A 72,089-nucleotide genomic window follows, 5' to 3' on the forward strand; every position below is an offset into this window, starting at 1 on the left:
GTTGATAAGAAGTCAAAAGTAGAGAGGGACAGAAACTATATTGATTGTGATGGTGCTGGTGCTGGCTGTGTGTGCAGTTAGGGGAGATTACTCTGATAAGACATTGGCAGATCCTTGAGTGGATTCAGAGAACAAGACGGGTACATTTAAGAAGAGGAAACAAGTGCAACGCCCCAAGAAAGGCACGCACTTGCTGTACTCTGTTAAACACTAAGGAGGCTGGTGAGCGGAGGCAGAGACAGCTGAGTGAAGAGGTAGGAGATGCATTGAGAAGGAAGTTGAGTGTTAAATTTTGTAAGACTGAATTTTGTATTGAGTGAAGTGGGGAGCCATTGGAGATCTTAGAGCAGAGAAATAACAAGGTCTGACTTTTGTCTTAAACGGATTGCTTTAACTGCTGAGTGGAAAATAAACTAGAACAGAGCAAATATGGAATCCAGAAGACCAGATAGAAGACTATTACAATAACTCATAGAAGACGGTGTTTTGGACCACAGTGGGAGTAACTGAAATGTGGAGAACTGGTCAGATTTAGAATATATTTTGAAGATAGAATCCACAGCTTCTACCAAAGAATTAAACGTGGGCAGTGAAAGAAAGAGATGAATCAAGAATGACTCTACAGTTTCCTGTTTGAGCTATTGCAAGACCAGCAGAGCTCGAGAAGAATAAGAGCTTGGTTTTGAACATGTTGGGTTTAACTCATCTAGGTAGATCTGGAAAGCAGGCAGTGGAAGAAAGCTCAAAATCCAGGTCTGGACTGGAGGTGGAGATGTGGAGTCATTAGGAGATAGATGGTAGAAGAGGGACAGTCACCAAGGACTCAGTGTAGACAGAGGAGAAGTCTGAGGTTGGGTCCTGGAGCACATTCATACTCAGAGATCAGGGAAATGAGAATAAACCCCAAGTGGAGGGGCTTGTCCTCACTCATAAGGGATTGGAGTAAGGGTTCCACCCAGGTAAACTTAGTGGGATTCTGTGGGTCTTCTTTCCTTACCGATTTTTCTTTTCAAGATTTATTTGAGAGAGAGAGGGAGAGAGCAGGAGCACACACATGCAGGGGGAAGAGACAGAAGGAGAGGGAGAGAATCTCAATCAGATTCCCCACTGAGCATGGAGCCTGACGTGGGGCTCGACTCCATAACCCTGAGCTCATGACCTGAGCCAAGATTCATACGCTTAACCACTTAGCCAACTAGACACACACCCAGTTTGTTTTTCATTCTTTTTTTAAAATATTTTATTCATTTATTTATTTGACACAGAGAGAAAAGAGAGAGAGAGATCACAAGTAGGCAGAGAGGCAGGCAGAGGAAGAGGGAGAAGCAGGTTTCCTGCTGAGCAGAGAGCCTGATGCGAGAGCCCGAGACCCTGAGACCATTATCTGAGCTGAAGCCACCCAGGTGCCCTCAATTTACTTTTCTCAGAGAAGTCATCAGAATGGTCGGTCATCAGCTGTATCTGATGGAAGGTGTTCAATTCTCACTCTGAACAAAATGGCTGTACATTAGAATCACTGGGAGAATTTTAAAAGCACACTTATATCCAGACCCCAATTGGATATTAATCTAATTGGTTCTACACCAATTAGATCAGGTCATTTGGAGGTGGGCACTCCTGTGTTTTAAAGTCTTCCAGGTGATTCAAAAGTGTGGCCAGTGCTGAGAAGCCCTGGCTTAAGGTTGGAGGAAAGAAGATGTGAAATAGTCAAAATATTTCACGAGAAGAATGGAGATTCTGTCGGTCAGAGAAACATACTTGGATTTGTGGCTGAGAATTTAATGTAAAAGGGGCGCCTGGTAGGCTCAGTGGGTTAAGCCGCTGCCTTCGGCTCAGGTCATGATCTCAGGGTCCTGGGATCCAGTCCCACATTGGGCTCTCTGCTCAGCAGGGCGCCTGCTTCCCTTCCACTTTCTGTGATCTCTTCCCTTCCTCTCTCCTACTGTGATCTCTCTCTGTCAAATAAATAAATAAAATCTTAAAAAAAAAAAAAGAATTTAATGTGAAAGCTTCCAGCATTGTTGCTTTTCTCACCAACCACCTTCAGCTGCCAGGGGCAGACATAGGGTGGACAGAAGGTTGGGTTTTTACCAGGGTGGGGTTTTATCAGGTATGTATGATGTATGATAGAGGTGAGAGTATGGGACAGCGATTATAGTTATGGGAGTGGACTCTGTGCCAGCTGCGGAGGCCTGTGAGAATTTGGGGTAAGGATCAAAAACCACAGAAAATGAAATAGGGGGACGCCTGGATGGCTCAGTTGGTTAAGCAGCTGCCTTCGGCTCAGGCCATGATCCCAGCGTCCTGGGATCAAGTCCCACATCAGGCTCCTTGCTCGGCAGGGAGCCTGCTTCTCCCTCAGTCTCTGCCTGTCACTCTGTCTGCCTGTGCTCGCTCTTGCTCCCTCTCTCTCTCTGACAAATAAATAAAATCTTTAAAAAAAAAAGATTCTCTTCAAAAAAAGAAAATGAAATAGGTAAATGGATTCTTCTGAGTGACTTAGATAATACTTCTTGAAATAATTTAGTGCAGCCAGACCCCTGCAAAGCAGCACAAACAACTCTGATGAGTGATTCAATCTACCACTTCTTCCCAGGGCTTCAATCAATTGCTTTCAACAAGTGAACATTGAGATATTTAGAGCAAAGGAAAAAAAATAAATATTGGAAGTTCGCATTTTTTTTAAGATTTTATTTATTTATTTGACAGAGACACAATGAGATAGGGAATACAAGCAGTGGGAGAGGGAGAAGCAGGTTTTTCCTCTGAGAAGGGAGCCCGATGCGGGGCTGGATTCTCAGGCCCCTGGGATCATGACCTGAGCCAAAGAGCAGATGCTTAACAATTGAGCTACCCAGGCTCCCCTGGAAGTTAGCTTTTTACATTCTTGGAAAATGGGATTTTGTACATTTATGTCCTTTTTCTGTCCCCTTGTGGATATTTTCCCTCTTGAAACACACCCAACCCCTGCTCCACAGTTGTCCAGTAAAAGAAAGGGATCTGAGTGCCATCCCCAAAGTTCACTTGCGTTTAAAGGAGAAACAATCCTGGGAAGCTGTTTTACACAAAAGAGTAGATTGCTCAGTTGTAGAAACTCAGGTATTATAAGAAAACGGGAGAGATATTCATTACTAGAAGGGGGACTTGCTCAGCGTTTCTAAATTCACATTGGTAGATTGTTGAACTGTTGTAGGCTGAGTGTTAAAATCACATCTTTCCCTCCGTTTTCTTACAGAGACAATGATGGTTCTTCCAAGATTGTCTGTGAAAGGCTAGGCACCTGCAAAACCACACATTTGACCTGAGCCATCACCCAAGTAGAATGTAATCCGCTCTCAGATCATAGGAGAAAAAAGAGAGAGAGAGAATCTCAAGAAGAAACACTCACGTCAGGATTTTCATCAAATTTAGTGCACGTCTCACCATTTATCTTCATTTGCGGTAATTTTTAAAATAAACACTAATGTCGAATTGCCCTGCGTTACAACGAGCAACTCAATTATCAGAAAATCACGAGTCTCCAACGTTTGTTCTAATTACTAAAGCAGAAGAGTGGACAGAGTTTAGAAAAATTTCAACAAGGCTTAAACAAGAGAGATTTTCCACTTTTTTCTAATCAGGTCAACATAGATACCACTTTCCCTACAACCTTGTAGGCAGTTGGTATTTTTCAGAGATATCATTTGGTTCTTTATAGAAGGCTTAAAGTTGGAGGTCCATAAAAATGATAATCAACTTTTATGTGTGCCTTCTATAGGCCAGGAACTGTGCTAAATGAACAGTATCTAATTTAATCCTCCTAACAAGCCCTGTGAAGTCAATACTACTGACTATTCTCACTCCAAGGGGGGGCAAAGCAGATGCTTCGAGAGTTGAACTCAGTTTTCCAAGTTCATACAGCTCGTATATGATGGAATCAGGACTTGAGCTTAGTCTAATGCCAGGTTGGACCCTCAGTGGCAGCTACTGTAGTTTTTTTGACCTTCACCTGCTACCCTCCCCCACCCCCGCCCTCATCTCATTCCCATTTAGGGATAATCAGCCATACCTAAATGACAGTGGCCAGGCAGGAAGGGTGGCTACTGGGTTTAATTATTTATATCCAGGGGGAAGAGCCGCCTCGCCCCATACGTTCTGCTTCAGCTCTTGCCCTGCCAGGGGAGTAGCCATCCTTCAAACCATCAGTGTTAATTGCTGGTGAGGGATGAATTAGGCGGCAGGGGTCACACACAGTTTACTAGTCATGCATATTTCTTTCAGAATACCTAAGTACCATTCCCTTGGAGATGAGAAGAAATGATGGGAGGGATGTTAAAAGGGACTCCCAGAAATATTTCTGGACCAGTCATGATCACTAGCCCTTATGATACTCTTGGAGTCATTTTACTGGTTCTTGAAATGAGTGCACTTGCCCTAGGATGGCTTGGCCCCTCCCAGTAATCAGAAGTTCCCAGGATGGGTCAAAGATTACTTTATTTGCGATAATTCTGCAAGTTGAATGTATCTCTCAGCCATTTCCTGTGAATGCTATTATGGGGCAGGCACAGGGGGATGACTATGGGACAGAAACATATCAGGTGAGAGGGATCCTATGCTTTTGTATGAAGGAGAAGCCCATCCTCCTTGGTGATGGGAGTTTTCCTTCTGCTCTGACTCCTGCCCAGCCGGGATCAGTGGGGAGCCTCCTCCTTTGGGCGACAGGTCTCTTTCTTTCTAAATCTTCTTTTTTTGGGACAAAAAGCAAGACTACCCTTCTTTTCATCTTTCAGCTTTTTCATCCTGGCCAACGACACTCAAACACCCTCGCCCCCAATTTGGGCTGCTAGACTATGCCAAGAGGCCACATACTGGATATATTACCTCAGGCCCAGTGTTTGGACTTCACTGAACCTTAATTGTAACATCTGAGAAGGGTTGGGGAGGCGGATGTTGTGAGGATTCATTAAGACAATGTTATATTTTTATCACGGAGTCAAGAAAGATCTCTTGTTAGGAATGTGTTCAATCTTACCAGGATAGAGGGCAAAATAGCATTTTACATATATTTTTTTAATAAAGTATTTCTTTTTAAAAAATTATTTATTTGACAGAGAGACAGAGCAGGAATACAAGCAGGGGAGTGGGAGAGGGAGAAGAAGTCTTCCTGCTGAGCAGGGAGCCCAATGTGGGCCTCCATCCCAAGACGCTAAGATTATGATCTGAGTGGAAAAACGACGCTTTAAGGACTGAGCCACCCAGGTTCCCTGCAACACAGCATTTTTTTTAAAAGATTTTATTTATTAATTTGACCGACAGAGATCACAAGTAGGCAGAGAAGCAGGCAGAGAGAGAGGGAGAAGCAGGCTCCCCGCTGAGCAGAGAGCCCGATGAGGGGCTCCATCCCAGGACCCTGGGATCATGACCTGAGCTGAAGGCAGAGGCTTTAACCCACCGAGCCACCAGGCACCCCGGAAAACAGCCTTTTAAACAATATTTTTATTTTTATTTTATACATATATATGTAAACAGAGAATTGAATGTATACATATAAATATAACTTGTAAACACATTTGATATATATTTATGTTTATCCTAGGACGCAACACTGCCCTCCTGAGCAGCACAAGAGGGTGGGTTTTTACAAAGAATCACCAAACAGCTTGACCCAACTGAACGGCCTGCCTTGCGCTGCTGCTTAAGAGAAAGCCTTGAGTTGGGAAAGGTTTGACAAATACTGAGAAAAACCAGTCAATTAATATGTTAAAAACACTACCCAACCACAGTATGAACCATTTAGACATATGGCTTTAATTTTGACTTTAGTCTCCAAAGCCTAGAGGTCCCTGGGGAAAGGGGGCAGAGGGAGAGAAAGGACCAGCTTCTCTGTGGGCCAGGTTTCTGGGGTTGCTCCCAGCCCTGCCCCCAGAGGGAATGCCCCCACCCAGGGCTTTGCTCCCAGAAGGGCCCCTCCCCCAGAAAGCCCCTTCCCAAATGGCCCTGACCTTTGGCCACACCCTCAGAGGTCCCATTATCCACCCCCAACCCCCTCACACCCCCCTACCCTGCCAAGCACCGCCCTCAGAAGGGTTCTAAGGTGAAGTCAGTGTGCTTCTCTCTCAATGTCTAGGAATTACTCAGTTTTATTTTTGACTTTGTGTTTTTTGAGCGAAGTGGGTGGTGTAAGGACCTACTTTATATTTTTATATTTTAGCCAGAGGCTTCCATTGAGGTTACACAATAACCTTGTTGTTTAACCCTTAAGCTGTCCCTGCTCCCCTTCTCCCAGGGGACTTACTTAAAAACAAGTCCCGGAAATCAACCTCAGGTAACAAAGCCCAAATACAAGGGTGGGTCAGGCCAGGTAAGACATCTGATCAGTGGAGGGCTGCATACTGTCTCCCTAGCTACCAAGGAGTATGGGTCCCGCCCTTTGTGAGTCTATTGGGCGAAAATCCTAACCAAGGTGATAGGCTAGGTCAAATATCTACTAAAAGGTAAGTTGTAATTCAATTGGTCACCTAGCATCACTGTGCAGCTTTCTCTGTGTGTTACAATTTCATTGGCCACCTGTGCATGACCAGGCCCAACCACATGGCCTATGTCCTTAAAAGCTAGTCTGTAAAGGAGAGAGGGGTTGACTTCTCTGTAAGAAAAGCGGCCCTGGCTGGTCAGTTTGATTCTTGATGCTTGGTGCAAAATAAAGCTTTGTTTGACCTTCGCTTTGTATCAGTCTCACTCTTTTAATCATGGACCCATTATTGGGGCGTAACAGGTGGGATAGTGGAGCACGTACATAGTGGAGGGGACAGCCCACTGTGGGTATCCACCATTCCTTGCCTGTACTGCTCATTTGCATGTACTGCTCGCCCTGCCCGGTGAGCACAGCATGGAAATGGACTCCTCGTGAGTGGTGGTCAACGAGACTCGCTGACCACGTGATGTCTATGACCGAGTCAACCGGAGCTCACCTTCCCTACAGACCAGAGCTTGCTCTGAGCACCGGCAGGAGGCGGTGGCCTCTTGTGAGCAGCCCAGAACCCTGTCTTGTCCTTTCTCACTCATGTCACCTCCCTGTGTTAGCCAAGCCTTGGAAGTGGTGACTTAGGAGGAAAGGGAAAGAAAGGCAGCCCCTGGCTCCTGATCCTGTCAAGTTCCGTACTCATCAGGAAGCCGAGGGCAGCAGGGTTGGTGGAACAGGTGTGAGTCCCCAGGTGAGGTAAAGATGGCAGAGCTGGTCTTGTGCAGGATTTCTACGGTTCTGATAAGAAGAGGGCACGTGGGTGTGCCCCAGCTGTGGAATCCCTGCGTGAATTATTTAACACTGACATTGCACCCTGCGAAGATGAATGGCATAAATCATGCCCATAATCACATTATAAAATTTTTATTTGCTTGGAATGACATTAAATGCAAATAGAAAACAGCAGCCATGCCCCTTCAGAAGACAGATGATGGAGGAAATGAGCTTTCTATTTTAGTACCTTTAACAAACACTTCCTCCCTGTTTTTGCCCAAAGGGCCCTATATCTTCATTTTGCATGGGGCTTGTAAATTATGTAGCCAGCCCTGGGGACAGCTGTGCAGTGTCTCAATGACCCAGTGCAGGGACTGGCAGGAGCCTCCCTCCTTGATACAGTAGTATTACACAAGCCCCTGAAGCTGAAACAGAACTTCAGGATAAAGTCTGGGGGGGAGGTCCTCAAATTTCTGAGTCATGGGCTGTCGTAAACAAAATAACAGCCGGGTGGCTTAGGCAACATACAATTTATTTTCTCATGGTTCTGGGCGCTGGAAGTCCAAGATCAAGGTGGCAGTAGGGTTCGATTCTTCAAACGTCTCTCCTTGGCTTGCAGATAGCTGTGTTCTCCACTCTGTCTTCAAACGATTGTCCTTCAGTCTGTACTGTCTGTGTCCTAATCTCTTCTTCCTGTAAGCACACCAGTCCTGTTGGCTTGGTGCCCACCCCCAGTGAGCTCGTTTTCCCTTTATCACCTCTTTAAAAATCCTGTCTCTGAATATTGCCACATTCTGAGATGCTGGGTGTTAGGACGTCAACGTAGGAATCTGGGGGCATCCAACTAAGCCCATAACAATAGTCAAAACTGGATCCGAAACTGAAATTTAGACACATTTTAAAATGCTAAAAGTGGGGCGCCTGGGTGGCTCAGTGGGTTAAGCCGCTGCCTTCGGCTCAGGTCATGATCTCGGGGTCCCGGGATCGAGTCCCGCATCAGGCTCTCTGCTCAGCAGGGAGCCTGCTTCCCTCTCTCTCTCTCTCTGCCTGCCTCTCCATCTACTTGTGATTTCTCTCTGACAATAAATAAATAAAATCTTTAAAAGAAAATAAAAAAAAATAAAATGCTAAAAGTGTATATATATAATTTTTGTGGTAGGCCTGAGATGGTTGGTAGGCTGAGATGTATTTGTAACCTTTGAGGGAAACATCCTTTGGAATGATCAAAGAGAGCTTCTATGTAATTCCATACATCCACAAGTAAACCCCAGAGCTTTTTAATTTGGAATTTGGCTGTTTTGTGCTTGGTGGTAACCAAAACCAGCCTAGGGCTTTTCTTTTGTTTTGGCAGAAAAGTAGGAGGCCGAGGACTTGAGCATTTAGACATCTTGCTGCTCTTTGGTTTAATCATACTCTACTGAGTTGCCCGAAACTAATTAAGCTCTTGGCTCTGTAGAGGAGAGATGATGTTCATTACATGTCATTGGCCACAATGTTCCTTTTTTAAATTGTTGTTAACATTTGTGTTATTTTTCAGTATAAGAGACAAGCTTTATCTTAGTTTGGGCTGATGTAACAAGAGCACCATAAACTAGGTGCTTTAAAGACATACTTATTTCTCTCAATTCTGGAAGCTGGGAAGTCTACGATCAAAACCCTGGAAGATTCCGTGTCTGTTCAAGTGCCCACTTCCTGGGTCACAGATGACCATCTTCTCCCTATAACCTCCAAGGTGGAGGAGGCGAGGGATCTCTTTGGGGTCTCTCTTATGGAGACACTAATCTCGCCCATGAGGACTCCACCCTCATGACCTAAACATCTCCCAAGGACCCCATCTCCTAGTTATGTCCCTTTGGACATTGAGTTTTCAACTTATGAATCCTGGAGGGATACACTGTCTACAGTGAGCTTCGTCAAATATCTTTTATGTTCAAGGCACTGTTTTTTGGCAAAATTAATCATTTCCTACACATCCTTTGAAGCAAGAGTATTTCTGCACTTTGCCTTCCTTTAGAACCTTTCTCTAGAGAGGATCCTAAAAAGTTCAGAAAAGATGCAGAAGAAACCTGCTGGTTAGCTCGTTTTTCACAGTAGAGCAGAATTCATTTTGAAGTAGGTTAATCTTAGAAATCCAGGCAAAGACACTTCGCTTGAAAATCATCTCAAATGATCAGTTAGTTTTGTTAGTATGAGTAATAATAACTATAAGATCAATAGAACAACTTTTTGTTCTACTGTGGGCCTACTGTGTGCTGGGTACCTCGGAGCACCTGAGTCGAACCATCTCGTGATCTTTTCAACAGCCCACTGAGGGTCACACTGTCTTCTCCTCCACGTTATGGATGAGCCTTAAGTCGGGACCAGAAATGACACAACTTTCCCAAAGCCATATTGCTACTGAGGGGCCAGCTGGGATCTACGCCCACTCTGGTGCCAGAGCCTGTGATTGCAAACGTGGGCTGCACTAGCTGTTCAGAACAAAGGACTGTTCATGGAGGTGACACAGCTAACCCGTGAGACCCACCACCCTTTTCCCTAAGGTCATCCCGGTACAGCCTGCAGTGATGGCCCGAGTTAAGCATTTGAACTTGGTGCTGCAGAGGGCGTGTTTTAGGGACAAGATTGGTGTTAAGAGAGTCTAATGAAGCCCAGAGGGAATGGAAGGAAACAGGACTTGGGGAAATATCTGGGTCCCTGGAGCAGTGATCTCCTTTTATTACTGTGCACCTCTCTTTCACAAAAATAAATAAATACATAAATACATACATACATACATACAAAAAATATTTGCGGACATAGCACAAATTTAAGCAAATTTTTGATAAATTATAAACTCTACTACTCTACTAAATTATTATAAAAGGCATGCAAAAGCTAAGCAGTTAAATGGATGACATGAAATATGAATAAAACTTATAATATTTTCTTCCAGCCCCTTACTGGACTATTTGTCAAACTCCCTTTGGAGAAGACTTTTTAAAGATTTGTTTATTTATTTATTGAGAGAGAGAGAGACAACACGTGTGTGCACATGTGAGTAGGGGGGTGGGGCAAAGGGAAAAGGAGAGAAGCAGACTCCCCATTGAGCACAGAGTCCTCACTAAGGGCTCAATCCCATGACCCTGAGATCATGACTTGAGCCAAAATTTTGAGTCAGACATTTAATCAACTGAGACACCCAGGTGCCCTGGAGAAGACTTTTTAAGAAAGAGATAGGACACTGGATTTATAGCAATAATTCCTTGAATTAATCTTTAAAAGTGGGAAGATAGAAATGGTTTTTTAAATTTTTTTTAAAGATTTTTTTTATTTATTCATAAGAGATGGGAGGCAGAGGCAGAAGCAGGTTTCCCGCAGAGCAGGAAGTCCAGAGTGGGACTTGATCCCAGGACCTGGGATCAGGACCCTAGCTGGAGATAGACGCTGGAGATACTGATAAACCAAACTTTAGGGAAAAATACTGAACTTTACTGGGAAGATGAAGCAGAACAACAGCATATGGCAGCAACATGAGTTTTAGATAGTTGTTGGTCACCCAGAAGGCTTAAGGTGGAGAGAAAAACAAAAGGCTGTAGTGACCCAAAATTGTCCGAGTTGTGTAATTTGACCCAGAAACTTCCGGGTGACATAAAGATTTGTTTATTTATTACACGGACAGCGCCATGTGGGGACAGAGAGAGGGGGAATGAGAATTCCATACAAACGTGTGAGTGGCTCTTCTCCCATCTCCAGGGGGGAAGGAAGAGATTGGGTTTACTCCAGTAAGCATGGTGATGAGTTGGTGAGGTAGGTTGACTAGATGTCTGGACACCTGAAAAAGCCAGCTAAGGGGGCTTCCTGGCCATCTTGTCAGTGTCTTATTGAAAGCTTGTCATGTGCAAGACTTTCTTTTAACAGGTTGCCAGGTGAATTGATGTACAAATCAGACTACCGGCCGCCATGTGTCATTGCTCAGGTGGTCCATGACACAGTGCCCTGCAACTAAGGGGATGCACTTAGCATTACAGACATCGTTCTGTCTTTGTTATTTTGAAATTTAGAAAATATCTTATTAATTTGTTCACCCCAAAGAGGCAATTTATTGCTTACTATGACAGTCTTTTGGTAGAGGACACAAAACTGCTTTCTTTGTTATGAAAATCAATGTGTTACACCAATTTTCTGAAAGATAGAAATGAATTGCCTCCTTCCAGCTGGGTCAGGACATAAGTGTACCCTATGTATTGGTTTTTCAATAGATTCCATTTACAGATTGTACATGTCTCTCAATACAGAAGACATTTGCTCACATTTATGTGTAGAACATTCTCGAACCTGGTCCAGATTGCGGATGAAACCGTCACTCTGACTGGCAAGGCATAACGAAGAAGAGTTTTCCTGTAAACAATATGTGGTCATGGAAGGAATCAGCACTGCAATTCGTGGCTGATTCCAAAGGCTCTAAGAGGTGGTAGATGCACAGGCAAAGTGGTGACTTTTGCAGAGGAAGCAGGCTGGGGAGAGATAGCAAAACAGAAGTTTGAGAGGGCCCTAAAATCTCCTCCTGTGGGATTATTGGCCATTGAGCTTGAGAAAGGCTATGGTGAAAACTTGAAAGAGCATCAGATCAAACCCTTGGCCACTGGAGGTTGAAACTGACATGAGCAGCACTATCTCTATTCTTGACCCAAGGCCACAGGATGACAAGCTTTGCTTTTTCAATGTGGTCTCAAGTCTCTATACTGCCCTACAAAGAAAATAATACAAATAAATGCTGAGAGTGTAAAGTGTAAGCAGAGCTCCCCTTGGCCATTTCCTAAGTTTTGTCCACTCCGAAGTGAGTATCACTTTGGTGAGTGCATTGCAGGAAATGGCCTTAATGATCAATGGCAGACCTCCACTCCAGAGTGACATAAAAAGCAATCTGCACCTCCTTCCTGATTTGTCTGTAATGAAACTTGCTTTCCTCAGGTCCCAGCATTCGAGGCAGATAAATATGTTCCCTTTCGTTGGCTCTTACTCATACTTCAGCAAGATTTCCCATGTGCTTTCCTTGGCTGGCTGGGAAACTGGACCACAATTTATGGGATCTTAGGGGACAGGCGCGTAGAATTCCAGTGGGATCCCGGAACAGAACCTAATTGGAGATTAGAGACCATTGCGGTGCAAAGCTTTTCTTTGAGATCGAAAGAGGTGCATGTTATGCAAATATTAGCAAGTGTAAGTTCACACTGTCTATTGAAAATTTATAGACTCATTATGGTCAAGAAGGCTGGAAGATAAGTAGATTTTGGGAAAGATTCAGGTAAATTCAGGGAGGTGGCAAATTACCCCAGGGAAAGTAGAATGGCTAAAGAGTATGGCCCAAACTTTTTAAAAAAATTTTATTCACTTATTTGACACACAGAGAGCCAGAAAGCACAAGTGGGGGGAATGGCAGAGGGAGAAGGGGAAGCACGCTCCCCGCTGAGCAGGGAGGCAAATGTTTGGGACTCGATCCCAGGACCCTGGGATCATGACCTGAGCTGAAGGCAGACACTTAACCGACTGAGCCACCCAGGCACCCCCTGGCTCCAACTTCCAAAGATGGTGTATGAGATACCTTTGGTGGGAAGGAATGAAGATCAGCAACTGTCCTTGATTCTGCTTCTCAGAAAGGCATTGTGATGTGGTGCCCAGGACTTTGGAGACAGACTCATGCTTGGTGCCCTCCGGCTCTGCCACTAAAGCAACACCTTCCAGAGGGCAGCTGCAGGCACCGGGTGGCGTCACACAGGGTCAGACCCGGGAGGCACTCAGCCACGTACCCATTCCACCATCCTGCTGGGTTTGGAAGAGCGCTATCTAAGTCCATGCTGCCTAAGGACCATCCAGAGTGACATGTCCCATGGGGCATGCCGGCATTCCTTTACCCCTTCAGGTTATTGGCAGCAAGGCTGGAAATTTTTTTAATTGCCTGGGAAAATGATAGCAAACAGCTCCAAAAAGGAGTTTCAGAACGCAGACTTCATACTATGTTTTGAGTACATTTCATTCATTTGGCAGGTACTGACAGGGTGCTTAAGTGCCAGGTGCTGCTGCATTAGAAACGGACTTGAGAAGTTAACAGGAGGGGGCTCCAGCCCTCAACCAGCACAAAGTTGATCAATGGATGCATGTGACAGACAGAGCACTGTGACGGGGAGTACTAGGTGCTGTCATAAGAAGGGTATGCCTGGAGTTAAAGGAATACTCAGGGGGAGCCAGCACCAACACTCAGGGAGAGCTGTGGGAAATATGATGGATGCAGATGGCTCCAGGGGAAACCAGAGAACTGCTCAGATCCCTGCTTCTTAACAGCTCCAAGTGCCCGCCGCTTCAGAGTGGGGGCTGGGCGAGCAGGGAGCTGGGGTGGGCACAGCGATGCCTAAGTTCCGACCTCAAGCCCCTGCGCTATTTCACCTGTCCCTTTAGGAGTACAATGACATAGGATGTCACCAACGGAGGATCTACCCCTGCATCCTGGTACTGGGAAAGCACGCGAGGGCTGCGGAGCTTAAAGCAAGAGTTGGTAGTTCCAGTAGTGCGTGCAGGGTTTTAAAAAACTATATACCGGAAAATATCCGGTCTTATTTGCATGTGTTTGTATCATGCACAATTTTTAACTGCAATCCTCCTTTTACCTTCTTCCCTGTTGTTAAGACTCTCCTCTCCTCACCGCTGCCTTTGTCCCTATAATACCTGTTGACAGCCTGGTGCTCATCTATGAGCTCATTCGCCTCTATCCACGCACGCATGGGGCTCTGTCACTGTTTAACAAATATGGGCTCATTTTATCTACCTCTTGATCTAGTGCTTCCCAGTTAATAATCCCTCCTGCATAACGTCCTTCTGTTTTTATCTTCATTTTTATAAAGAATGGCTGCTCACCTTTTATCAGGTGCCTTTATTTTTTTATCAAATGCATTTATTGCTATGGTCTTAAGAGTTTTTTCACAGTTAATTTAGTGATGAGGTAAATCTTATTGATTTTCTGGTCTTGAGCTCCCTTTATTTTCCTGGAATGAATCCAAGTTGGTCTCAGGATATAGTCCTTTGATAGATGCCTGACTTCTGTTATTTGCTAACATTAGTTCAGTTTCTGTTAACTAATCTGTCCTAAGCCAGATTTGTTAATAGCTTCCCCATTCCTCCCTCTCAGGTTTGGGTATTAAAATTGTGCTCAGCTTCATCAAGTGAATTGACTTATTATTGTTTAATTGCCTGTTGCCATTTAACAGTAGAATGACAGTTATCCAGCTGCAAACCTGTCTGATCTTGGAACTCATCTTCTTAATTTTCCATTCTTGAATCATTTGGATGATTTTGTTTTCCTAGGAAATCATCGTTTCTTCTAGGTTATCAAATTGATTAGTATAAAGTGCCTTGCAGTTTAGTGATTCTTTTATATTATGCATTTGCTTTTATATCTCTGTTCCCAATCCTTATCTGTTTTGCAACTCTCTCCCTCTCTCTGTCCCCTCCTCCCTGAAAACCCCTTTCCCCATTCCTCTTCCCTCTCCCCACCTCTTCCCACACCCCATCTTCCCCCTCTCTTATCCTTAATAGGGCATGTGAAGTTTTTTTTATTATTATTATTTCATTAGTCTTTCATAGAAACAACTTTGAGTTTATTTGCCCCTGAAATTTTTTTTAGTTTAAAAATTTATCTTTATTATAACTACTTCCTTTCTTTGGATTGAGCTGCCCTTTTCTGATGGGTTTAAATGAGTACTTTCTTTTATTTAAAAAAATGTTTGAAATTGAAGACATTTGACACTAAAGTCTCCTTAGAGTATAACTTCTGGTGTCTTCTGTAAGTTTTGGTATGAAATTGTCTCCTTTCCATTGCTTTCAAGATTTTCTTCAGTCGTCTTATGATTTCTTCTTTGACTGAAGACTGTATTTCTTAACTTTTATGTAGTTTCAATTTTTTGTTACCAGGTTATCTAATTCTGATTCTACCGGATTGTGATCAAAGAACTGTTCTTTAAATCTTTAATTTGGAAGGCTTGTAAAGGTTTCCTTTGTTGCCTAGTATGCAATTAATCTTTACAAATATGGCTTTCCTTAGGTGTAAGAAAGAAATGTTTTCCGAGGGAAATAAGGATGTCTATTTTCTTTTTTTTTTTAAAGATTTTATTTATTTATTTGACAGACAGAGATCACAAGTAGGCAGAGAGGCAGGCAGAGAGTGAGAGAGAGGAGAAAGCAGGCTCCCCGCGGAGCAGAGAGACCGATGTGGGGCTCGATCCTAGGACCCTGGGATCATGACCTGAGCCGAAGGCAGAGGCTTTAACCCACTGAGCCACCCAGGCGCCCCAGGATGTCTATTTTCTGTGTGTCCTTGTTTTTCCCTCCTTCTAGTAGATACTCCCTTTTGAAAAGCTAAAATTTTACCTTGTTATTGCATTTTTAGAGTCTTCAGGTATTATGTTGTTAGATGTATACCTGCTTATACCTTTTACATCTTCTTTCCAAACACTGCCTTTAAAAATGTCCCTCTTCATCTTAGTACCTATAATTTTAGACCCAACTTGTCTGCGATAAATTTTGCCATTCCGGCTTTCTCTTTTGCATGGTATCTCCTCACCTGATACATTCTCAATCCCTTTTGCATTTTAAGTATGTTTCTTGAACAGCGTGGATCTGTAACCTCCTGATAGGCGCTTTAATAGAAAAAGTCAGTCTGTACACATTTAAATTAATGATAAACAGTTATAATTTTATTCCTCCCATCTTATTTTGTTTTTATTTTCCCCATTTTTGATGTTTTTAATCAAGTTCATTCTTTTTGTACTTGATAAATAGAGAAGTTCTTTGCATTTTTCGATGACAGCTTAATTGAGATATAATTCACAGGCCATACCACTCACCATCTAATGTGGACAATTTAATGGCTTTCACTATATTTAACTATACTATACTGAACTACCTACACATTTTCATCATCCTCAAAAGAAAACTTTAGCCATCACCACCAGTCTTAGGCAACCGCTCATCTACTTTCGGTCTCTGTAGATTTAGCTATTCTGGAAATTCCATATAAATCAAATTATGCAATACGTGGTCTTCTGTGACTGACTTCTCTCAATCAGCAGAATGTTTTCAAGGCTCCTCTGTGTCGTGGCACATATCAACATTCTATTCCTTTTCAAGGCTGAATAATATTCCACAGGCTGGATGGATCACATTTTATTTATCTCTTCATCAGTTGATGAACATCAGGGTTGTTCTCACCTTTTCGCTATTACGAATAAACCCTAAACCTTCATGCACAAGTTTTTGTGTGGGCATAGTTTTTTTCTTGGCTCTATACACAGGAGTGATATTGGTGTGTCATATGGCAACTCTGTGTTCTGCATTTTGAGGAGCTACTAAACCATTTCTAATGTGGCTGTGCCATTTTCCAAGCCCACCAGCAATTTACAGGTTCCAGCTCTTCACATCCTTCCAACACCTGCTTTTGGGGTTTTTGATAGTAGCCATCCACGTGGGTGGGAGGTGGTATCTCACCATGGTTTTGATTTGCATTTCCCGAATGATTAGTGATGTTGAGCTTATTTTCACGTGCTTATTGTCCCATATATTTTATATATACCTTATATGTATCTTTAAATATATATTATATATTTCATATTTTATTTATATTTAAATACATATTTAAGAATGTAAATATATTTACATAAATATGTTTATATAAATATATGATCATGTAAAATATATTTATATATACACTTACATATTAATGTATAAATTTGAATATTAGAGAAATGTATATTCAAGTTCTTTGCTCATTTTTTAAGAGATTTTATTTATTTATTTGAGAGAGATTTATTGAGAGAGATCACAAGCAGGCAGAGAGGCAGGCAGAGAGAGAGGAAGAAGCAGGCTCCCTGCTGAGCAGAAAGCACGGGGCTCGATCCCAGGACTCTGAGTTCAAGACCTGAGTGGAAGGCAGCAGCTTAACCCGCTGAGCCACCCAGGCGCCCCTCTTTGCTCATTTCTTAACTTGGTTGTCTTTTTATTTGAGTTGTAAGAATTCTTCACACAGTCTGAATGCATGTTCCTTATATATGACCTGCAAATATTTTCTCCCATTTAGTGGCTTGTCTTTTGACTTTGTCAATGGGGTCCTTGGAAGCACAAAACTGGGATATCTTGGTTGAGTCCCATTTATTTGTTTATTATTTTTTTTAAGTTGCTTGTACTTTGGTGTTTGGCTGAGGAGCCGTTGTTAGATTCAAGACCACTAACATTTACCTTTGTGTTTTCTTCTGAAAACTTTATCATTTTACTTTATTTTTATTTTTTAAAAGATTTTATTTATTTGAGAAAGAGACAATGAGAGAGAGCATGAGCGAGGAGAAGGTCAGAGGGAGAAGCAAGCTCTGTGGAGCTTGGAGCCTGATGCAGGACTCAATCCGGGAACTCTGGGATCATGACCTGAGCAGAAGGCAGCCGTCCAACCAACTGAGCTACCGAGGCATCCCGAACTTTATCATTTTAATGCTTACACTTATGTCTTTGATGCATTTGGGGTTATTTTCTCTGTATGGTGTGAGGCAGGACTCCTGTTTCATTATTTGCATGTGGCTGCTTGGGAGTAAAATACTGTTCTTACCCCCATTGAATTGTTTGGCAGTCTTGTCAAACATTAGTTGACTGTAATTTATTTTCCTTATTTTTTTTCCCCATTGAGGCATTTCACGTGCCATGTATATTATATTTCTAGGAAAAAGGAATCTCAGGATTTTCCCTCCTGCCTGGATTCTTCCTTCTTCATGGTGCATGATGCCAGAAGTATTTTTCCATGCAGTGAAACCAAACTGAGGGGATGGAAATCTTCTGCCACTTTTCTAGATCTTTCAGTTATACAAGTCTAGGGCTGGTCATGCCACACTTGTTTAACTTGCCCGTGAGGTTCACAGCAGTTTTCCCAGCTCTGTGGTCATCAATAATTTCAAATTTGCCAATGTACTCATGCTTCGTCATCACAGTGAGGAAACGGGACGATGACTTTGGTGCAGAGCCTCCTAAGAGCCTGGCCTTCGCCCCCCCTTTCAGCAGTGTTAATGTTCTTGAGGGCATCTGTGGGACATTTGTTCACACTGTTACTGCGGCACGGAAAGATGGCAGAAAAAGCTTTTTTCCCTTTTATTAATATTTGGTCTTGTTCTCCTTCCCTTTCTCATAACCAAATGCGTATTTCCCCTTCGTCATTTGAAAACTGCATACTGTTCTCCAGCTGTTTTCCCCAGACGAAACCTTGTGTATCAAGAATCCTTATTTCACGGTTATTATACACAATCTTAAAGATTTATGACTGTCCACTTATTTTACATATGCATACACACGAAGCACTAAATACGGACTTTATCTGAATGGCTAAATGTTGGCCAAGACAGAAGCCAGTTGTAGTGGGAACTGATAGGATAAAGATATAGTCTGAAGTTTTGTTCTTTAAAAAAAGCCTTCATGGGGCGCCTGGGTGGCTCAGTGGGTTAAGCCGCTACCTTCGGCTCAGGTCATGATCTCAGGGTCCTGGGATCAAGTCCCATGTCGGGCTCTCTGCTCAGCGGGGAGCCTGCTTCCTCCTCTCTCTCTCTCTCTGCCTGCCTCTCTGCCTACTTGTGATCTCTCTGTCAAATAAATAGGTAAAATCTTTAAAAAAAAAAAACAAAAAAAGCCTTCATGGGGCGCCTGGGTGGCTCAGTGGGCTAAAGCCTATTGCCTTCAGCCCAGGTCATGATCCCAGGGTCCTGGGATCAAGTCCTGCATCGGATTCTCTGTTCAGTGGGGAGCCTGCTTCCCCCTCTCTGCCTGCCTCTCTGCATACTTGTGATCTCTGTCTTTCAAATAAATAAAATCTTTAAAAAAAAAGGCCTTCATATTTTATTAAAAATTTTAGGTGTCCGAATTCAAAAGGTTAACAGTATAGTACAATAATAATAATAATAATAATAATATATCATCTAATAATAAAATAATAATAATTTCTCCTGCATAGTCACTGCTGAACACTAGTAAAATGAGATGTTTCTTTTCTTTTCTTTTTTAAAGATTTTATTTATTTTATTTATTTGACAGACAGAGATTACAAGTAGGCAGAGAGGCAGGCAGAGAGAGAAGGAGGGAAGTGGGCTCCCCGCTGAGCAAAGAGCCCGACGTGGGGCTCGATCCCAGCCAAAGGCAGAAGCTTAAACCACCCAGGCGCCCCGAGATGTTTATTTTCATTTGGGATTATGGAGGGGCAAGGTGTTTTTGGCTCTCCTGCTGAAGTAGGGACTCAGTCAGTATGGTCTCCACCTTTTTCCCTAATAGTAGCTCTGGAAGATGAAGACATCCCTCCATCTCCCAGACATGAGGGTTTGACCAGGACATGGGATGGTATAAGCTCATTGACATAGTCTCATGAACTAAGCCCTGGTTTATTGGTCACAGTCGTTCTCCAAGTATTTTCAGGAATAAACTTCAGGTGTTGCCCTTACTCTAATTTTTCTTTCTGAGATTTCTGACTGCAATCGCTACTTCCTGCAGTCACTCAAGGAGAAACGAGGCATGTGGCAGCGCAACAGTGTGTTTTTCTTTCAAGATGACAGAATCACTCTTGATTTCTGTACGCATCTTGGATTTTCATATATGAACATGGATTTTGGTGTCTACCCTGAGGAGATAATACATATGGTGTGAGCTACACATGTATTCTCATGACACGTCACCTGGGTTACCCAGAACTTTCTGGGCCCGGCAGAAAGGCAGAAACCCAGGTGAATTCCTCATTGTTCCAGCAGGCTGTCAGCCCTCAAAGGCCTTCTGGATGTGTTTGTGCATCACAGTGTCTGCTATGTAAGATACAGAAAGAGCACAGTAGTTCAGGGGGGAAATATTTAGGAACACATTTTCCAGGAGGAACCAGGATTCAGTTTGGGTGACTCTTGACCATTTTTCATCTTCTGACGACTGAAAGTGGTAGTTAATCTACAGTCATGGTTTTAACATGCATTTCGAATGTAATGTGAGTTTCTATCAACATAAAACTATAAGAACTGTCTTCCTAAAGGGCATTCATGTAAGGCCCGTTATTTTCCAGCTTGATTAATGAAAACAAAATTTTTCTGTAATGCTTTCTTCCTACTCTGTATTAGTTTTCAGGACTGGATTGAAAGTGATTTATTGTGGATAGGGTTATACCTGCTCGTGGAATTTTTTTCTGTTCCTGGGTTTTTAAAGGTGGCAGAGTTGACTTTCTGATTTTAATTCATCTTCACTAGATGAAGAATTCACAAATAGGACTTTTTCTTGAAATAACCATAGCCTGGGGGCGCTTGGGTGGCTCAGGCCATGATCTCAGGGTCCTGGGATTGAGTCCCACATCGGGCTCCCTGCTCAGTGGGGAGCCTGCTTCACTCTTTGCCTCCCCCTCTGCTTATGCTTTCTCTAATAAGTAAATAAATAAATAACCTAAAAAAAAAGAAGTTGTATTTGACTGGAGCTTCATGTGGAGTGACAGATCAACAGAAAGACAACAGAAAGACAAAGACAGGAAGCAATGAAGGAAAACACAGAGGCGCACAGTATAGACAGATGTTCCTCGGCTTATGACGGCCTCGGCTTCTAATAAACCCATTGTTCAGCTGGAAATCTCTTTAGTTGAAAATGCATGGAAAACACCTAAGCGACTGAACATCAGAGCTTAGCCCCGCCAAACTTAAATGTCTTGAGAACACTTACAGTATTTCACAGTTGGGCAAAATCCTCTAACACAAAGCCTATTTCACAATAAAGTGTCTGGTATCTCATGTAACTTACTGAACACTGCACTGAAAGCCAGAACAGGACGGTTCAAGTGTGTTGGTTGCTGACCCTCGTGATCATGTGGTTTGCCTGGGGGCTGTGCTCGCTGCCCCTGCCCAGCATTACAAAAGAGGACCCTACTGTAGATCGCCAGCCTGGGAAAAGATCCAAACTAAATGCATATCACTTCTGCACTATTATAAAAAGTCAAAAAACCATAAACTGAACCAAGGTGAAGTCAGGGATCTTCTGTACCAGGTTTGTTAGGGAAGGTCAAGTGCTCCTGTCTGGCCAGGAACCATAGTGGTATGGGGGAAAGTTCCACAGTAGAAAGTTCTACAGCGGAGAAACACTAGGACTCAAGCACCAACGGTCACAGGTTACACCATGAAGACTGGATGCTCTTCTGTGGGCGATGAGAAGCCACGAGCGACTCAGGAAGGCTGAAGAGCTCTGGGCAGGTGGGACAGCTGAGGGCTGCAATGAAGAGAAACAGGTGGAGCTGGGAGACCAGGTGGGGAGAGCCTGCTACCCTCGAACAAAAGGCAACAAAGGTCTGGACTGGGATGACGGAGATGGTGGAAGGTAATGGGATATTCATGAAACAGAACTGGAAAGCCATGGAAATGAAATAAGAGAGGGAGGGAAAACCGTTCATGACTTTAATTGCCATCAGTATAAAACATGTTGAATTAAAATGAATTGGTATTTCTAGACCGATGATGACATCACAATAATGGAAGGAAACCAATTTTGATTTTGAGCCTGGTTAAGGAGACAGTATAGACAAGAGAAAAGCAGAGGCTCTGGAGTCACACAAATGTCACCATTGAGATTCGTCCCCACTCTTCATTCCCTTCCCTGTAAACCCAGGCAAGTGACACCTGCCTCACAGCACTGGTAACAAATAGGGAAGAGCACACGTTCCCACGTTCCCGGGTCAGACAGGACAGCCAGGGATCAGCGGCACATGAGGAGGTGACAGGTGGTCACTAAACTGAGCTCAGGTGCATACACAGCATTTTACGTCACCTTGAGATGGCTCCTCTTGTGACCTCTCGAAGAAGGTGGCAGTGGTGAGGAACAAACTCCAGGAGCTTATTAGCATACATGATCTTCAGGCCGTCTGGATGAGACTCAACGATCTGCTCTACAATCACCTAGCAGAAGGAAGAGCGTTTTATTTTTATTTATTTATTTGTTTGTTTGTTTGTGTTTTTGTTTGTTTTTAAAGCACCTAAAAGAGAAGTATGAACTATACACTACAGAGAAAAGAATCGTGTAAACCTTAAAAATGCACTTCGTCCTTCCTCCTCCCCACTCAGTATGCTTTCTCAACAGGAGGTAAGTAACAATGGCATGAAAATCTAGGTCCCGGGATTTGGGAATACTGCTCCAACCCTGGGGGACACAGAGGCTGAGGGACAGAGACTGGCCTGAAGCTAAAACATCACACACACTCATCTGCTTCCCTTCTGAGTTTAAAAGCAAAATACTGTATCTGCAGACAACAGCTCTGTATCATCTTCACCCTGGCCTTATCCTCTACCGTCTCCAGAACAGGGAAAGGGCTGAGATGGAAAGTGATGGAAGAAAACACATCTTATTTTGCTTTAGTATTTAATTTTTTTTGGTGAGGCTGAGTTGCAGGAGGTGAATGACAAGCATACAAACTTAAAATACAAACGTGGCCACAGTTTATTTAATGACACGGAAACGTAAAGTACTTCCCTAATTTAGCATATTAGATTCAGTTCAATGAAAAGGGCATAAATTAAATAACTAAAATATTTTCATTTAGTGACAAAGAATAATGTGATCTTTTTCACCCCCACAGAGAGAGCTATGAACTATAATAGGATACATACAAAGAACTGACAGATCATTTACTTTTAGTAGTCTTAATGAAGCTGAGAAGATTACTGAAATTAATCCTTCAATTTCACTTCTATCACTGGGATACTGTCTCGTTTTAAAACTGGAAGCCTTTCATCCTGAAGTCATGGTGGGTAGCTTTATACTTACCAGACAGAAAGAACACTCGCACTGGCAGGTGACTGGAAGAAAGCCCTCAAACGCTGAGACTGGCTTCATGACTTCTGTCAGCTTGAACTAGATGAAACCGACGCTCTCTAAGTTGGAAGCTGCTGATTGCTGGCGGCCTCACATGGTGCAGCCCATACTCCGGCCGCTCAGAGGCAGGATACACTGACTCCCTGTATTTTACTGTATCCTTATAGGTCAAGAACACTGGGTAACCAAGTTCTGGACTTAAGGTACTACCCCGCTAACTCGCCCTTCAAAGCCCTTTATCTTTGAATATTCCCTCCCTCCCACCTTCCTAGCCTGGCAAACTCCCCCATGGTCTTCAAGACTTAGGCCACATCAATTCTGCGAATACGCTTCCCCTCACAGACTTTCCCTGCGCACAGAGCTGTCTTCCAGCTCCTCCAGTGGGCACGGGCGCCTTGGTGGGGTCACGCTTTTCGGCAACTTCATTAACGTATAACTTATGGAAATGGAAATTGACCTGAAAATGTTCTGATCCGTACCTTCTTCCTAGGCAAGTCCCTCACCCCTACTAAATGAAGATGATCCCTGAGTTATGGCATCACTGGAAGAGACCAGAGCGCATGCCTGATTCCTGCCATGCTGATGGGCACCAAGCAGGACCAACCTTTTCTTACAACCAGAAGAGCAGGAACTAAGAGCATCTTCAAGGAAGAGCCCTGAGCTCTCTCGCACCCAGTCAAGAAACGAAGCCAGATTAGATGCTCTGTGTTTGTGGAATGAGGTGCATGGGGGCACAAACCTCATCCATGTATGGTTTCACCAGTACTTGACCGACTAACGCCTCTGCATCCCGTGTCTTGTCAATTGTAGCGTAAGTCTGGAGGCAGTGCCGTATGATGTCCACATTGGAAGTCTGAAGCCCTTCTAGCAGCAGGCCTCCCAGAGACTGCTGCAGCATGGCCATAATGTGGGCTATACGCTGCAAGAACAGAGAGACCAGGAAAGAAGGTCCAGGTACCACAGTTTCTAAAAGCTCAAATATATGTGTATAATTTATATACATATGTGTTATATATATAAAGCGAGCCTCTAATTCTACCAGAATATATGTAAGATTAAAATCCCAACATTTCCTAGAGAATAACAATGAATCTCTTCTCCCCATGATTGCTTTCTTTCTTTTTTTTTAAGGTTTTTATTTATTTATTTGTCAAGAGAGAGCACAAGCACACAAGGAGACACAGGCAGAAAGAGAAGCAGGCTTCCTGCCAAGCTAGGAGCCCAAGGTGGGACTCGATCCCAGGACCCTGGGATCATGACCTAAGCCAGAGGCAGTGGATTAACTGACTGAGCCACTGAGGCGTCCCCTCCCTATGATTTCTTTGAAAGTAAGTCGGCTTCATCAAAGTGAAGTTTAGACAATTACGGAATGACAAAAAGTTATTTGCCTCTTAAGCTACGGAGTAAATCTGACAAACGTGCATTTAAACCCAGTCAAGGGCTTTGGATAAATGAACTCTGACTACATCATAAGATGTGTCAAGTTACATGAAATTCAGAATTAATTTTACTTGCATAGTTTGGAGACTACGCTTGTGTCTTTACACAAAATCTATCTAGTGTGACATAATGGAAGCAGGGTCCCAAGCAGGAGACACTGAAAAAAAAAAATTAAAGCTAGCTTCAAAATCCTGTAGAGTAGCAATTATCAGGGGCAATGCTAGGTCAAACCAAAATCATTCAGGAAATTCGCAAACAGCAAATTGAAAATCGAAACCAACACTTGCTGGTCTTACTTTGTCCAGAAGAGGCATGCCTTTGCTCTGAACAGCATGAAAGTGTAACTGGTTAAATTCTGTGGCAATTCTCTCCAAAATCTGTCTAGTCCAGAGAGGGCTAGTAGAGACAATTAGAGAAATGTAATTCCCAAAGTTAAAAACCTGCCACCCCCACCGCCCCACATGCCTTACAGCGCTCAGGCACCTGCACCTGAACGCCATCAATTTTCATGACAAACTGTCTGTGCAGCAGGCCCCAGTGCAAGGGGTGAAAAGCGGGGAGGTTGTAGAAGCCACTGACGCAGCCTGGCCCAGGCCACAGGGCCCAGGCAAGGGGATGGAGCTATTTTAGGTCAGTGTGGGTACAACTGCATGATTCCTCCACGTTCCTCGGGCTCTCCCATTCGTGCCCTTCTTCTCCCTTCTTCTCCCATTCTCTAACCCCCTCCTCTCTCTTGCCCTGTCCTACCGTTCATACCCGAAGCCCCCTCTTCTTCTCTGCCTGCCTCATTCTCCCTCCCAAGTACCTCCCCAGTACCAACTACTGCTGTCTCCTCAATCAGCTAAAACTGACCGCCTAGCAGCAACCTGGGAAATCGCTCAGAGCAGCGGACTCCAAGTTTAAATTTACCCAACGGCAGAAAGAGCAAGCTCGGTGCTCCGGGAGCTGGTGAGAAATCACTCACAGTGCATCTGCCATCAAGTGGACTGGATACACTTCCCTCTTGCCCCCCACATTAGAAAGCGTCAACCCCATTCAAAAGGAAGTCGAACAGTGAAAGAAAAAAAAACACACAACAAAGGCCCCAAAGCCCCTGCTGGGCTCTATGAGGCATCCCACATCTGAGGATGGGCAGTCAGGTAGTGAGGAAACACACTGTAAGAAAACCCAAAATCTCTGGAGACCTGCCATGGTGTGCCCCGTCCCAGAGCATCAGAACTGGTGTGGAGGGAAGGCAAGCGCTTGGCAGGAACAGTGCCGAAGCCTAATCCCAACCTCTACTGACTGATCCCATGCGCATTTCCTATTTATCCTTTTCTCGGCATTTCTGAGCCTGGCAGAGCATGATGGATTTACTGTGCGCTGACGCTGCTCTGGCTTTCCTGACTCTAGAGCTCAGAGCTGCTCTTCTGGAGAAAAAAGTCCTCCAATGTAATTCTGAGCAAGAAAGCGCACAATGTCTGTTTATCAAGGACAGTGTTGCAAAGGGACAGGATTGTAGACACAGAGCTCACTGAGGTGTTTCTATCCGATGAGCACAGCAGCAACAGCAAAGACGGGAAGAACACTGGAGGGCCAGTTCCCCAAGGGCCGAACGTGGACATGGCTGGAGGGGCTGCAGGCACTGCCAAGGGCCGCAGTGAAGCAGAGCCGCTGGAGACACACGGGCTGCAGAAGGGCCGTGTACAGACTGTCTGCTAAGTGTGGACGAACGGGGCAGAAGCACGAGTGCAACGGGCTAGAGACACAAGCACAGTGGAGGCTGACCACTTAGTTGAATGCCTTGATGTGAAAGGGGACAGAGACCTAGGACCAGAGAATCGCTTCCTTTGGGATGTGTCCGTTCTTAATCTCCATCATGAGACATGTGGAGCATATGGTCTCTCAAGTTCCTTCCAAATCTAAAACCTTAATTCCTAAAATTTAGAAACCTAACTCCGCCTGCAAGGGGAGGGACTGTTAGCGTCACACAACAGAGCACTCAGGGCACCAGGCGACCTTGACGCAGGCAGCCCAGCTGGTATGTGTAGGACCAGCCCCGGCTACTCCCACTGCACCACTGTGCGTCTCACAGTGCTGACAGGACCTAACTACTCATTTTCTGAGTCACTCATCTACCCTGGCTGATTAAAAATTCACACCAGGAAGGGAACAAGACAATCACAGTATAACAAAGAGAGCCATCATCTTTTTTCCTATTTCATAAGTTTTTCCTTTCCTGTTTGTAAATTTCAACTGGATATGTCCTATACTGTTTCATAATAATATAATGCTGGTGCAAAATACATCAATGGTAATACTCTGGGCATGTCTAGGAAAAAAAATGAGATGGAGAAAAACCAAGATGAATGGTAGGTATGCCTTAAAGATCAACCGGACTTTGCTAGTCCTCAGGGAAGGTGATTCCAAATATACTTTTACACTGCAAGCATAATGACGTGTTGGAACTGTGGTCTATAACCAAAGCGTTTATAGGAACGTGTTATAGATTTCACCATTTCATGCTCTCCACTCTCTTGGAGCTACATTCTAGCCACAAACCTGGATTTTCTTCTTGTTCAGAAATGAATTCTAACTAAGCCATCCCCGCCTAATTAGATTGAATGTGAAGTATTAATTTATGTGCTACTTAGTTAAAAAAAATGCTTACCTGCTTGCTTCTAGTGCAGAGGTTTCTTTCGAACTTTGTGAATTTAAGATTTTTTCAATCTTTTCCACTGATCAAATAACTTGTATAAGCCTCAACACACACATCTATAAAAATAAAAATTAAGCAAACAAAAAACGTCACCATCTTTACTCTTAATCATCTTTATTTCCCATGCTAAATGCAGGAAAATATAAGACCAAAAGTTAGCTTCAAATATATAGGGCATGCTATATTTTGAATATTTCTATGAAACTCAGAATTCTCAAGAATGCAAATCTTAGTTCTAGAATAAGCATACTTCCATATTCTATTGCAAGTTTATAGAGGAAAAAAAAAAAACCCTAGACTTTGCTTTCTCATATTCTATACTCTTATTTCTTTTTTTTCCCATCCTGAATCTTTCTATGGGCATTTCTTTCCTATGTTTTTAAAAAGATTTGTTTATTTGAGAGAGAGAGAGACTGCATGTGCGTGTGCAGGGGAGGGGCAGAGGGAGAGAGAGAATCTCGAGCAGACATCCTGCTGAGCACAGAGCTCAATGCGGGGCTCAATCTCATGATCCTGAGATCATGACCTGAGCCAAAATCAAGAGTCGGACGTTTAACCAACTGAGCCACCAGGCGCCCCTCCATTTGTTTTCTTATGGCCCTTTATTCATGTTTTAACTTTGGCTTCTGATTGTACTGGCCCTCTCAGTTTACATGTGCATATACCTATATGCCCAAGCACCAAATCATTAAAGACCTTTTACACTACAAATATTATCAAAGAGGTTGAGGGACATTATGAAAACTCTCATCCTTAAAGAACAAAAAAATACAAAGTCATCCATTCAATAAATAATAATAATAATGAACACCCCTGGGAGCTCGATATTCATTCTGACGGGGGGTGGGGGGGGCACGAGAAAATAAAGCAAGAAATACACCCTGCTCTCACAAAGCTTACTGTTTTGTCTGGAAGCGCACGACAAGCATTCTTTGGACAAAAGCTGTGAGGAGATCCAGAGGCGAATTAAACAGAAGCCTGTCCCTCAAACAGGCTTCTCCCCACTGAGATTTTAACAAATATGCTAATAATACACATAGAAAACATTGACAGAGCAGCAGGCGAGAGTCAGAAGCCCAGACACCCAATGCCCGCTGTGCCCCTACATCGTTATGATCATGAATGATATCGGGGACACTTGGAACTGGAGATAGCACTAAGGGGCACACTCCCGGGGTGAGCCCTCAGATGTACAGAGCCGTTGCCTGTCTCACACACCTGAAACTAAGCCAACACCGCATGCTAACTACGGGAATTGAAAAAATTAAAGTGAACACCAGAACATAAAGAACACAGGATCAGAAAATAACAGCAAACCTACGGCAGAATCCTGAGTTTGCTTTGGAAAGCCCACTTCTCCCCTAGTCTCTAATATAGGCCTATTTTCTTTACAGGGCCACTGACAATTTATACAGTCGTTAACTGTCAAGCGCTGCACCGACAACAGTTATCACTGTTTCTTGTTCTGGAAAAAGTGGGTGACTTGAGATCGTGTGGGTACCTCTGAAATTCTGTCTTCTTATTTCAGGTAGATAACGTGACATAATGCATAAAATGCACATGCGTGAGAGCTTTGAAAAAAAGCTAAATTTAAAAAAAAAAAGAAAAAAGCTGAATAGTGCTGACAAGTTCACGGAGACAAGAGGAGAGGGCTTCAACTGGCATGCAGCATAAGAAATCTACTGGAGGGGGCGCCTGAGTGGCTCAGTGGGTTAAGCCACTGCCTTCGGCTCAGGTCATGGTCTTAGGGTCCTGGGATCGAGTCCCACATCAAGCTCTCTGCTCAGCGGAGAGCCTGTTTCCCTCTCTCTCTCTCTCTGCCTGCCTCTCCATCTACTTGTGATTTCTCTCTGTCAAATAAATAAATAAAATCTTTAAAAAAAAAAAAAGAAATCTACTGGAGGGTACCTTTTTCTTCCTTATGTCCTCTTGTTTACACATTCGTTCATCTACTGCCCGAATTCCTTCACTGACTGATGACCTGAGACTCTTTAAAAAAATAATAAAGAAAATGTATTACAGACATTGTTTTGTCACATTATCAATTTCCTACATCTCATTCAATTCCACAGAAATTAATACCTGTGCACCTGTACTATGCAGATATTGACCAAAAAAAAAAAAAACATGATATACCAGATACAGTTACTGTTGAGGGGACTCATGACCTGGGGGCATAATGACACGAAGGCAGGGTCGCATGGCCAAAAGAAGAATGACATATACAGTGAAAGTTATGGGGATGAGGGGGCTTAGAATGGAGAACAGATAATATGAAGCAAAGTACAGGAGAGTCTGGAAATGCGACGGGGCTCGAATCGGACTCTGAAAGCCATGTGTACACAGCTGCCGAGGTGGGGAGGGGATGGGGAGCAGATGTAAGTGCACACACACTCAGGGGCAGGGTCAGACAGGCACACAGCCATGTGCACTGCAGGCTTCCTTCTGGAGAGAAGCAGAAATAGGAATGGAGGGCCAACTTCACTGAGATGAAGTCTTTAGATTCTGCATATTTTGGAGAACGAAAGAATGTCAAAGCACTGATGCATGATGATGAAATGTGGGTATGGAAATACCAGGAATCAAGAATGAAGAACAGAAGACCAGAAAAAGGCAGAGCACAGAGGTAGAGAAACATGTCCAGAAGCTAATGAATAAAGAGATAATTAGGAATTAGGGCCAAAACAAAGGTTAAAAGAAACAACTAGAATGAAGTAGGCATATCACAAAAATTCCACAGGAAGGTGAATTAATTCACTCCATCAACATTATGAAACACCTCCTGGACGTCAGTATTGTGGCAGCCTACAGGGATGCAATGAAGACAGATATAGTCGTATCCCTCAGTGGTCTGAGAATCTCACAGAACAGCTTCAGAGTTGGGACCAGAAAGGCAGGTCAGGCCTGTGGCTGAGCAGGACCAAAGTGGCCATAAAAACAGGCCATGGAAAAGGGAGGGGATACGGTGATGGCAGGGGGTGAGGCGGGACAGGAGCCTGTGTGAGTAGAGCAAATCTGCCTCCAGGGAGGGGGTTCGAGAGAAGAGTGGGAGGCCAAAGGAAGGCTAGGCTTGGGAAACAACACCACTATGAGGCCCTGGGAGGAAGAGGCACACCAAGGAGGCAGTGGGAGAGCCCCACAGCGGCTGGTGTGGAATCCAACAGCGGACCATGAAAATTCCTTCCATTCCAAGGAAAAGTATCTTTAACAAGATTTTGTAAAATTCAAATGAGACATAAACCATGGAAAGTATTGGCTACCTCAAGGCACAACTCAAGATTTTTACCTGTTTCACAAACTCTTTCCTGCCTGCCCCTCCCCTAGGCTTCTCAGTACTGATATTTCCATCACTCCGCATTTTTCTTGGTTCTAATCATGTACTGTGTCTTCCCTTAAATTATGTTCTCCTTATATTCTCTCTAGGATGCAGGCACTGTCTTAGGGGAGGGACGTAAGAGGCCACTCAAGCTAGAGGAGACACACAAGGAAGGATGGTGTCGTTTATGACAAGTTTACGACAGGGCATCAAAATGGACAGAGGCCGTAAGTCAGGGCACCAGACACAGACGGGGGGGGGCGCGGGAGGGGAGACAGGGCAGCACAGTTTTCTGTAAGAAGTGATGCCACAACTGCCCCTCCACTGTTCACCCAGGTGGAGTTCCTATTCCCAATGGCTTAGAGGTGGGGAGTCCCATTCCCACAACAGAGATTTTTCTGAGAGAACATGCAAATGTAACATTTATTAAGTATTACATTTTATTTATATTATCCTTCAGTTCCATTAGGGATTACACAGTTTTTGTAGATCAGCCCAGGAACCTAACCACACGTAGATTACGTGGGGTGGGGGGGGATATTTACAAGATTACAAACTGTTAAAATACAAGTCATTCGTAAGTTAGAAACCACTTACATATGACCAAAGTGGCATTAATAAGTTGAATTTGGAAATATGCTTCCTCTCCCCTGACATTTTAAGGTTGTCTACTCTGAGAATATGTCTTCTTCAAATCGAACATGTTTTTTTAGGTTTTTAGCATATGCAAAAACAAAATCATTTACAACTCTTCTGAAGGTGAATATTATAATCATGAACCATTAAAATACAACCACCAGTACCACCAAACTAACAGATGAAAAGAATTCTTAGAGAAAAGCCAACGAGGACAACAGGCATCACAGCAGACTGTTTTCATTAATTGGGGACTTACCAGAACTTCTCGTAACTGTCCCAAAGGCACAGAAAGTTGATTGAGGGCTTTGTCCATGCCAACCTAAAGGCAAAACCAGGTTGGCACAAACACATCACGATAAGGAGTAATAGTGACGTATCTATTTAACGATCAAAGCAGTACCAGATTTAAGTTATTTTTTTGGCACAACTGTATTTTGCTACATAACTAGCTAAACAACAGAAGTGTTATTTGGGCATTAATGTTGTTCATAGAATATGAAAAAAATCTGTTGAAATACATGAAACTATAAAAATAAGGGAAGTCAGGAGAAACGAAAGCTTCCTTAAGAACAATTTGCCTTTAGATGACATTTTAAATGAATGTGAAAAATTTTCACAGAAGGTGAACAGTTCTCTGTCTGTAATTGATGATACTCAGCCAGCTGATGTGAAAGTCTGACGGGCTACGTCTCTCTTAAACATTATTATAAGCCTTGAGAAAAATAGAAATTAAACAGAAGTAAAATTTTCTAGGTTTTTAATCCTATTGGGATATTTATCTTAGTGGTATATTTCCCAAAAGCAAATGTGCATCATTAATTTTAATGCTTCTTGAAATTCCCATGGAGCTGCAACTTTCTGTGCTTCTCTGGACAAACAGATTTAAAACAAAATGAAGCATCAACAAGGAGACTTTTCTGCCAAGTAACAAAATTCAACATTTCTAAATGGCTTTTACAAACAATTGATAAGCTCACTGCAAATCATTCTTATATTTTTATAAAACCAAACTTTTTAAATATCAATATTGGCCAATGTTCCCTCAACCTAGCTCTGGCTAACAGATATACCTGGGAGTAAATTAAACATTGTAAGAGTGGTGGACATTTGCTCCTACAAATTAGTCTAAATCAAGGAAGACTTCAGGGTAATCACTTAGCAACTAATAAAACAACCTCTTGGGTATTATTATCCTTTACTTTTCACTGTTGACTAATGAATTTGAAACAATCAAACTAGAGCAACCTTAAATGAATAAAAACTAAAACAAAAAAATGTATTCCAAAAAGTTTAGTTCTTTTATTAATGAAATTGGTAATTTCTTCTAGTTTCTGGTGGGGTTGTTGGGGTAATCAACTGAAAGGTTTCTAAAAACTCTGCCCTTTTAATAAATATGAAGGAGAGAGAAAGTGTGTGTGTGTGTGTGTGTGTGTGTGTGTAGGACTTGTGAATTTCAGGTTTACCAAGTTTGTGGAAAGGTTGACAAAATCTGCATAATCCTTGTTGATGATCTCGACCATGGCTATTTTAAGAAGTTTATAGTAGAGTTCCAGATCTCCTCTTAGTTCCTCCAGCTGGACACGCTTCCTACAGTCAGACACAAAGTGATCGACGTCGAAATCTTCCTGAAAATCAAACCAGAAAGAAAAAATGATTGCACTGATACCACATTTTACATAGAAAAATAAGATCAGAGAAAGAATAAGAGGCTGTATTACTGCAGGGGAACACACACAGGACATCAGGGGGTCTGCTCACTTCCTAAGATTATGGGAAAGGGGGCCCCTCACCAAGACCATTCTCTCCTGTTGCCTAACTCTACAGGCATTTTATTTCTTTTAATTATACATTTCAAAGAGGCTCTTCTCAAAATAGAAACAGCTTTTTCTTCTTAATTTTAACACAGCGATTCACATCCTTCCAGACTTTGTTTTGGTCTCTTTACTTTTTTTTTTTTTAAGATTTTATTTATTTGAGAGAGAGAGACAGAGAGAACAAGTGGGAGGAGGGGCAGAGGGAGAAGCTGGCTCTCTGCTGAGCTGGGAGCCTGATGCCAGGGTTCATTCCAAGACCCTGAAATCAAGATCTCAACCGAAGGCAGACGCTTAACTGACTGAGCCACCCAGGTGCCATAGTCTTTCTCTTTAAAATATAAATTACTTTTGGGGTGCCTGGCTGGTTCAGTGGTTATGGGTTCAAGCCCACATTGGGCTTTCTGCTCAGCAGGGAGCCTGCTTCCCTGTCTCTCTCTCTGCCTGCCTCTCTGCCTAATTGTGATCTCTGTCTAATAAATAAATAATTTTTAAAAAAATAAAATATCAATTACTTTTTAAAGAAACTGACATATAATGGACACATGTTAGTTTCAGGCGTACAACATGAAAATTCCATATTTTTATCTGTTGTGAAATGATCACCCTAAGACTAGTTAAAATCCATCACCAAACAAAAACATTTTTTTCTTGTGCTAAGAACTATTAAGCTTTAGCAACTTTAAATATATAATAATATACGGCACCTGGGTAGCTCAGTGAGTTAAGGCCTCTGCCTTCGGCTCAGGTCATGATTCCAGGGACCTTGGATCGAGCCCCACATCAGGTCTCTCCTCAGCAGGGAGCCTGTTTCCTCCTCTCTCTCTGCCTGCCTCTCTTCCTACTTGTGATCTCTGTCAAATAAATAAATAAAATCTTAAAAAATATATATATATATAATATACTATGCAGCCATCAAAAGAAATGAAATCTTGCCATGTGAAATGACGTGGATGGAACTAGAGGGTATGCTGAGTGAAATAATCAGAGAAAGACAATTATCATACAATCTCCCTGATATGAGGAATTTGAGAGGCAAAGTGGGGGGTGTGGGGGTAGGGAAGGAAAAATGAAACAAGATTGGATTCGGAGGGGGGCACCTGGGTAGCTCAGTGGGTTAAAGCCTCTGCCTTCGGCTCAGGTCATGATCACAGGGTCCTGGAATCGAGGCCACATCGGGCTCTCTGCTCAACGGGGATCCTGCTTCCTCCTCTCTCTCTGCCTACCTCTCTGCCTACTTTTGATTTCTGTCTGTCCAATAAATAAATTAAATCTTAAAAAAAAATATTGGATTGGGAGGGAGACAAACCATAAGAGACTCTTAATCTCACAAAACAAACTGAGGGTTGCTGGGGGGAGGGGTGCAGGGAGAGGGTTGTGGGGTTGTGGACATTGGGGAAGGTATGTACTACGGTGAGTGCTGGGAAGTGTGTAAGCCAGACAATTCACAGACCTGTAACCCTGGGGCTAATAATACATATTTCTAATAAAAAATAATAAAATTAATATACAATAATACACAGTATTATTTACTACAGTCACTATGATGTACATTACATCCCCAAGGCTTATCTTATTAACTGGAAGTTTATACCACTGGACCCCTTCATCTTTTTCCTCTACAACCTCGCCTCTGGCAACCACCAATCTGTTCTCTATGACTTCATTTTGTTTTGTTTTTTAGATTCCACATGTGAGGGAGATCATACAGTATTTCTCTTTCTCTGTCTGACTTATTTCACTCAGCACAATATCCTCAAGGTCCATCCATGTTGTTGCAAATGGCAAGACTTCCTTCTTTTTATGGTTAATATTCCATCGTATACACACACATTGTCTTTATCCATTCACCCCATTGGTGGACACTTTAGTTATTTCCAAGTCTTGGTTGTTGTAAATACTGTGATACTCACTACCGTGAGTGTGAGTCTTGCTAGCCGCTAGAGCCAGGTGATCTAGAGGTATACCTGGGTAGCAACTGCAAACCTCGGGGCATCATACGAGCATTCAAGCTCCTTTCCAGGAGATACCAGAAAGCAGAAGTGAGGTAGAGGGACAGCGCAAAGATGGTACCCATCAGCTCCATCTTTGGAGAATACCTTACTAGGCTCCCAGATCCACGTTAAATTAGATGCCTGCCCCTCAGGGCTTTAAGATAAGCAAATGAGCCTCTTTCACAGAAATCTGATCCCATTTCAGTCTGCTGCTTCTGTGCTGAGTTCCAGGGTGGGTCAGTCTACTCGCAGGACTGCTTTAAGAACTGTTTCTCAGTTTGCTATAGCCTTGTGGGTCTCATAGGTGCAAGCTCTGATGGCTTTCAAAGCTGGATGTTTTGGGGTCTTGTCTCTTAGATGTACGACTTGGAAGTTGGGGTGCCAGAAGTGGGGCTCAAACCCTTTGCTCCTCAGGGAGAAGCCTGGGGTTTTGAGTACCCTCCCAATCCCAGGTCGCTGTACCAGGGGTGGGGTTTATGGCAAGACTGATTCTTACTTCAACATAGGTTTTTTTTCCTTACTCACCTAATGTGTAGGAGTCACTCAGCTAGTTGTAGGGTTTTTTCCACAGGAAATTTTTCCATATGGAGCTATAGATTCAGTGTGTATTTCATAGAAGAGATGAGTTCAAGATCCTCCTATGCCACCATCTTGAATGGAAACCCCAGACCTTCTCTATGTATGTGTGTACACACACATATGTGTACACACACACACACACACACACACACACACAAATATTCATGCTCTTCTAAACTATTTCCCATCTAGGGGCACCTGGGTGGCTCAGTGGGTTAAGCCTCTGCCTTCGGCTAAGGTCATATCTCAGGGTCCTGAGATCAAGCCTCACATCAGGCTCTCTGCTCAGCCGGGAGCCTACTTTCCCCCCTCTCTCTGCCTGTCTCTCTGCCTCCTTGTGACCTCTCTCTCTCTCTCTCTGTCAAATAAATAAATAAAATCTTAAAAAAAGAATAAAAAAATAAAAAATAAAAACCCATTCTATTAAAAAAAATTTCCCATCTAAAAATATAACTTGAATGTCTTTACATAAAACACATACATTTCTATTAATATTTTATGTGCATGCTGAGTGTCCCATTGAACAGATGTTCCAAATCTTTCATAACCTATTTCCAAGTATTGGTCTCACAGGATTAGCTATCCTGTGTTTCCCATTTACAATACTGTGATACCCTGGTAGGCTTATATGCTTAGAGGCAATAAATTACTATCTAATTCCCCTAACTCCATGACCTGTTTAGTCAGCAAGAATCAAATGTGATGATTCCCAAACTAGTTAAGGACACCTACACTTACTTTTCATTAAACACTATGTAAACCAACAAAATATGACTGCAAAAAAAATCACTGTTCTTTTGAAAACTAACACAGCTACTTTGGAAAGATTTGATACAAAGAAATCAATAAGAAAATTTTTGCTAAGTTAGGTATGGGTGAGATGACCAAGTACCAGGCAGGGAGGGAGTGATCACAGGATTCTCACTCAATTCAGTTAAAGAAACTGAAACTGAATGCAAAAAAAGACAACATAGAAAGCTTTTTTTAAAGATTCTTTTTATTTATTTGAGACACAGACAGACAGTATGAGCAGGGAAAGGGGCAATGGGAGGAGATTCCCTGCTGAACAGGGAGCCCAGTGTGGGACTCCATCCCAGGACCCCGAGGTCATGACCTGAACCGAAGGTAGATGCCTAACCTATTGAGCGACCCAAGTGCTGTGATAACTCAGAAATCTAATCTGCAGGCCAGTTTCCAGAGAAAAGACCTGGCACTGTTTCAATGGAGAATAAATGTACATATTTTTTTCCAAATAAAATGCTAAAAACTGTATGTACCATTCCCTAAGAGTACTTGTTTAAACTGACTTTTTTAGTTAATCAACCAAAGACTGACCGTGCTAGTGTCAGAGAGAAGGACTTCATTTAAAACCGTAATTTCACAGTCATCTACAGAAAGCCACCTGCTCCTTACACTGGTGACCAAATTAGCCTGGACCTTTCTCTCCGGAGACAATTTCAGACCTTACATCATAGTTATGTATTACATCATGGGAGGGGGTCTCGGTTCATAATCCTGGCCATCCTACTCATCAACTGTATACCTTTAGGTCGATCACTTTCCCTGCCTCAGTTACACGTTGTTGAAGTTCTTGAACTTCATGATGGCATTCTAAATTGTATAACTGGGGTGCCTATGTGGTTAAGCATCTGCCTTTGGCTCAGGTCATGATCCCAGTCTCTTGGGTTTGAGTTCCACATCAGGCGCTCTGCTGAGCAAGGAGCCTGCTTCTCCCTCTGTCCCTTCCTCCTGCTCCTGCACTCTCTCACTCTCAAATAAAATCTTAAATAAATAAATAAATAAGTAAATCATATAACTTAGCCTCAGTGAACAAATGCTATTAGGTAATATTAGTACTCAACTTACCATTTATGCATTTGTTCTCAGATAAACAAAAGTTGCATAACACATGACTAAATAACTCAGAACATCTGTGAATACTGGGTTAGGCAGCGTTTGCTGTGAAAAGCAAACCCAAACTCACAGTGCCATGATAGAGACCCATTTCACTTAACCAAGAATGGTTTTACTACTTTAGAAATGGGTTTTACTTTATAGTGTAGATTCCCCAAGTATTCAAAAAGAAAGTATTTACAACCCATACATTTATGGTCAACTGATTTTTCACAAGGATGCCAAGACCATTTAATGGGGGGGGGGACAGTCTTTTCGAGTGCCTACTACTGGGACAAGTGAATATCTACATGCAAAAGAATGAACTTGGAACAGCAACGTCACACATACACAAAAATACTCAAAATGGATCAAAGATTTAAATGTAAGAGTCAAAACTGTAACACTCAGAGAAAACAGGTGAAAATCTGTATGACTTTGGATCGGGAAAAGCTTTCTTAGACATGATACACAAAGCAATAAGAAATATTAGATAAGCTGAACTTGATCAAAATAAAAACTTTCGTGTGTCAAAGGACACTACGGAGAACGTGAAAAGACAACCCACAGAATGGGAGAGAGTATCTGCAAATCATTTGTCTGACAAGGGTCTAATAACCAGTATATGCAAATATACTCTTATAACTCAACAACAAAAAGACAAATAACCTAATTTAAAAACAAGCCAAAGACTTTTGAATAGACATTTCTCCAAAGATGATACACAGACGGTCAAGAGCACATGTCGGGATGTTCGACATCCTTAGTCATTGGGGAAATGCGAATCAAAAGCACATGCAGATGCCACGTCACACCCACTAGGACAACTATGGTAAAATAAGAAAAAGAAAAAGAAAAAAAAAGAAGAAGAAAAGTGCTGGCAAGAAGGCGGAGAAGCTGGAACCCTCCTGTATTGTCGGTGAGAATGTAAAACAGTGTGGCTAAGGCAGCAAACAGCTCGGTAGCTCCTCAAGAAGTTACACACGTACAATTACCCAGCAGTTCTACGTCTAGGGGTATGACACCGACAGAACTGACAACAGATGTTCCTGCCACAACCTGTACATGAATGTGTACAGCAGCGCTGCTCGTAACAGCCAAAAGAGTATATACCCAACGTCCATCAACTGATGAATGGATACATAAAATGTGGAAGAGCCTCTTACACAACCATAAAAAGGAATAAAATGTTACATGCTACAACACGAGTGAAGTCTGAAAACATTCTACTCTCAGGTTAAAGGAAGCCAGACACAAAAGGTCACGTGTTATACAATTCCACTGATATGAGATGTTCCAGAAAAGGCAAATCCATAAAAACAGAAAGTAGATTCATGATTGCCAGGGAATGAGGGGAGGGGAGAATTGGAAGTAAGAGGTTTATTTTTCGGGTGATGGAAGCATTTTGGAATTAGACAGAAGTGACGTATGTACCATATACACAGTAAATATACTAAAAACCAGAGAAGAGTACACTTTAAAATGGCAACTATTATGCTTTGTGAATTATATATATATTTTTTAATATTTTTATTTATTTATTTGACAGAGAGAAATCACAAGTAGATGGAGAGGCAGGCAGAGAGAGAGAGAGGGAAGCAGGCTCTCTGCTGAGCAGAGAGCCCGATGCGGGACTCGATCCCAGGACTCTGAGATCATGACCTGAGCCGAAGGCAGCGGCTTAACCCACTGAGCCACCCAGGCGCCCCTGTGAATTATATTTTGATGAAAAATGAAACAACTTAAATATCAACAAGCTAAATGCTAGGATACATTAAAAAAAATCCAAAGTAACACTAATCACAGGAACAATGGTGTAGCTACATGAATTTCAGACAAAGCAGATTTCAGAGAAGGAAAATTATCAGGCATAAAGAGCAGCATTACATAATGATAAAGAAATCGACTGACCAAGAAGACACAATTATCCTTAAGGTATGTGTGCCTGATCAACACAGGTGAGACACAACCTAACAGAACTGCAGGGAGAAATAAACAATTCCATTATCACAGCTGGTGACTTCAACACTTCTCCATCATTAATGGGCCAATCCAGCAGCAGGGCAACAAGGATTCAGTCCAGACATGGCACACTTAACACCACCATCAATTACCGTACAACAGATGTACACAGACTATTTCGCCCAGTAATAGTGCACACACATTTTCTTAAGCTCATATGGAACACTCATCAAGACAGAATAATTCTGGGCCACAAAACACAACACATTTTTAAAAATAAAAATTATACCAAGTATGTTCTCAGACCGCAATGGAATTAAAAATCAGTAACAGAAGATAGTTGAAGAAGTCCAAAATACATGGAGATTAAATGACACACTTCTAAATGACAGGAGACCAGTCTCAACAAAATACAATGTAGCAAAATGTGTGGAATGCTGCTTAAAGGGAAAATACAGTACTGAATGCAAATATTAGAAAAAAAAAGATTAAAGTCAATAATCTAAGCTTCCATTTTAGGCAACAACAACAAAATCAAATCTAAAGTAAGGAGGGGCTCCTGGGTGGTTCAGTTGGTTAATCATCTGCCTTTGGCTCAGGACATGGTCCTAGGGTCCTTCCTGCTCAGGGAGGCTGCTTCTCCATCTCCCATTCCTCCTGCCTGTATTCCCTCTCTCACTGACTCTCTCTGTGTCAAATAAAATCATTAAAAAAAACCCTAAAGGAAGTAGAAAAAGAATAAAAATTAGAGCAGAAATCAATGTAATTAAAACCAGGAATTTTTTTTTTAAATCAATAAACCCCAAGTCTGTTTCTTTGAAAACATCAATAAAACAGATAGACCCTTAGCCAGTCAAACAAAGAAAAAAAGGTAGAAGACATAAATTACTAATATCAGATGAAAGAAGGGAGGGCTACTGCTAACAATCCCAATCACTGTAAATTCAACCAAACATTTATGGAATACTACACAATTCTCTAAAATCTCTTCCAGAAAGTAAAACTAGAAGGAGTACTTCCTAAATCATTCCTAAATCATTCTAGGAGATCATTATTACCCTGACACCAAAACCAATACTACAAGAAAAGAAACTACAAACTAGTATCTCTCATGAACACAGACACAAAAATCTTCAACAAAAATTAGCAAATAAAAGCAAACACTATATTAAAAAATTATACACCAGGGTCATGTAGGATTTATTCCAGGTATGCAACATTAGAAAATGTTCAACATTAGAAAATCAATGTGATCCATCATATCAACAGAAAGAAAATCACATGATCATATCAATGAAGGGAGGAAAAAAAACATTTAACAAAATCCACACCTCTTCATTATTAACCCTCAGGAAACTAAGAATAGGAGGACTTCCTCAACTTGATAAAGAATGTTTCCAAAAATTCACAGCTAACATGATATTAATACTGAGAAAATAGAAGACAGGGAATCAAGGCAAGGATGTCCCTTCTACTACTACTATTCAATACTATACTGGAAGGCCAAACTAATGAAATAAGGTAAGAAAAGGAAACAAAAGGTATACAACCTGGGAAAGAATAAAACTTTGTTCACAGATGACATGACTGTCTACAGAAAATACAAAGACTTCACACCCCACACCCTCCTGAAACTAGTCAAGTGATTATAGCAAGTCTGCACAATACACAGTTAAAATACAGAAGTCAATTGCTTTCCAATGATGTATCAGACAAAGGGCCAGTATTCAAAATTTATAAAGAATTTATCAAACTCAACATCCAAAAAACAAAAAAATCCAGTCAAGAAATGGACAGAAGACATGAACAGACCAAAGAAGACATCCAAATGGCCAACAGACACATGAAAAAGGGCTCCACGTCACTCAGCATCAGGGAAATACAAATCAAAACCACAATGAGACACCACCTTATATCAGTCAAAATGGCTAAAATTAACAAGTCAGGAAACAACAGATGTTGGCGAAGATGTGGAGAAAGGGGAATCCTCCTACAATGTTGGTGGGAATGCAACTCTGGAAAACAGTATGGAGGCTCCTCAAAAAGTTAAAAATGTAACAACCCAATGACTTAGCAATTGCCCTATTAGATGTTTATCCAAAGTACACAAAGTGATTTGAAGGGGCAAAAGCACCCCGATGTTTATAGTCAAACTATTGAAAGAGCCCAGATGTCCATCAACAGATGAATGGATAAAGATGTGGTATACATACACACACACACACACACACACACACACACATTACTCAGCCATCAAAAAGAACAAAATCTTGCCATTTGCAAGGACATGGATGGAACTAGAGGAAGACAAATACCATATAGTTTCAGTCACATGTGGAACTTAAGAAACAACAGATGAATATAGGAGAAGGGAAGGAAAAATAGAAACAGACAGGGAGGCAAATCACAAGAGACTTAACTACAGGAAACAAACTGAGGGTTACTGGAGAGGGGAAAGTTGGGGTAACTGGGTGAGGGGTATTAAGGAGGGCACTTGTTGGGATGAGCTCTGGGTGTTGTATGCAACCAATGAATCATGAAATTCTAACCATGAAACTAAAAGTACACTGTATGTTAACGAGATTGAATTTTAATTAAAAAATTTAAAAAGTCAATTGCTTTTATATATACCAGCAATGTACAAGTGGAATTTGAAGTTAAAAACACAAGACCATTTACATTAGCATACCAAAAAAATTAATACTTAGGTGCAAATCTAACGAAATATGCACAAGATCTATATGAGAAAAAGTATAAAATTCTGATGAAAGATAACAAGCAAGGTAAGATGTGAAGTGGAAAGAAAGTCCATAATTTTGGGTAAGAACACTCAATACTGTTAAGAGGTCAGTTCTTCCCAAACTGATCGACAGACTCAATGCAATCCCAATCAAAATGCCAGGAAGTTATTCTGTGGATAGCAACATGTTGACTCTAAAATTTGGATGGAAAACTGGAAAACCAAGAGTCCCAGAGTAGTCAACAAAATATTAAAGAGCGGGGAAAAAAAGGAAATTGAGGATTGCCACCACCCAATCTCAAGACTTACCATTAAAGCTATAGTGATTAAGACAGAAGGTGCCTGGCAAAAGAGACAGGTGCTTGGAACAGAGTGGAGAGCCCAGAACAACATCCACACACACAGGCAAAGGCAACTCAATGGCAAGGACAGTCTTCAACAAATGGAACCGAACAATGGGACATTGATAAGAAAAAACAAACAAATGAAAAGAATAAAAACAAACTTTTCACACCTTTCACAAAACCTAAACGTAAAATGCAAAACTTCTTAAAGATGACATAAGAAAAAATGTAGGGATCCTTGGATTTGGCAATGACTTTTCAGATATAAAACCAAAAGCATGATCTACGAAAGAAAAAAACTGATGAGAGGGATTTTGTTAAAATTAAACTTCTCTGTAAAAGACACTGTTAAGAGAATAAAAAGACAGGACAACTGGGTGGCTCAGTTGGTTAAGCAGCTGCCTTTGGCTCAGGTCATGATCCCAGCGTCCTGGGATCGAGTCCCACATTGGGATCCTTGCTCCGCAGGGAGCCTGCTTCACCCTCTGACTCTGCCTTCCACTCTGTCTGCTTGTGCTCACTCTCGCTCGCTTTCTCTGACAAATAAATAAATAAAATCTTAAAAAAAAAAAGAGAGAGAGAATGAAAAGACCAGTCACAGAGTAGAGAAAATATGTGCAAAACACAGCCATGGTAAAGGACTTAAAATAAGAAATATAATATAAAGATGTCTTAGTAGCAACAAGAAATCAAACCTAATTTAAAAATGTGAAAAGAGCGGTGGCTGGGAAACCCAGTCAGTTAAGCATCTGCCTTTAGCTCAGGTCCTGGGACTGAAATCCACACTGGGCCCCCGGCTCAGCGAGGAGCCCGCTTTTTTCCCTCTCCTGCTGCCTGCTGCTACCTCTCCGTATGCTTGTGCTGTTAATAAATAAATAGAATCTTTAAAAACGAAAAAAAAAAGGATCTGAAAAGATGCTCAACTTTGTATGTCATTAAGAAATTGCAAATTTAAACAAGGTACTATTACATATCACGTAGAATATAAAAAATCCAAAGCACTAGTAATACCAAATGCTAGCAAGGATGTGGGACAACTGAACTCTCATTCACTGTTTGGACAGAATGCAAAATGGGAGGCACTGTGTGAGACAGCTTGGCAGTTTCTCACAGAACTAAACACATTCTCACTATAAGATCAGTAATTGTGCTCCTTTGTATTTACCCAAAAGAGCTTAAAACTAGTGTCCACACAAAAACCTGCACACGGATATTTACAGCAGCTTTATTCTCTGAAGTGCCAAAACTTTGAAAAAATTCAATCTCCTTCAGTAGGTGAACAGGTACACTGTGCCACACCCACACAACGGATTATTAGACAATTAAAAGATGAATTATTAAGCCACAAGACTTCGAAAAACCTTAAATGCATATTGCTAAGTGAAGGACCAGTCTCAAAGGCTAAATACTATATGATTCCAACTCTATGGCATTCTGGAAAAGGTAAAAATTAACCAACATTTTAATTTTTATTTATTTTTTAGGTCATCTCTATACCCAATGTGGTGGCTAGAACTCACAACCCTGAGATCAAGAGTCAGATGCCCTAGCAACTAAGCCAGCCAGGTGCCTCTAAAAAGGTAAATCTCTAGACAGTAAAAAGATCCCGGGCTGAGGGGTGAGCAAGGAGGGTGCAGAGAGAGGAGAAGAAACAAATAGATGAGGTACAGGGTTTTTCAAGGCAATGAAACTAGGCTGTAAGATACCAACAGTAGGTAAATAACATTATACATTTGTCAAGACCCACAGAACTATAGAAAGAGGAGTGAACCCTAATGTAAACCATGGATTTTAATTAATACTGTATGAATTCTGGTTCATCAGTTGTAACACATGTACCACAACAATGTAATACATTAATAATAGGAGATAGTGAAGTTAGAAGAAAAATATCTGTACTCAGGGGTATTTCCTATCTGAACCCAGTTATAGTACAAATCCCCCAAAAGGCCAGAAGTTGGGAGATCACAAGAGGTGTTGGAACACAGAAAAATAAATGAGCAAACCAGACAAGCTGCAGGTAATTAAGAACCATTAACCATGAGAGAAGCAGTGACATCACTCAAAATTAAAACCAAGTAGAGTTTAAAAGTTTAGCTACTTTACTAACTAGCTGCAATCAGGGATGGCAAACAAAGACTAATTCAAAGTAACCTGGGAATTAATCATTTAAAACTTACCAATAATCTGAAATTAGTAGCTTTAATGCTATGAAAATTACATAGAATTTGGAAAGATTGAAGTTCTCTAAGCTGCCAAGAAGTAAAACACTCCTTCCCAGATACATGGACTTATAAAATCACTATATACTATCTCCACGAGAAGCAGAATCCCCAAGAACCATCACTCTGTAATGATGAGAAGTACTAAGAGGGCATATGAAATTTATGAAACATGTCCCATTTCATCGAGACAAAAAACCAAAATAGTTAAGCACTAATCTGCACACTACATAGAGGTTGAAAGACATAGAAAGTTTGTGTGAGCTCACGTATGTGTGTGTTTCCAACCATTCTTGAAAACAATGGACAACAGAGATGAATAAATGTCCCTGTATATCCCATAAATATTCCTCAAATATTTATCATGCAACTCCAGCTCTGCTCTAAGACCTGGGGACACAGTCATGAAAAGAAAAGACAAGGTCTCTGCTTTTAAGGAGCAGATATTCTAATGCAGAAATGAGAAAATATATATGTAAACAAACATTATATTAATGAACAGTGATCAAATAGTGATTAATGAATAGTGATCACAGCTAAAAAGAAAACAGGACACAGTAAAGGTTGAGTGACAAATGGGATGTATTTTAACTTGGATGAACCAGGAAATATAGAACAATGAGTTGAGATCCAAATGACACAAAAGAGCTAGCCACCGGAAGTGTGGGAAGAGTGTTCCCACCCAAGGTATCAGCATGTATACAAAAATGTCCTTGTAGCTCTTCCCTCCAGCCCCTGCTCTCAAATCTCTGACCCAGCTAGGTGGGGACATAATCTAGGACTTGTGTCTCCCAAAACTCATTCTAAATCTTTGTTCGGTGACTAAATTATTCAAGCTTGAGAAATTAAAAACATATGCTAACAAGATCTTCCCACCATCTACAGAGAGATCATCTTAAAAGCATCATGAAATAGTAACACTAAAATTCTAAAAAACTTCTGTTCTAACATTTTAATCAATTTTATATCAAACTCCTTTCTTGAATTTATATACCCATTTGACATATTTATGAAGAGACAAAAAAACCAACAAACCCTACATTCCGTAATGTATTTATCCATCTAACAAATATTTGAGTACCTAATTACACTCTGTTCCAGCTGATTTCTTCTCTTTATCTCTTTTTTCCCCTCAATTTAACACCAATCATAATCTATGTAGGCTTTTCGTTCGCTTTTCAAAATTAATTTCTTGAGCTATTTAAAGGAATTATCCAGTGCTAGAGTTCTCAACACTGGTCACACATTAGAATCACTTAAGGAACTTTTTTTATTAAGATTTTATTTATTTATTTGACACAGAGAGAGAGATCACAAGTAGGCAGAGAGGGAGGGAATCATGCTCCATGCTGAGCAGAGTGTCCCATGCAGGGCTCGACCCCAGGACCCTGAAACCATGACCTGAGCTGAAGGCAGAAGCTTAAACCTCTGAGCCACTAAGGCACCCCCTCACCTGAGGAACTTAAAAACAAAAAGCCCAAAGGGCACCTGGCTTGTTCAGTCACTGGAGTGTGCAGGTCTTGATCTCAGGGTTGTGAGTTCAAGTCCCATGTTGGGTATAGAGATTACTTAAAAAAAAAAAAAAGAAAGAAAGAGCCCAAGCCCCAGTTTGTGATTAATTTGTTTAAATGTTTCAAGAAATTTGATGCTAAATGTTGTAAGACTAGTTAAATAACAAAAAGATATATTTACATAATACTTCTTGCTCTCAAATTTTGAACAAAGAACTTACTAATAATCAATGACTTAGTAGGCCAACATTTTATTTAAATAAGTTTTATGGTACTACAAAGAGTGAATTAGAAAATCAAAAGCAAGGAGAAATGGGCATGATGTGAACATGGGGAAGCAAGAGAAAGCAAGAAAGTATGTGACCGGGAAGCGAATGCTTAGCTCTGAGATCCTTCTCTGAGAGAAGGACAGATTAAAACCTAAAAAAAAAGAAAAGAAGGATCCCATGCACTCAAGGAAAGAGAAGTCCCCCAACATCCCTCCTGCTTTTTCCAATATAAACACACAGCTGGGCCGACTTACCACATCCTGGTTGGTACCGATGTTATCAACTTTTCTATTTAAGCCAAACTTGACCGGTCAATGATGGATGGGCTGTGTGCCAAGTTTACCAGTTGTACAACTGACTGTGTAATGGCTGAAACTGAGAAACCGGGGTGAAAGTATCAAGAGGCTCTAAAGATTGCGAAAGAGCCAAGATTCAAATGATTACCACATACACACAAGACAAACTATGCAGATGACTGCTCAGTATGGAAGTACTTCAGAGTGTTACACTGTGGCATCAGCTGACCCAGACCCAGAAAATTGCTGGAGTTCCCATCATGGACATCTCTAACCATATAGATGACACTGAGCAAATGCCAGATGATGATGGAGCCCCTCACTCCTATGTCTTAATAGAGTTCCTCAGCTCTCCTTTACCAACTTTTCCTGTTGCCAGTTCATACAAGCAATTCTCCTTACCCAGTTCCTCTGTTCTGAGCTATGGCTAAAGACACTCACTTTTTTATGTTTTGAAACTGATTATCTTGTACCATTTTACTTTTTGTTGCATCTTTTTATAAATCAGATGACCACTCACAAGACACACACACAAAAAAAAAAAAGTAATGGAAAGGAAAGATCAAAAGGGAGGACAACAACAACAAAAAAACAGTTCTTATTTGCCGGGAACCCTTCTTACAAGTGCCAATCAGATAAACTTTATCTGATGTTACATCGTCACAACTCCTCTATCATCAGGGAAAGTAGTTCACATAAGAAAATTTCTCTATAAAATGAGTCCCAGGCTTACATTCCATATTTGGCTAATTAGAATTTCATTACGATGTCTGTCTCACACTGATGCGGAAGAGAATGGAATCTTGTCATCAAGACGTGACATCGAACTAAGAACCCACAGGGTAAGCACTCAGATCCTGTGATACGAAGTTGGCTCCTGGGGATGGGCAACCCTGGGCAACAGTGGCTGACCTGCGGGCCTGCGGCTATCTGCCGTCTGTCACTCTTCCCTGTTCCTCCTCTGTCAGCTGCTATCTCCAGCTGCTGTCAACAAAGTCCCCCTCAAACAGCCATCACTTCCCTCTGGTCCCATTTACCATAGCTAAGCTCCAGGCCAGGCATCCAGATCACCAGCTCTGTGGGAACTTCTTCTAAGGTAAGAGGTGGCCCTATTGGTGAAATGCAGGTGCCAAGGCATGCGGACATTGTGCCATCTTCTGCGCTATTCTTAATGTTCTGATTGTCCCACTTCCCTCAGTTCCCACCTGTGGCCTCTGGAAAGGAACATATTACAGTAGGATTTCCAAGGACTGATGCGTGGGGGTCAGGAGATCTGGCCTGTGATTGGCCCCAACTAGCTGTGTGGCTTTAAAGGAAGTCATCACACCTCAGGCCTCAGTTTCCTTATCTGCAAGCCAGGATGGACTAGAGTCTTTTCAGAGGAGCCCGCAAAGATCACATAGATAAGCACCACCTCATTATACTAACAAGCAAACAGAAGGCCGGAGGCGAGTGATTTGCCCCAAGTCAGACATAAGCAGGCAGAGAGCAGAGCCGAGGATGGGACCCACATCTGCAGGTCACAGCTAATCAGCCAGCACAGTACAAACAGATCTGAGCAGCTGCTCATTCTTCCCCTTTTCCGTTTTGTCCATCAGAATGCATGCTCCCTGCAAACAAGGACACACAGGACCTGCTTCCTGCCTCAAAATTCCCAGTTCACCCAATTAGAACAGGGAGGAGCCTCAAGGACTTACCCCCCCACCCCCACACACGGTTCTTTTACCTATGGAACATGAGGGTACATACATTCACTGTCCAGAGGTCTCCTGCCTTCACTTCTCATGGAAAAGGTCATCATGTGCCTACCCAGGGTGCCAACAAAGCCACAGGTTCCAGAGAGGAACTGACACAGAGAAGTTCGAAGGAGGCAGATGGCTAATTGCAGAAACAAACTGTCTACCAAGGAAAACTACCCCATGGGGGACTGATTCTCTTTGAAATACGTTCGAGTGTGTGGGAAAATGGTTTTTCAAGAGCTGGTGGACTGACCAGTCACCTGGTACATACAAGATCACATCCGCATTCTGACAAGAGTGGCTTGCCTGCAGTGTAGACCAGGGGCCAGAAAGACAAGGAAGGCACATGGAGACTGGGTGAGAAGCTTCTACGGTGTGATGGCAAGGGCGCACTGCAAAGGTACGAGAAGAGATGGAAAGAAGTATATGGACTCAAAAGGTTTAGTAAGCAAAATCCACAGGACTTGGTGTAACAGACTAGATTTTGGAAAGGTGACAGAGTAGGAGTTGACTTCTGGTTTCCCGACTCCAGGCTAAACGGATGAAGTGTTTACCGAGAGAGGCAATAGAATAAGAAAGGTGGTTTTCCGTGGAGGAGGTGCTCATGAATTCCATCTTGAACCTGATGAGTCTGAGGGGCCACAGACACATCCGAGAAGAAAGGTCAGCAAGTCCGATACACAGAACTGGTGCTCAGGAGGCGTGTGGACCAGAGACAGGAATCTGCCTTACCTGCTGATAGGTGGTCATGAAGCTGCACAAAAGGTCATCTAGGGAAAGAAAGGAACACGGGGCTGAGCCCATAATCAGCATTCAGTGGCTACCAGGAGCATGACTTTGCACAGGAGACACATCAGAGAGGTAGAAGAAAGACAGGAAGCAATGCAGAGCATTTGGTCTACTGCGATGTCGAGTAAGGAGACAGAGAAAGGTCAGGTGCGCTGACTTAGAAACAGTTTTGGTAAGAACTCTTTAGTGGAATGACAGGGCCTGAAGGGTGGAAGGTGGGAAAGTCAAGTCAACCCCTGAGCACTGGCTGTGATGCACGACAGTGACAGGGCAATACCTAGAGGTGGGGCAGTCGCGACAGTGACAGGGCAATACCTAGAGGTGGGGCAGTCAAGTGGGAGAGGATCAAACAGGAGCGCGTGATGGGAAGGAGTGCAGGGGAGAGGATCCTTGCAGGCTCCTGGAAGGGCGGGAGGGCATGGACTTCGCCAGAGTGGAGACTGAACCCGAGGAGGAAGGAGAGCCCCTCCCCGTACCAGGCGAAGAGGAGAAGGGGACAAATACAAGAATGGGATCATGATCAGCAGGATGGAAGAGGTCCCGTGGGATGGCTGCTAATTTTTCTGTACGACTGGAGATGAAAGAGGAAGGCTACTTGTGGTGTCAATAGCACACCCATGTAAATGGTCTAATTTATCTGTTATGCCACTTTCTCCCCCTACTACCAATACCTTATGTCCTGCTCATCTATTAGTTGGATGTCAACCCAAAGGATTTTCGGATTTCTAAGCCGACAAAGTATGATGTTGCCAGTGCCTCTGCCCCAGGTGACCCTTCCCCATCTGCCATTCCTGCACTTTGATCACCTACCTCTTTTGCATACCTTTCCCCTTCTATTTCTTATTAGATCTCATAAACATGACTTTTTAAGTAGTCTCCTGCCACCAGTCAGCTCGAACTCAACAGATATGACCATGCAACTTCCTGCTGTAAACCTGACTGCAGCTCTACCATGAAGACTGCATCAACGTGGACCCCTCAATGTATGCAGTGTCCAAGGTGCAACCCGCAGCCCCACCCCATCTCCCTTTCTACCATCCCAGTCTCATTCCAAAATGTGCCAAACAAGACACCTATGTAGAAATACAACCCCGACAGCAAGCTCTCCGCTCATTTCTGCCTCGGAACTGTAACTTAACAAAACATCTCTCTGATGGAAACAGAAATTGCAAATAACCTTTATCTCCAGCTCCCACATAGAAGATCAATACCACTTTACACAGAACAGCTGTTCCATGTATTTTCCTTCTATGTATGAAGGGGTCATGTTCATTAACACTACAAATTGTACATTATATTCAGAAATTTCAGAGCTTTGAAAGAATATGGAATTGCTGGCATTCTAGCCACTTTCCCAGTTTGCTCTCTTCCTACCTCTAAGTCCTACTTTAGAACTGCTATTTTGAGATTTCTGTTTTCCGAAGCTGCTTTGACCAAAGGCATTCTGTCAGCTCAGAGTGAGAAAGACGGCAGGGCTAGGAAGTGTTAGAAAATGCTAGTGTTAGGCCCAAAGAAAGCCTGACGAAGTCCAAAGACAGACAAGCTAAAGAGACTTCCGTGCTTTGAGATTCTTTAAGTCTATGTGTGTGCCTTTTCTTCTTCCAATGACCTCTCTCCTCATCACGTGTCCTTCATTAACAAAAGGTTTCTGGATCAGAGAATTCACTCTGTGCTCTCCTTCAGACACTCCATTCACTTTAACACCTTTTATTACAGTGGCTTAACATCACCATACAAGAACAAGAGTACAATATACCTTCGTCTAGACATCCCTACATATTAAAAATGATATGGCCACACCGCAGAGGATCCAGACATAAGCACTTTTAAAGCCAGAGTTTGGGAGATGTGATCTGAATGCAAGTATCAAAAAGGAACTAGCTGGTTAACCCAAAAAAGAAAAAAACATATTATGACTTGAAGCCATAAAAAAGTAAGAAATTCAAACTCTTCAGAATTTTAGGTACCTACAGAGCCAAAACTTTTTAACACTGAAACCAGCTACTAAATCCCAATCCTTAGAAATTAAACATATACGTTTTGATAGTTTAAGTACAGACCCAGAGGGATACAGAAAACAGATAAAGCTCCTCCTGGCTCTGATTCAAGGCTATGTCTGATGAACCTTTCCTGTCAGTAAAGTCTTTTCAGTTTAAATTTCTATTCTGTAAGTTTATGTCCTACAGTTATCTGCTGCCAGCTTGAGGCTGACTTCACCAAGAGAAGTAGGGCAACATTAGAAAAGGAGCTTGGTATGCTTTGTAGTACTGGACCAGAACCAGTAAGGACAGTACAGTCTTTCAGATTTCTCATTCTGAGCTTAAGACGAAAGTCAGGCATAAACGTTAGCTTAAGTGCCTTTTTGACCCGATTCCTGGTAAGTACGTGTGTTCAGAGATGTGTTCAACTCACAGTCGCTGAGCTTCTAGGCACAAGGCACTGGGAGGCTTCTGTCAGGCTGGGGGAGCGGCGGTCTTACTGTGCCGCACGGTACCAGAGGCGGGTCCTAGGGGTCCGGGGCTTTTATGTTTAGCTCAAAACCACTTGCCCTGAACTTTCAGGCTTTTTCATTCAATGTGCATGATTTCACAGGAGTGCTTTCTCCAGGTTGCACCTAGCCCACCCGAGGCCAAGAGACTCACTGCGAAGTGCAGTGAGGTCCCTGCCGAGGACCCGTCCGGGGCGGGGACGGCCCAGGAAGCCCGCAGGAGAAGCCCGAGGAGAGGCCCCGGAGGGCCAAGGAGGGCAGGCCACCCACAGCCCAGCTCCGGGGAGCAGAGCCCAGGTGCGCACCTTCATGAACACGTCCTTGTTGAAGCAGAGCCTGTCCAGCCCCTTGGGCAGGTTCATCCTAGTTCTCTCCATTCCGCCGGCCGCCGCCTCTCAGCACCGACACTCGAGAGAGGAGGAAAGGTAGGAGGCTGCGCTCCTACCAACGCTACCGGTGAAGCCACGGCGTTTCCACCGAACAGAAGGCACTGCTTCCTCCAACATGGCAGCGTCTGTGCCCCGGCCAATGAAAGAGGACTCCGCAGGCCCGCCTCCGCCTGCCTCCGCCAAGAGAGGGGTGCGGACCGCTAACGCCGAGCCAGCAGGTGATGCGGGCCCCCATGCGGCGGAGGGCGACACTACAACCTCGAGTAAGTTTCTGCGGAGCAGCCCCGCCGCTGGTGATGCGGGGTGAGCGGGAGAGGGGAGGGCGGGTAGGGTCAGGGGCGCTCCCTCCCCACCTCGCCGTTTCCCTCGGAAAATCGGCCTGCGAGCCTCTTCCAGGACCTTCTCCCGAGATTGTCCCGTGGGAAGCATAGCTGTGGCGGGATGCTGGCCCTTTACTTCTGCGGCCGGTTGTCCAGAGTGGGGGGCGCGTCCCGGTGTCAGGCCTCCGGTCCCCTTGCGCCGCCGCTGCAGCCGCCTGGGCGCGGAGTCCTCTGTGGGAACCCGGCTTCCGCCCTTAGCCCCCGCACCCACCCGCGAGCGTGGCTTCTCCCCCGCCAAGCTTGGCTCCAGCGATCAGTAGGGAGGAAGGTGGTCAGCTGGCAGCCTCGGGTCGTCTGGGTAGCTCCCAGCTCCACTTCGGCTCAGCTGCTGGGAGGCCACAAGTCTGGGTTCTCAGAGCTCTTAAAGAATCACCTCGCTACTGGCTGACAAAACGCAGCCGACAATTAGATGTGGGAGCATGTTTATGTCCAGTCCGCTCTAGAATGGGTGGAATCGTGTGTTTGGCTAGCGTTGGTTCAATCGCCACACCTGCCCCCCCTCCTCCTGCCGTCCACCCCACATTTATTTTGAGATTTTTCTTTCCTCTTCCCTTGCTCTTTCTCCCACTGTCCTCCCCTTTAGTGGGAATGTCATGGTCAAATGATGATTCATTTCTCTTTTTTTTCTCCGTAAGACTCTGACAGCTCAAACCACAGATCTCACGCGTGCCCTTCAGGCTGCAGCTTTGCTGTAATAGCCCAGGCCTGGGCTGCCCCTCCCAATGCTGTGATCTCCCAGAGATAGCACAAGCAGTCCTTAGAAAGGGATGGGACACAGCAAGACAATGGCTTACAGTGAGTCTTGCATTCGAGTCACTCCAAACGGGAAACTGGTCACTTTTTTAAAAACGTGAGTACAGGGACGCCTGGGTTGCTCAGTTGGTTAAGCAGCTGCCTTTGGCTCAGGTCATGATCCCAGCGTCTTCAGATGGAGTCCCACAAGGGCTCCTTGCTCGGCAGGGAGCCTGCTTCTCCCTCTGCCTCTGCCTGCCATTCTATCTGCCTGTGCTCGCTCTCCCCCTCCTCTGATAAATAAATTAAAAAAAATCTTTAAAACCTGAGTACAGAATCTGAAACAATACATTCCCTAGCAGTGGGCCTGGCAAGGCCTTGTTGAGGAAAACGTTCCCAGTCAATATCCAGAGACTATGACAGGTAGAATGAGAGCTGGAATCTTATTTGGAGAATCAGAATAAATTGCCAGGGGAACAACTATGAAATTGCATTCTATGCCCTGTTGTGGTCATTTGGATATAGGGAATGAAAGCCTCATTATTTGGTCTTTGTTTGTTTACTCTTATTATGAAAATTCTCAAGCATACACCAAAATGTGTAGAGCAGAAGGATCCCGCCCCTTCCGAGTACTTATCACTCTGCTTCCCCAACTGTTTCATAGGCCCTCCTCCTTCTACTGTCCCCGAAGTACCTGTATTTTTGTTTTTGGGGAGGGGGGAGGTCTGGAATATATTTTAAAGTAAATCCCAAACATCACATCATTCCCTGCTCCCCAAATACCTTGGTTTACACATCAAAGAAGGAGGAGGAAGAGGTGGAGGAGGGGAAGACTGAGAAGGAGGAGGGATGAAGAAGAGAGATTTCCGCACAGGCCCACTATGCCAGAATCAATAGGTGTAATAAGCTATTCCGATTGGCTCTGAGAGGCATGACTTTTTTGCCCAGGGCCACAGTACTAATAAGCGACAAGGGCAAATTCAGGCAGCGCAAACAGCAAGGCCCACACTCATCACCAAGGCACCGAGACGGGGGGGCAAGGGTGCCAGACCGATGGAATAAAGTTGTCTGGGAACCCCACCTGCCCTAGAAGTCCAGATGAGCGAGTAGTTGAACTGTTTTTTACCTTCATTGTCATTCCTTTCTGAAATTATTGCCGGCCTTTGGTAAAGACATGAACCTGAGCTTGTGCAGCCTGGGGTACTGATCTTGGGGTTGCTGAAGAGAGTAGGTGCCAACAAAGAATGAAAATCCCTGCTGCCTGTTCTCCTTCCAAGAGTAAGGAGGGAACAGTCAAGAGCCCATACAGTGCACTGCCACTTGGAGCCCTGGCTGTGGCAGTGGCGTGGCCCACCAAAGCCAGGAGCAACAGGCAAGACCCCAGACCCCAAATGCTAATGGAACACCCTGGGGAGGATGAAGGAAAGGCAGAGAGTCAGCGGAAACCTTCCCAAAGTACATTTCCCTCAGTTTCATCTGGAAGCTGACATTCAGCTGGTACACACCCCTTCAGCCACACAAAGTTTGGTGACTAGCCTCTGGCCAGAACCTGCTGTGTGTCTCCCTACCCTAAACCCTTCCCAAGATCCCTACCATGGCCTCGTGATCCAGGCACTGGGCGTGTAACACTTGACTCTGCAGGGGTCCCCGGGCCAGCTTTTGGTTGGTTAGTTGTCCGCGCTGTTAAAGATTTGACTACTGTTACATGTTTGACTCTTGTCTTTGGTGATTGTACCTATTTCATAGGAAATAGAAGCTGGAATCCAGGAAACAGGCTGGAAGATTAAATTAAAAAGTGGATACAAAGCTTCTAATCAGAGCCAGACACAATCGGCGATCAACTATATCCCAGTCTCTCCCCTCTTCTCTGATACGTACTTTCCTTAATGAGGAATGAGACTTTAAGTTGACTTTTTTTTATCTTCAAGTCTCTCTCTCTCTCTCGATTCCCTAACTTCCCTCTCTTGCCTTCATTTCATCCTAGAACTTGTGCCCACGACTTCTTTTCTAAGTAAATATTAACCCCCTTTGACTCTGAATCTCTGGAAGATTCTCAGTTCCCTATTTTCGCTGGCACTGTGACAGGTCCTCATTTCTCCTTCCCACTCCTCTCTATTTATAGTTTTCACATTTTTTTGGCAGGTTGGCTACAGAACACTCAAAAATTGCAAAGAGAAATATTGTGTTCTGGAAATTCGTCCGAGCATTTTTTTCCAATATCGTCCTTATGCTCTTCTGATCCTCTCTTGAACTGTTGGACTAAAGCAGCTGACGCTTCCACCAGCAACCAGAGTCATCCTGTCCACTACTGTGGGAACAGAGGGTTTCCATTTGGAACTGCAGACTGAGCCTAAAGTCTGATGGCCCTTTGGTGCCAGGATAGCAGGTATGGGACGGGTGGGACATGGAGGACAAGCATCATGGTAGAGGTCTCCATTCGACCAGGAAAGCTCACAATGAGCCAACAGGTCCATTTCAACATCTTCTGTATTTTCCTTATAACCTGTTTCATTCCAGAGTGGATTTGAGATCATTTAATTTGATTCTTAAATATTTCCCATTCCAACCGGAAACAAACTCATTCTAGGGGCTCCCAAATTCTGCCTCATCTTCCTAATCAGTTAGTACCCCAAATTGGGTATGATAGTGCCAGAACATTCTTCCATGTGTATTTTATAACAGACTAGTATTTTATTAATTTTTTTTCAAACTAATAAGAATAAGGGTAACTTTTTTTTTTTTAAAGCATAGGCAAAATCACGAAAGACATTGAAATGAACCTAAAAGATTATAGTGTCTTCCAAGGGAAAACACGTGTTGTCTCATGTAACCTTCTGGGATGACCAATTCTATGGGATATTCTGTGCCTTTCTTGTCTTTGAGCTATTTTGCAACTCTATAGATTGTACATAATTGATGTGGATGCAGATGATCTTGTCTAGCTATATGTAAATGAATTTTGTCCACTGGAAGTAGAGTTGACCCCTTTTCCTTTGGTAGAAGGCAGTTTTGCATTCATTTGCATTCTATTTGCATATCTATTTGCAAATATCAAAGCAAATTCGTTTAAGTATTACTGATTGTATATGTGTCTGCCTGGAGATTTTTGCTTGAAATGGTGGTAACATCTTAGTGGTTCCCGAGCTAATGAATGAATTAAACAAAATCCCTTCACGCATTCATCTCATATTTGTAAAATGGTCCTTATTTAATCTTTTCGAGAAAATGATACACTAGCAAACCATGACAAGATTCTAGTAAATGAGAAGTGCAATGAAATCAAATCGGAATGAATTTTAGAATTACCTTTAATGTGGCCCATGCTGTGCCAGAGGCAGAGAATGAATGAGTCTCAAAGCCATGGCTTCTGGCCTCCAGAAGTTACAATAATATGTGTCAACATTGACATGCCTGAGAAATGCATGTGACTTTCCCATCAGGGTTTCCCCGGGGGTTCAGTTAACCTTTCTCTTCCAAGCTACCCTCTCTTGTAGTGCTATCAACTGTGCCCTTGGTTTCAGCTCCCATTCCCTAGCCAACATCTCTCCCACTGATACATGACCATCTGTTTCTTTCCTACCCACCAGGCCCGTGTAACTGACTACCTACTCATGCTATTTCACTGATATCCCACCTGTGCCTCAAAACCCAGCATGTTCAAAACTTGATTCATCGTCATTTCTGAAAGAATGGCTTATCCTCTTTTGTTTTGTTTCTTTAGAAATGATTCTACCAATGCCAGCGGCATGCACCAGAAACCAGGAAGGAATCATACAGCTGAGCCAACCTGCTGTACTTTAAAACACTTGACCACAATTCTACAGTGGATACTCAACTCTGGCTTCAAACTCCCTTGTCTCTCTGGTGAGTTTGCTTTCCCTCTAATGGATGACCGTTTCACACCTTCAAGACTTGCCTCAACAATCCCTACCCCTACCTCTTCTGAACTATGTCACCTCACTCCCAGCTCCTGTCCTAAGGATGAGGGAGCAGAAGGCAAGCTGAGGACAAAGCAGAAGCTGGCGCCCTACACCCTCTCCCCATGCCATATGTGTAACATTCCTCATGCACTCCCGGCTGCCCTAAAGGAAAAACGATTCTTAACTGATAGAGATCCCAGTCTTGCAGGACAGGAGTTTCCCTCCATCTAAAAATGTCCTAGCGACTTACAAGGAAGGAAGAAGCTTTCTCATCAATAGCCTGACTTCCAGACACCCATACCTCAGTTTCCGGAAGCCCTAACATCACCCTCCCCTCCATAAAATTGAGGGAGGCTAAGGGGGAGGGAAGTGTAATAAAACTGCATTTCTTCTAAGCCCAAAGCCCACTGACAAGGATGTGTGATAGGAGGAATGTAACATATCTCCAGGAAACTCCCAGCTGTCTTCATGCTTTCCCTCATTAGAGGCAAAAACAGCCTTGACTTGACAATAACCAGGTCTCCCTTATCCTGAAATTCTTCTTTAGCATATGACAGTCCTTCTGGACACCCCCTTTGTCCTCACCTTCCTCAGCTCCCAGTCAACCATGCCTCTGTCTGAGCAGCTCTTTCTGACCCTGGGTCCTGTCCCTGTGTTTTAATAAAACCACCATTTGCACCTAAGACGTCTCAAGAATCCTTTCTTGGTCATCGGCTCTGGACCTCACCCCACCAAACCTCACCTGTGTTCCAAAACTTCATCACTAGTGTCACACTTCAAGAAAATAAAAGCCCCTTGTGCAGGAATTCCCTTATCTTACCACCACCCAATCAAATCTATACCTACATTTGTATCCATTTTTAATTTGTTTTTAGACATTTACTCAACAAATATTTAGTCGGTACCTACTGTGTGCTACACACTGCCCTGAGTGTTTGTAAATCTGTGGTGAACGACACAGAAAAGTCCCTGGCATCATGGAATTTACATGGTAATTGGAGAAATGTACAAGAAACACAGAAAGAGTTGAAGACAGAGCAGGTTTATTGAGAAGAGCAGACATCCCCAGCTGGGGTTTGTTCTTCCTTGTGCCTGAGATTTGTTCCCTCCAACCCTCTCCAGGACTCCACTCCCAGGGTCAATATCAAGTTCTTGTCCCAATGGATCCTTCCAGTCAGAATACAAATGACCTTTTTCTTAAAAACAAAAGGTAAAAGCCCAAAACAAAGACTTCCTTTAACCTTCGACCTTCCTATAACAACCTCCATATTTCTCTCCCCACCTCATTCCCAGCATAGCTTGTAAAATATTTGTCTACACCTGTGGGTGTAGGGTACCGTGTCCCCAAGGGTAGTTGAAAAATCTCTATAAAGAATCCTTATGTGCAGATCATTTTAAGGGAGTCCATTTCCAGATCCAAACTCCATGTGTGCTCTGTAGGATAGGTCATATGCCCATTCTTGGGTCTGATATCAGGATACTCCTCTACTTCCTGGAAGATCAAGACACTCCTCTCAGATCTTATTAGAGTGTAGGACTTGGGCTGATACCAAAGTTGAAATACCAGTTTTGTTTCAAATAATGCCCTTCTGTGGGCAATCCTGGGGCTCTGCCTTTAGAGCTTCCTCTCCTTATTAAGGGTAAAGGTTAACATCGGGAAGGGGATTAGGGCAGATGTTGGAAGTGCTCTGACATCAGAATAACAATCAGTTTTGGTTAGTGACACTCATTCCTTCATATTTAAATTAAACTACATATTTTTAGGGACATAATAGGAAAAAGCACAAGTAAGGATTTTAATGGTTTCATTCCATTCCAGTGTGGTTTGGGAAATAAAATAACAGGAAATGAGACTGTTCTGCTTAAAAAAAAAAAAAAACAACTTGTAGCAGGCAAATGTTATTCCAATGAAGTCGATCCTTTCTTATCTCATTTTCTTTTTAAAGATTTATTTATTTATTTAGTAGACACACACACACACACACACACACACACAGAGAACACAAGTAGGGAAAGTGGGGGAGGGAGAAGCAGGCTTCCTGCTGATCAGGAATGTGGGCCTTCATCCCAGGCCCCTGGGATCATGACCTGAGCCAAAGGCAGCTGCTTAGTGACTGAGCCACCCAGGTGCCCTCTATCTCATTTTTTAAATGTTTAATATTTTCAAGACCTAGTTAATAAAATATACATATATTGTGATGAAAAGTTTATGATTAAAAAGTTTCAGATGTCAACTTAAAAATGTGCAAGGTGTGTGAATTCTCATAGGTGGTCCATGCACCGAATACGCCTATCACTAGCAAACGTGGATGTACTCGGTGTCTCTAGGTTCCCGCTTCCTTAGTGCCCTCTTCCCAGCTCCCACCTACCCTTGGCAGTCTTTTATCTCCCTGTGGTAAAGCCTGTCACACTGCATCATGGACATGCCCGTTTTCCACCTCAGAAGAGAAAAGGGACAATGAGGGCCCCCAGCATTTGCAGCTCTAGTGCAGAGCCCCATGCCTGGCTTGCAGGAAATGCCAGATCATGGAGACAAACGGAGATCATCCTCTGGCTAAAACCAGCTCTTCTTTGCCTATCGCAGGATCTGGATCAATAAAGAGCAGGCAGTTATTATTGCTGTTTTTCTAGGGATTTTTACCCCATATATTTCCTAGGTCTTTACTCTTTTTGTAGCACTTTAATTCAGGCTTCAACCACTTCCTAGTCAGATCAGGTGAAATCATTTTCCTTTCCATACGTTTGATGTATTTCACATCTAGTAATTCTTTTTTTAAAGATATTATTTACCCATTTGACAGACAGATCACAAGTAGGTAGAGAGGGAGGCCGAGAGAGGGGGGGGAAGCAAGCTCCCCGATGAGCAGAGAGCCCATGTGGGGCTCCATCCCAGGACCCTGTTATCATGACCTGAGTCAAAGGCAGTGGCCTAAACCACTAAGCCACCCAGGAGCCCACATAATTGGTAATTTTTAACCAAAGTGGATTTGCTGCAACAAATAGTTCCTTCTTCTTCAAATATAAATATATAAATAAAGTGATCAAGTCACTTGCATGTCTGAGGAGAATGTCATACCTTTAGTAGCAAACTTGAAATCTTGGCCATTGGTTTTGATTTTTGTTTTGGTTAGATTTGGTTCGGTTTTTGTCATTTTAAAAATCCCTCCAGCCCTTGGCTCTGTCTGACCTGATTGCTTTCAGCTGTTTCTGCAACAAAATTGTCCGGGCAGCGAAAACTCTCATTTTTTACAGTGGCGCCCCCTTCTGAACACTTTCTTAATAAAAAGCTTTTTTTTGTTTGTTTGTTTTTGTTTTTGGCTATGGTAAATGTGGAACAACAATGAGGTATTTCAAAGAGGTGAACCACAGATAAATTTCTCTAAGGGTGGGGTGAGGGTTACTCAAAAAGGAACTTGACAAGGCTTTTAAAGATATCGACAATCATTATAACATACCATGACTGATTGTTACCGCGCTCCTATCTGGGCAAACACTTGTTGGCTTCCATGAAAGACTAACATAGTTGAGATGGTTCTAGCAGCCTTCTAGCACAGGGTCTCATGAGGCAGAGATTCTAGCCACTGGCTGTGAAAGGCATGAGGCCTGTTAGTGATTCTTTTTTTTCCTCTGCAGAATAGGTCTTTCTACATTCCAGGTCCTTTCTACCCCAATAAATAATGTGGCGATTCTCTCAGTGAGTTGGACTATTGGTTTAAACAGCCAACTGTCTCTTTAAAAGGACTTTTGTTTAAATTCTTTAAGAAAAAGTCCTTTCAAAAAAATCTTTTTTCTTTATTTTTTATTTTTTATCCCATATGTTTACTCTGATCGTGGAACTTTGTCATTTTGACCTTCTCTGCTGGTTAAAATATTCTTCATCATCAGCACATACTGCTCTTCTCTCGTGGTGGTCTCTCCGGAAGGGGTCTTCTCTAGCTCTTCTAGCAGGTGATGGGAACTTCCCCTCTACCCCTGTTGCCAGAACAGCCTTACCTATCCTGCAGGGTCAGGTCAGCCTGGCCATTTATCTGTTGTTCTCCTCTGAGTGGTTAGATTTTCATAGATCCCGTGCTTTGCTTTTGTCAGGATTTACCTGGATTATCAAAACCCTTTTCTTGTGCCAGTGAAGCCTAAGAAACAGTCCTAATGAGAGAACCAGGAACTCAAACAGATCATATTTATCCTGAATGTTCTGTCCAAAATGAAAAATTCATTTCAGAGGAGCCTCAAGATCTCTGAGAAGGGAAGTTTCACCAACTCTGTCATGTAGGGGCATCAATTCCGATTCTGTGTCAATTGCCTACTTTCCCAGCTAGTAATTCTCTACCTCTCAAAGCACACTCTCAACCGTTTCCTCTTTCAAAGGCAGTTGCTCTTAGAGTCTGCACATGGCACTTGGGGCCTACTGGTCGTTGGCTACTCCCCTCTGTACCTTGGGTCTAACAGCTGCAGAGCATCAAGATGAGCACGTCTCTTGTTCTAGGACTTAATATAGTTTGGGGCACATGGTAAGCAATAATCACTTCTTTAATTGTTCCAAGTGTTGGATCTTTCTTAATTATTCTACTACCACAATTTACTTGTTCTAAGATTTGCCCCCCCCCATTTTAATATCTCTTAAGGTGGCATTCACTTTGCACTTGATGACATATCCTATTTTAACTGACAGCATTTCACTTTCTTAGTCGAACATAAACTATAGTGCATCTTACACTTGATGAAAGCTAGGATGCAATTAAATACTCTATTATGGTTACGATTCTGATAGTTGAAATCCTCCGGTACTCCCTGTGCCCCCACAGTGTAGTACCTCACTTCCTCGCCATAGTATACAAACCATCTCATCCCCAGTGTTAACCCCGGGGCTCAGCCTCCATCCCCAGGTGATGCTGCCAGATCAGCTGTCGGTTGTCATGAACTTGCTGTAGTTTCCCGAATGCACTGTGCTGCCTCCTGGCACTTTGAAACTTGACACACTCATCCTCATTCTTCGCTTTGCCCTTGTCTATCACCTCCCCTAAAAATCTGTTCCTAAGTGGCTTTTCCCAGCTCCCACCTTCCCTTGGAAGTCAATTATCTCCCTGTGGTAAAGCCTGTCACACAGCATCATGGACATGCCCATTGTATCCCTGAGAAGAGAAAAGGGACAATGAGGGCCCCCCGCATTTGCAGCTGTAGTGCAGAGCCCCATGCCTGGCTTGCAGGAAATGCCAGATCATGAAGACAAACGGAGATCATCCTCTGGCTAAAACCAGCTCTTTTTTCCTACCGCATGATCTGGTCAATAAAGAGCAGCCAGATATTATTGCTGTTTTTCTAGGGATTTTTACCCCATATATTTCCCAGGTCTTTACTCTTTTTGTAGCACTTTAATTCAGGCTTCAACCACTTCTTAGTCAGATCAGGTGAAATCATTTTCCTTCCCATACCCTCGATGTATTTCACATCTAGTAATTCTTTTTTTTAAGATCTTATTTACCCATTTGACAGACAGATCACAAGTAGGTAGAGAGAGAGGCAGAGAGAGAGGGGGGAAGCAGGCTCCCCGCTGAGCAGAGATCCCAATGTGGGGCTCCATCCCAGGACCCTGAATTCATGACCTCAGCCGAAGGCAGAGGCCTAAACCACTGATCCACCCAGGAGCCCCCATATCTAGTAATTTTTAACAAACCTGGATTTACTGCATCAAATAGTTCCTTCTTCTTCAAATATAAATATATAAATAAAGTGATCAAGTCACTCGCATGTCATAGGAGAATGTCATACCTTTAGTAGCAAACTTGAAATCTTGGCCATTGGTTTTGATTTTTGTTTTGGTTAGATTTGGTTCGGTTTTTGTCATTTTAAAAATACCACCAGCCCTTGGCTCTGTCTGACCTGATTGCTTTCAGCTGTTTCTGCAACAAAATTGTCCCGGAAGCGAAAACTCTCATTGTTTACAGTGGCGCCCCCTTCTGAACACTTTGTTAATAGAAAGCTTTTTTTTTTTTTTCGGCTATGGTAAATGCGGAACAACAATGAGGTATTTCAAAGAGGTGAACCACAGATAAATTTCTCTAAGGGTGGGGTGAGGGTTACTCGAAAAGGAACTTGACAAGGCTTTTAAAGATATCGACAATCATTATAACATAAGGTGACTGATTGTTACCGCGCTCTTAACTGGGCAAACACTTGTTGGCTTCCAAAAAAGACTAACATAGTTGAGATGGTTCTAGCGGCCTTCTAGCACAGGGTCTCATGAGGCAGGGATTCTAGCCACTGGCTGTGCAAGGCATGAGGCCTGTTAGTGAATCTATTTTTTCCTCTGCAGAATAGGTCTTTCTACATTCCAGGTCCTTTCTACCCCAATAAATACTGTGGCGATTCTCTCAGTGAGTTGTACTATTGGTTTAAACAGCCATCTGTCTCTTTAATAGGACTTTTGTTTAAATTCCTTTAAAAAAAAGTCCTTTCAAAAAAATCATTTTTCTTTATTTTTTATTTTTTATCCCATATGTTTACTCTGATCGTGGAACTTTGTCATTTTGACCTTCTCTGCTGATTAAAATATTCTTCATCTTCAGCACCTACTGCTCTCCTCTCGTGGTGGTCTCTCTGGAAGGGGTCTTCTCTAGCTCTTCTAGCAGGTGATGGGCAATTCCCCTTTACCCCTGTTGCCAGACCAGCCTTACCTATCCTACAGGGTCAGGTCGGCCTGGCCCTTTATCTGTTGTTCTCCTCTGAGTGGTTAGATTTTCATAGATCCCGTGCTTTGCTTTTGTCAGGATTTACCTGGATTATCAAAACCCTTTTCTTGTGCCAGTGAATCCTAAGAAACAGTCCTAATGAGAGAACCAGGATCTCAAACAGATCATATTTATCCTGAATGTTCTGTCCAAAATGAAAAATTCATTTCAGAGGAGCCTCAAGATCTCTGAGAAGGGAAGTTTCACCAACTCTGTAATGTAGGGGCATCAATTCAGATTCCGTGTCAACTGTCCTATTTCCCAGCTAGTAATTCTCTACATCAGAAAGCCCACTCTCAACCGTTTCCTCTTTCAAAGGCAGTTGCTCTTAGAGTCTGCACATGGCACTTGGGTCCTGCTCGTCGTTGGCTACTGCCCTCTGTACCTTGGGTCTAACAGCTGCGGGGCATCAAGATGAGCACGTCTCTTGTTCTAGGACTTAATATAGTTTGGGGCACATGGTAAGCAATAATCACTTCCTTAGTTGATCCAAGTGTTGGATCTTTCTTAATTATTCTACTACCACAATTTACTTGTTCTAAGATTTGTCCCCTCACCCCATTTTAATATCTCTTAAGGTGGCACTCACCTTGCACTTGATGACATATCCTATTTTAACTGACAGCATTTCACTTTCTTATTCGAACATAAACTATAGTGCATCATACACTTGATGAAAGCTAGGATGCAATTAAATACTCTATTATGGTTACGATTCTGATAGTTGAAATCCTCTGGTAGCTCCCTGTGCCCCCACAGTGTAGTACCTCACCTCCTCGCCCTAGTATACAAACCATCTCATCCCCAGTGGAACCCCGGTGCTCAGCCTCCATCCCCAGGTGATGCTGCCAGATCAGCTGTCGGTTGTCATGAACTTGCTGTAGTTTCCCGAATGCACTGTGCTGCCTCCTGGCACTTTGAAAATTGACACACTCATCCTCATTCTTCGCTTTGCCCTTGTCTACCACCTCCCCTGAAAATCTGTTCCTAAGTGGCTTTTCCCAGCTCCCACCTACCCTTGGAATTCAATTATCTCCCTGTGGTAAAGCCTGTCACACAGCATCATGGACATGCCCGTTGTCCCCCTGAGAAGAGAAAAGGGACAATGAGGGACCCCCGCATTTGCAGCTCTAGTGCAGAGACCCATGCCTGGCTTGCAGGAAATGCCAGATCATGAGGACACACGGAGATCATCCTCTGGCTAAAACCAGCTCTTCTTTGCCTACCTCATGGTCTGGTCAATAAAGAGCAGCCAGTTATTATTGCTGTTTTTCTAGGGATTTTTACCCCATATATTTCCCAGGTCTTTACTCTTTTTGTAGCACTTTAATTCAGGCTTCAACCACTTCCTAGTCAGATCAGTTGTAATCATTTTCCTTCCCATACCCTCGATGTATTTCACATCTAGTAATTCTTTTTTTTAAGATCTTATTTACCCATTTGACAGACACATCACAAGTACGTAGAGAGGGAGGCAGAGAGAGAGGGGGAAAGCAGGCTCCCCGCTGAGCAGAGATCCCAATGTGGGGCTCCATCCCAGGACCCTGAATTCATGACCTGAGCCGAAGGCAGAGGCCTAAACCACTGAGCCACCCAGGAGCCCCCATATCTGGTAATTTTTAACCAACGTGGATTTGCTGCATCAAATAGTTCCTTCTTCTTCAAATATAAATATATAAATAAAGTGATCAAGTCATTCGCATGTCATAGGAGAATGTCATACCTTTAGTAGCAAACTTGAAATCTTGGCCATTGGTTTTGATTTTTGTTTTTTGTTAGATTTGGTTCGGTTTTTGTCATTTTAAAAATCCCTCCAGCCCTTGGCTCTGTCTGACCTGATTGCTTTCAGCTGTTTCTGCAACAAAATTGTCCCGGAAGCGAAAACTCTCATTGTTTACAGTGGCGCCCCCTTCTGAACACTTTGTTAATAGAAAGCTTTTTTTTTTTTTTCGGCTATGGTAAATGTGGAACAACAATGAGGTATTTCAAAGAGGTGAACCACAGATAAATTTCTCTAAGGGTTGGGTGAGGGTTACTCGAAAAGAAACTTGACAAGGCTTTTAAAGATATCGACAATCATTATAACATAACGTGACTGATTGTTACCGCGCTCTTACCTGGGCAAACACTTGTTGGCTTCCAAGAAAGACTAACATAGTTGAGATGGTTCTAGCGGCCTTCTAGCACAGGGTCTCATGAGGCAGGGATTCTAGCCACTGGCTGTGCAAGGCATGAGGCCTGTTAGTGATTCTATTTTTTCCTCTGCAGAATAGGTCTTTCTACATTCCAGGTCCTTTCTACCCCAATAAATACTGTGGCGATTGTCTCAGTGAGTTGTACTATTGGTTTAAACAGCCAACTGTCTCTTTAATAGGACTTTTGTTTAAATTCCTTTAAAAAAAATCCTTTCAAAAAAATCTTTTTTCTTTATTTTTTATTTTTTATCCCATATGTTTACTCTGATCGTGGAACTTTGTCATTTTGACCTTCTCTGCTGGTTAAAATATTCTTCATCATCAGCACATACTGCTCTCCTCTCGTGGTGGTCTCTCTGGAAGGGGTCTTCTCTAGGTCTCTAGCAGCTGATGGGCACTTCCCCTCTACCCCTGTTGCCAGACCAGCCTTACCTATCCTGCAGGGTCAGGTCGGCCTGGCCCTTTATCTGTTGTTCTCCTCTGAGTGGTTAGATTTTCATAGATCCCGTGCTTTGCTTTTGTCAGGATTTACCTGGATTATAAAAACCCTTTTCTTGTGCCAGTGAATCCTAAGAAACAGTCCTAATGAGAGAACCAGGATCTCAAACAGATCATATTTATCCTGAATGTTCTGTCCAAAATGAAAAATTCATTTCAGAGGAGCCTCAAGATCTCTGAGAAGAGAAGTTTCACCAACTCTGTCATGTAGGGGCATCAATTCCGATTCTGTGTCAATTGCCTACTTTCCCAGCTAGTAATTCTCTACCTCTCAAAGCACACTCTCAACCGTTTCCTCTTTCAAAGGCAGTTGCTCTTAGAGTCTGCACATGGCACTTGGGGCCTGCTCGTCGTTGGCTACTGCCCTCTGTACCTTGGGTCTAACAGATGCGGGGCATCAAGATGAGCACGTCTCTTGTTCTAGGACTTAATATAGTTTGGGGCACATGGTAAGCAATAATTACTTCTTTAGTTGATCCAAGTGTTGGATCTTTCTTAATTATTCTACTACCACAATTTACTTGTTCTAAGATTTGTCCCCCCCATTTTAATATCTCTTAAGGTGGCACTCACCTTGCACTTGATGACATATCCTATTTTAACTGACAGCATTTCTCTTTCTTAGTCGAACATAAACTATAGTGCATCTTACCCTTGATGAAAGCTAGGATGCAATTAAATACTCTATTATGGTTACGATTCTGATAGTTGAAATCCTCCGGTAGCTCCCTGTAACCCCACAGTGTAGTACCTCACCTCCTCACCATAGTATACAAACCATCTCATCCCCAGTGTTAACCCCGGGGCTCAGCATCCATCCCCATGTGATGCTGCCAGACCAGCTGTCGGTTGTCATGAACTTGCTGTAGTTTCCCGAATGCACTGTGCTGCCTCCTGGCACTTTGAAAGTTGACACACTCATCCTCATTCTTCGCTTTGCCCTTGTCTATCACCTCCCCTGAAAATCTGTTCCTAAGTGGCTTTTCCCAGCTCCCACCTACCCTTTGCAGTCTATTATCTCCCAGTGGTAAAGCCTGTCACACTGCATCATGGATATGCCCGTTGTCCCCCTGAGAAGAGAAAAGGAACAATGAGGGACCCCCGCATTTGCAGCTCTAGTGCAGAGCCCCATGCCTGGCTTGCAGGAAATGCCAGATCATGAGGACAAACGGAGATCATCCTCTGGCTAAAACCAGCTCTTCTTTGCCTACCGCATGATCTGGTCAATAAAGAGCAGCCAGTTATTATTGCTGTTTTTCTAGGGATTTTTACCCCATATATTTCCCAGGTCTTTACTCGTTTTGTAGCACTTTAATTCAGGCTTCAACCACTTCCTAGTCAGATCAGGTGAAATCATTTTCCTTCCCATACCCTCGATGTATTTCACATCTAGTAATTCTTTTTTTAAAGATCTTATTTACCCATTTGACAGACACATCACAAGTACGTAGAGAGGGAGGCAGAGAGAGAGAGGGGGGAAGCAGGCTCCCCGCTGAGCAGAGATCCCAATGTGGGGCTCCATCCCAGGACCCTGAATTCATGACCTGAGCCGAAGGCAGAGGCCTAAACCACTGAGCCACCCAGGAGCCCCCATATCTGGTAATTTTTAACCAACGTGGATTTGCTGCATCAAATAGTTCCTTCTTCTTCAAATATAAATATATAAATAAAGTGATCAAGTCACTCGCATGTCTTAGAAGAATGTCATACCTTTAGTAGCAAACTTGAAATCTTGGCCATTGGCTTTGATTTTTGTTTTGGTTAGATTTGGTTCGGTTTTTGTCATTTTAAAAATCCCTCCAGCCCTTGGCTCTGTCTGACCTGATTGCTTTCAGCTGTTTCTGCAACAAAATTGTCCCAGAAGCGAAAACTCTCATTTTTTACAGTGGCGCCCCCTTCTGAACACTTTCTTAATAAAAAGCTTTTTTTTTTTTTTCTTATTTGGCTATGGTAAATGTGGAACAACAATGAGGTATTTCAAAGAGGTGAACCGAGATAAATTTCTCTAAGGGTTGGGTGAGGGTTACTCGAAAAGGAACTTGACAAGGCTTTTAAAGATATCGACAATCATTATAACATAACGTGACTGATTGTTACCACGCTCTTAACTGGGCAAACACTTGTTGGCTTCCAAGAAAGACTAACATAGTTGAGATGGTTCTAGCGGCCTTCTAGCACAGGGTCTCATGAGGCAGGGATTCTAGCCACTGGCTGTGCAAGGCATGAGACCTGTTAGTGATTCTATTTTTTCCTCTGCAGAATAGGTCTTTCTACAATCCAGGTCCTCTATACCCCAATAAATACTTTGGCGATTCTCTCAGTGAGTTGTACTATTGGTTTGAACAGCCAACTGTCTCTTTAAAAGGACTTTTGTTTAAATTCCTTTAAAAAAAGTCCTTTCAAAAAAATCTTTTTTCTTTATTTTTTATTTTTTATCCCATATGTTTACTCTGATCGTGGAACTTTGTCATTTTGACCTTCTCTGCTGGTTAAAATATTCTTCATCATCAGCACATACTGCTCACCTCTCCTGGTGGTCTCTCCGGAAGGGGTCTTCTCTAGCTCTTCTAGCAGGTGATGGGCACTTCCCCTCTACCCCTGTTGCCAGACCAGCCTTACCTATCCTGCAGGGTCAGGTCGGCCTGGCCCTTTATCTGTTGTTCTCCTCTGAGTGGTTAGATTTTCATAGATCCCGTGCTATGCTTTTGTCAGGATTTACCTGGATTATCAAAACCCTTTTCTTGTGCCAGTAAAGCCTAAGAAACAGTCCTAATGAGAGAACCAGGAACTCAAACAGATCATATTTATCCTGAATGTTCTGTCCAAAATAAAAAATTCATTTCAGAGGTGCCTCAAGATCTCTGAGAAGGGAAGTTTCACCAACTCTGTCATGTAGGGGCATCAATTCCGATTCTGTGTCAATTGCCTACTTTCCCAGCTAGTAATTCTCTACCTCTCAAAGCACACTCTCAACCGTTTCCTCGTTCAAAGGCAGTTGCTCTTAGAGTCTACACATGGCACTTTGGGCCTGCTCGTCGTTGGCTACTGCCCTCTGTACCTTGGGTCTAACAGCTGCGGGGCATCAAGATGAGCACGTCTCTTGTTCTAGGACTTAATATAGTTTGGGGCACATGGTAAGCAATAATCACTTCTTTAGTTGATAAAAGTGTTGGATCTTTCTTAATTATTCTACTACCACAATTTACTTGTTCTAAGATTTGTCCCCCCCATTTTAATATCTCTTAAGGTGGCACTCACCTTGCACTTGATGACATATCCTAGTTTAACTGACAGCATTTCTCTTTTTTAGTAGAACATAAACTATAGTGCATCTTACCCTTGATGAAAGCTAGGATGAAATTAAATACTCTATTATAGTTACGATTCTGATATTTGAAATCCTCCGGTAGCTCCCTGTGCCCCCACAGTGTAGTACCTCACCTCCTCGCCATAGTATACAAACCATCTCATCCCCAGTGTTAACCCCGGGGCTCAGCCTCCATCCCCAGGTGATGCTGCCAGATCAGCTGTCGGTTGTCATGAACTTGCTGTAGTTTCCCGAATGCACTGTGCTGCCTCCTGGCACTTTGAAACTTGACACACTCATCCTCATTCTTCGCTTTGCCCTTGTCTATCACCTCCCCTGAAAATCTGTTCCTAAGTGGCTTTTCCCAGCTCCCACCTACCCTTGGAAGTCAATTATCTCCCTGTGGTAAAGCCTGTCACACAGCATCTTGGACATGCCCGTTGTCCCCCTGAGAAGAGAAAAGGGACAATGAGGGACCCCCGCATTTGCAGCTCTAGTGCAGAGCCCCATGCCTGGCTTGCAGGAAATGCCAGATCATGAGGACACACGGAGATCATCCTCTGGCTAAAACCATCTCTTCTTTGCCTACCGCATGATCTGATCAATAAAGAGTAGCCAGTTATTATTGCTGTTTTTCTACGGATTTTTCCCCATATATTTCCCAGGTCTTTATTCTTTTTATAGCACTTTAATTCAGGCTTCAACCACTTCCTAGTCAGATCAGGTGAAATCATTTTCCTTCCCATACCCTCGATGTATTTCACATCTAGTAATTCTTTTTTTAAAGATCTTATTTACCCATTTGACAGACAGATCACAAGTAGGTAGAGAGGGAGGCAGAGAAAGAGGGGGGAAGCAGGCTCCCCGCTGAGCAGAGATCCCAAAATGGGGCTCCATCCCAGGACCCTGAATTCATGACCTGAGCCGAGGGCAGAGGCCTAAAGCACTGAGCCACCCAGGAGCCCCCATATCTGGTAATTTTTAACCAACGTGGATTTGCTGCATCAAATAGTTCCTTCTCCTTCAAATATAAATATATAAATAAAGTGATCAAGTCACTCGCAGGTCTTAGGAGAATGTCATACCTTTAGTAGCAAACTTGAAATCTTGGCCATTGGTTTTGATTTTTGTTTTGGTTAGATTTGATTCGGTTTTTGTCATTTTAAAAATCCCTCCAGCCCTTGGCTCTGTCTGACCTGATTGCTTTCAGCTGTTTCTGCAACAAAATTGTCCCGGAAGCGAAAACTCTCATTGTTTACAGTGGCGCCCCCTTCTGAACACTTTGTTAATAGAAAGCTTTTTTTTTTTTTTTTTCGGCTATGGTACATGTGGAACAACAATGAGGTATTTCAAAGAGGTGAACCACAGATAAATTTCTCTAAGGGTGGGGTGAGGGTTACTCAAAAAGGAACTTGACAGGGCTATTAAAGATATCGACAATCATTATAACATAACGTGACTGATTGTTACCGCGCTCTTAACTGGGCAAACAGTTGTTGGCTTCCAAGAAAGACTAACATAGTTGAGATGGTTCTAGCGGCCTTCTAGCACAGGGTCTCATGAGGCAGGGATTCTAGCCACTGGCTGTGCAAGGCATGAGGCCTGTTAGTGATTCTATTTTTTCCTCTGCAGAATAGGTCTTTCTACATTCCAGGTCCTTTCTACCCCAATAAATAATGTGGCGATTCTCTCAGTGAGTTGTACTATTGGTTTAAACAGACAACTGTCTCTTTAATAGGACTTTTGTTTAAATTCCTTTAAAAAAATCCTTTCAAAAAAATCTTTTTTCTTTATTTTTTATTTTTTATCCCATATGTTTACTCTGATCGTGGAACTTTGTCATTTTGACCTTCTATGCTGGTTAAAATATTCTTCATCATCAGCACATACTGCTCTCCTCTCCTGGTGGTCTCTCCGGAATGGGTGTTCTCTAGCTCTTCTAGCAGGAGATGGGCACTTCCCCTCTACCCCTGTTGCCAGACCAGCCTTACCTATCCTGCAGGGTCAGGTCGGCCTGGCCATTTATCTGTTGTTCTCCTCTGAGAGGTTAGATTTTCATAGATCCCGTGCTTTGCTTTTGTCAGGATTTACCTGGATTATCAAAACCCTTTTCTTGTGCCAGTGAATCCTAAG

At 42.9% G+C, this 72,089-nt stretch overlaps 1 protein-coding gene across 1 annotated transcript; it reads right to left on the reverse strand.

Annotated features, from left to right (window-relative positions):
* Window positions 1-27,170: 27,170 nt before the first annotated feature.
* Window positions 27,171-52,139, reverse strand: LOC309861859 (conserved oligomeric Golgi complex subunit 2-like). The gene is made up of 5 exons (XM_082725191.1): window positions 52,116-52,139; window positions 32,637-32,798; window positions 31,430-31,492; window positions 29,127-29,207; window positions 27,171-27,274 (listed from the first exon to the last, which is right to left on the reverse strand). Exons 1-5 carry the CDS (start codon window positions 52,119-52,121, stop codon window positions 27,242-27,244), a joined length of 345 nt encoding a protein of 114 aa, XP_082581317.1. The 5' UTR covers window positions 52,122-52,139; the 3' UTR covers window positions 27,171-27,241.
* Between the last annotated feature and the right edge of the window lie 19,950 nt (window positions 52,140-72,089).

The sequence above is a fragment of the Mustela nivalis genome (assembly GCF_964662115.1).
Source record: "Mustela nivalis genome assembly, chromosome: 3".
NCBI classification, from domain to species: Eukaryota; Metazoa; Chordata; class Mammalia; order Carnivora; family Mustelidae; genus Mustela; species Mustela nivalis.

Coding starts and splice junctions, on each gene's coding strand:
- LOC309861859 (XM_082725191.1), bottom strand. Junction 31,493..32,636: donor TCAACCTTTCCACAAACTTG/GTAAACCTGAAA, acceptor TTTTGCCTTTAG/GTTGGCATGGACAAAGCCCT. Junction 27,275..29,126: donor AGGACATAAGGAAGAAAAAG/GTACCCTCCAGT, acceptor TTATTTTTATAG/ATGTGTGTGTTGAGGCTTAT.